The sequence below is a fragment of the Corvus moneduloides genome, chromosome 7 (genome assembly GCF_009650955.1).
Source record: "Corvus moneduloides isolate bCorMon1 chromosome 7, bCorMon1.pri, whole genome shotgun sequence".
Classification (NCBI taxonomy): Eukaryota; Metazoa; Chordata; class Aves; order Passeriformes; family Corvidae; genus Corvus; species Corvus moneduloides.
In genome coordinates this window covers 26,715,465-26,787,553 of record NC_045482.1, presented here as the reverse complement: position 1 = coordinate 26,787,553, position 72,089 = coordinate 26,715,465, and the positions used below count along the sequence as shown (strand labels likewise).

The 72,089-nt window shown below is 38.8% G+C and overlaps 1 long non-coding RNA gene across 1 annotated transcript; it reads left to right on the top strand.

Annotated features, from left to right (window-relative positions):
- The first annotated feature begins 36,609 nt into the window (after nt 1-36,609).
- On the top strand, nt 36,610-70,090 carry LOC116446907. Its single transcript, XR_004241434.1, has 4 exons — nt 36,610-36,715; nt 59,033-59,099; nt 59,893-60,060; nt 68,501-70,090. It is a non-coding gene; the product is annotated as an uncharacterized LOC116446907 (long non-coding RNA).
- The last annotated feature ends 1,999 nt before the right edge of the window (nt 70,091-72,089 follow it).

Below are 72,089 nucleotides of genomic sequence, written 5' to 3'. Positions count from 1 at the left end.
TTGGGTTTGGATCTGACTCTGGTCTTGAGAATTAAGTGTTTGGAGAATTAAACAGACCACAAAGGACTTGGTATCTCAGATGGTCTCTAATGCATCCTGTGGGTAAGCCAGGCATATCTAACCAGGGATATCAGGGTTCAGTCTCTTTGCTGCTAACAGCATTGGGGAAGTCAACAGAGGGGCTCCTATTTGTTTGAAAGGCTCATGACTGAGCCCTACAGGTTTTCACTTTTAACAACCATCTTACTTAAAGCTTTTAGCGGAGGAGTTGTTTTAAGGAAAAAGTAAACTAATCTAGATATCGCACCCCATTTTCCAAAATTAACACAGGGAACAGAGACAGGTTTTGCTTTTAGAGAATGAATGTCAAAATAACTGGAGCACTTGGGCAGCGTGTGTGGGACAGTTCCCCATGTCTGGGTCTCTGCTGAGACGAGAGTCAACCCCTCGTGTGTGATCAGTGGTGTCAGCTCTCAAAAGGCAGCAAACTGGATGCAGCACCATTCTCCACCACCTTCAGGGCCCGGCCACCCAGTCAGTTTTTAAGCCAGTGAAGGGTGTACCTTTCCCAAAGGGTGCACCTGTCAATTTGTCAACCTTGAGCTGTGGTTCAGCCGCACAGGGAAAAGGTGGAAGTTAGCCAAGTATTGCAAGCCTGGATGGTGTGGGAAACAGTCATCAAGAATAACCAAGGCACAAATATCAGGGAAAAGAAAGTGATAGGCCACACCGTTCCTTACAGTTCTTCATAAATTCCTGCCTCTCACAAGCCTGAAACAGTTCTGAATAGGAACAAGGAAGGAAACCTCTTACACTTCCAGTTTGGCTTTGTTTACTTGTTTTGTTCTGTTTTGGTAATAAACCCTAATGACCTTGGCATAGGATTAAGCTCTAATTTAGATGAAGACTTGCTCTTGTCTTGTTCTACTGAGGTAGAAATGATGAGGATAAAAATCACTGTGTTCACTTCAGAGAGGAATTTAATGTGTGTCTTTCCCAAGAGCTGAGCAACAGATACACACATAGACATGAGGCTGGAGCTGAACTAATTTAGTTAAATTTAGCAATTTAACTAAAACTTTGCTGAAATTCCTGTCTTCCTTTGAATATCACCACATGATGTAAAAGTACACTTAGCCTGTCCACATTTTAAATTGACTTTTTTATTTCTACCTTAATAATTTAGTGCACTGGCAGAAGGAAGGGAGGATAATAAAGTGAAACACTTTTTAAATTAAAATTAATTTTAATTTTTTTTTACAGTGACAATACACAGACATTGATAATTGTTACTTTTAAGCCACACTTTGCAAAGTTTCAGCTTTGTCAAGAAAACATCAGTTTTTTAAAAGAAGCCAATCTTTTGGTTTGGAGACTTCTGAATACCTTTTGGAAATACTTTAAATTGTTTTTAATAAGGGTTATGGATAAGGTAATAATTCTCAAGTATAATAATGTAGTATTTTTATTATTGCTATTGTTATTATTTATTTTTCTATTAAGCAGGTTTTAAACATTGGCTGTTTTATGAGTGCATTTCCTCCCCATGTAAGACTTTCAATATATTTTGTGCTAACAAGGTTCTAAAGTTTATAAGTGTTTGTGTTTCCATCCCTGTTTTAATGGCTTTTGGAAATTTAGTGATGGCTTTAGCAGATACAGACACACAGAATGTGGGAGCTTACAGTGCTTGTTAAATGTTATAAATACTCTTAAAACTAAAAGTGCAGCAAGAACTTGATAAACAGTTTTAATTTATAAGCAATTTAAATTGTTTATAATGAGTAAAGTATTTGAGTTAAGAATACATTTGACTGTGACTGTGGGAAGAGCTCTGTAAACTATTGACTGTTTGGAGCTCTTCATTTAGGCATTGTTTTTGGATTTCAAATTCCATTTTCCCTGATCTTAGATACAATTGTTTTCCTGCTTATTCATGAAACCATCTCCTCCCTAAAAAGGATTGCCATAAGCTTCTCATTCCTCTTCTCAACCTTTCAAGAACCTGAAAGTATTTGATGCTTCAGCCATAAATGGTTTTGGTCAATCTGTATGTCCTGCCATTATTTGTTCACATTTTCTTTTAAATTGGACTCAGAATAGTGTAAGTAGTAAACACATACATGAGGAAGCAATTGCACTCATGTTGTTATGACAAAATAAACACTGACATTTCTTTTGACTGCCTGTGATGAGATAACACAGAGGAAGAGATTTAGTTTACATAATTTATGCACTTAATTATTTAAAAGCGACTGAAAGCAAGGTATGAGGGCCAAACACCTAAGAATCTCTGGAAATGCCCTCCAGCAGAAGAATTAGTAGTCACAGTAAAAACCCCAACATAATAAACTGAATTACAAACATCAATAGAAGTCCCATTTAAATAATTTCCAGTAAGATATTGAGCATAAAATTTCCCTTTTCCTAGTGCTTCTAATGGTAAAATAATGAAAAAAAATTTATCTGAAAGCACTGCACTTCAAGTTTTACTAGTTAGAGAAGAAATAGTCAGCATTAGAGAAAGCACACCTTAACCTCCTGTCTTCAATACAGTTTTTGCATCTGGTACCAGGTGGAGCTCTCAAGGATGGTACTTTCAGCATCTGTGCTTCACAGTGAAGAATCTTCAATCTCTCCAGCTTGCAGAATCAAGTATGGTGAAGTGGTGAAGAAAACCCCTTGTTTGTTCATGTTCCATGTTCTCACAATCTATAGAGGATCAGTCCTGGTGATGTCTGTGGGGTGTAATGTGAGCAGCATGTTCCTTCGTGGCTAATGGGCTTGCACTGAAGTTAAATCCCTCATCCCATGGAGTATTCATTTCTACTGCACTGTGGTGATAATTATCTAAGTAAGTAATAAATGAGGTGCTTCTGCTGGTGTGACTGGGCTCGGACTGCTCACTTTAGTGCAGTGCTGTAAGATTTGTGTTTCCATGACACCCAAGGTGAGCAGTAATAAATGTTATTTGTGTGGGATTCCTGAATGACACTTTCTTCAGCCCTCACCTCACCACTGAGCAGCGATAGGAGACACTGGAGGGGCATGATCACTGTGAGCTGCAAATAAAAGTGCTTAGGAAGGATGAAGATGTTTTCTCTCAGCCAAAGGTGAAATGTATAAGTTTTGGTACCTCAGTCTGTAGTCACCAGTTAAAAAAGCATCTCAGTCTCCTTTGAAAAGGCACACAGCAGGAAATGAAAGAAAGACTTCAAGAGAACAGAGAAAAAAAGGTTTCTTTCATGTAGAAAGGGAATTTTTGCTATATTCAGATGTGGCAATGGAAAACCAGGCTGGAGGAGTAGGGATTGCAGTACTAGTTTCAAGAAACTAGTTGGATACGACTTTTATCCCTCTCTAAACAGATTTAAACACCTTATCTTGTGCATCTGCACTATGGAGCCACCATTTGGGTTTTGTTCTGGGGCTGTAAGACGCACATTGATCAGACTGACAAGTCTAAAGGAGTTTCAGTAAGTTGACAGCAAGTTACTGTCAGGAACATGATTAGAGCAGCTGAGATCTGAAAGGTGGAAGAACATGATATTTGTGCTAACATCAGTTCAAGCTTTTCATTCTACTTAAAATATATTTTTTATAGCTTTAGTATGAAGGGAGACTGGATGAAGGACAAGTGAGTGACTCAAGCAGAAACTATTCCAAGAGATCACTCTGGTCTATTCCGGTCTTAAAATTGCTCTTAAAATTTTTGAAACTGAACTTCATTAGACACTTCCAAAATGCATTGAAGCCCATGGAATGGATGCCTTTCACTTTGCCATCATGGTTGGATGATTATTCTGCTAAACAAAAGTACCAAGGTATTTGAGCTTTTGGAGAAGTTACTGCCTGAGATTTTGTAAAGGCCACATGGCATATGGAAACAGCATATGGAAACTTGTTAACACTGAAAGGTAAGGAGAAAAGTGACAGTGAGTGATGAACTACTTGGAAATGTTTAAAAAGCTGAATCACTGTCATCTGCAGAATTCCTGATGGAGCACATTGAGATTGAGATGAAGTCAAGAGTTTTCCAAAGCTCTCCATCACCTGAATGATAGCAAAGGGCTAGACACTAACCATATGTCAACTGCTCGTTGCAGAAAGATCTTCTGCCTCCTGAGAAAAAGAGAGTGTGAAGTCATTAGCACAGGCCAGAAATGTGGAAAGAGAGGGATTGTCAAGTTACCACGCAAAGCAGACTACCTATAAAGATTATATCACCTAATGAGTTTTTCACACTGCTGCCTAGAACAGGAGAAAGTTCCTGCATTTTTAATCTCAAATAGAACCAGAAGGGTAGTTGAAAAAACATCTGTAACATCAGCAGGGCTGAATTTAGCACCTCTGTGTTGAGAAGATACTTTTACTTGAGCAATTTATCATGCAATGGCAGATCTGAATCCAATAGTAATTAGAGCTTAATTGACTTTACTGGCACATTCAATGCATTGTACTTTCTCTAATTATGGAATATCCTTTGTGTATATGCACTTTCATCGAAGTTGATTTTTGTAAGAATATTGTCTGTATTAGAATGGCTTGCGGTCCTATGTTAAAAGTGATGGACTAGTTTAGGAGTCAGCCCTGGCATTGTCACTCACAAGATAATAAACAAACAATAACCTCTTTCATCTTAGTAAATCCCAAAGCTCTGTACAAAGTAAATAATAATTAACCAGATGAATATTTACTGAAAATATATACATCAAAGAAGATGCATATCACATTAAAAATATATTTAGCTTCAAAACATCCTCACCATCTAGCCATTGCTTATCAAGTTTAACTGCATCCAGGGATGAAAGTGTTGTCTGATTTCACAGACCTTGTAATTAGTGTTTCTCTTCCAATTACCCTCAAGTTTGGCAGCCTGTGTTACTACTATCCTGACTGTATCTCTTTCTGGGATGTTGTGCTGCTGTTGCACTTCACTTCTCTGCCATTAGGGAGGTAGTTTGTCTTTTGAGGCCGATTAAATCCAATTGGAACCTTTCCAGTTATTTCACCAGTTGCTGGATAAGGATTACTGTAAATTCCAGCTTGTTTCTTTACATTTGCTTCATTTGCCTGAGTAGCTGGGGCCAGGCCAGTACACTCTCTCCTTCAGACTAGTGTTTGGTGTCTAGTCACTTCTAGTTGTGGTTTGGATGGAGACAAAAAGGCAGATTCTTGGATGAGCCAGTAAAAATGTCAGGCTTCAGCAAAGTCTGGAATAATGAGAAAAAACCGATTTTACATGAGATAATTCACAATCTGTCAAGACAGGGCAATATGTGGAAAAGGGACTGACTCAGCCAGCTGTGGTGAAAAAAGAGATTCTCCCCTGTGCATTTTTTCCATACCTACCTCATCAATTGTTCATGTAGTTTCTGAACTTTTAAAGATGCAGAGATTTTCTCATCACACTGGAGCATGAAATCTGTGGGTGTCAGTGCTGTAGGGACTGGCAAAATTTGTTATTATTCTGTTGTCCCACGCTGCCTTGTAGGTTAGTTCAGGAAATCTCACTTCCTGTTTATTTTTTTGTTTTGTTCCACCCCTTCCCCCCACCATTTTCGCTATGAAATTATTTATTCCTGCATGCAGGGATGGCCTCTGCTGTTGGGTGTAGCAAAGGTCATGGTAGTGAGGGGAAATTTCCATTGTCAGAGAGTCTCAAAACCTGTCTACATCTCTGTCTGCGCATGTAACCACTTATTCTTTTTTCTAGAAAATACTGTGTAAAACAAGTACTGATCAGATATTTGGAATTATATATGAACAACTCCACTAGCTCCTCCTGGCAGTCAGAAAGAATCAATTCCTTTAGTTACAGACAGATCTGCCAGAGACAGTAAGGGCAGTGAAAACACCTATTCTGTCTGAAGGAATGGATTCAATTTCTAAGCAATTGCCAAGAAATCAATTCAGGCAAATCAGAATGTGACTGCTAATTATGCCTTTTAATTTTGGAAGTAGTGTGAACTTGCGCCAGAAAACCAGGGGGCAATTGTTCCAGGTAGAGCCAGGGGAAAATAATTGAAAGTCTCTAAAAGCTCCTTCTTTCTGCTCAAACTTGGAACAAAAAATTAGAAGAGTTTTTAGAAACTCTAGATTTCTGTGTGTATTCTTTTGTCCTGAATAAATTTTTGCACTCCTTCAAAGAGAGAGTTTTGCAACCTCAGCAAATTTTAGCCCCCTTACTTACACATTGCTGTCTCTAATAGTGGTAAATGGACTGCAGTTTGCATCATTTTAAGGTGAAATCCCAGCTATAACTCAGGCATAATTAAAGGCCCACTTTGTCTGCAGGCTTTCTCCCCACCTACCTGCTCAGCAGGTGATGGCAGTCTTCAACAGGTGGTATTGTAGGAAAAGGGCAAACTATTCTCAGAAGCAGAGAAAGCATCATCACTTATTTCCCTCTCTTTGCCCAGGCTTGTATTTCTAAGCTGCCTGCACCAAGCTCAATTTATTAATGTTCAGCAGATAGTTTTACCAACACTCACTGTCTGGCTCCACAAAGCCTCTGCTCACCATGCTGACCTATCCTAAAGCTGTGCTGTCGTGTTGGCCTCACAGAAACCCCTAGGAGTGAAGTAGCTGTAATTAAAGGTTTTCAGCTACAGGGCTGTCAAATCCTTTTGTGTATCTGTTTTGGCAAGTGCTTCAAACCCTACAGCAATATTAAATAGACCATCTGTTAGCCTTCATTAGGCTCTCACTCATCAACAGGACTATTAAATATAACTGAGAATGCTAAAGGAAACCTTGACATCTTGGCTTTCAGTTGGAATAGTGATCAATATTAATAACAAAAGTATTTCACACAAATTTATTATTAATAGAAAGCTAAATGCAGCATAAATATGGATGTTTTGCCCTACAACACAGCTTTAATATAACTAATCTAAATGATATAGTGAAACCCAGCTTTAGCAGTATCACTATCTGCAATGAAGCGCTCCATGGCAATGGCACTGTCCTGAAAACATGTGAAGGACTGGTCATCACTTTCGTGTTTGCTAAACAATCATGCTAAAGGATCATGCTAAACACAGGAGATGTTATAGAAAAAGACCTGAAATTACAGAATATGCAGTAGACTTGGCTTATTCTCCTCTTCTTTGTAACAACTTACATATTTAAGGATAAACTGTAGTAGCTTCCTCTGTTGTCTCTTGTCTGCAGTAAAAAAAGCTCCAAAAGCACTCCCTGAAGGAAATGTTGTCTATACCATTTTAAGCTTCTCACTGTTCTCTTTTGGACTCTATCCACTTACTCCATGCCTGTAATTAATAGATAGAAATATTCACTACTTCCTTGATATTCCAGCTAAGGAATACTGGACAAATTCCTTCACAAATTTCACACACATCAATCCCATTTATGAACCATATATATATATGAGCATCTTGACCTGTTGATACAGATGTTTGTGACTTTAATTTTCTACCCAAGGACACATAATTAAGGCAAAGTCAGGGTAACACACCTGAAGTGCAATCTACCTGAGATTGAAGCACCCCTTATAAAAAGTAAAATGATACTCAGGCAGTCTGAGGAGGTGGCACCAGTACATTTCTATTTCAAGGTTGTTTTCAGTCATCTTTTACAGTGCCAGTCAAGTGCTGGAATTTTATATTCACATTAATGTACCAAGATCTAGCAAAAAATTATTTCCTGGAACATCACTATAACTGAGACAAGATTTTCCTCTGTGTTGAACTGACCATATTGAAGAAAGCCCTAAATATTTGTCCCATTTTGGCATAATAAACTGTGGCGGATGTGATTCAGATTTGTTAGTTTACATTGAGCATAGACATTTGTCAGAGTTTTAGTATGAATGGCCAGATGCTCAGCTGAATCCCGTACACCACATGTCAGCCTGGCCTGCTTTTTTGTCTGATTTCCTTTATATTGAAAGCAAACCAAATGAACAGGGTTCTGTTCAACTGCTGCTTTCCCCAATTCTTTCTGAAAGCTCTCCAGACATGATTTGTGTCTTTGTATTTCAGAGATTATTTGGTTTTTATTTTACGGCAATTTAACCTTCCATGACTAAAATTTCTGATTTTGTCCCATATGAATCAAGAGTCATTAACTAAATACCATAGTGAGAGCCTTATAGTCAGGGATATATTCATTTATTTATTTCAGCAGTTCATGCAGCACATCACAATATTCCTACTATAAAAGTAAACAAGTTGCGGTAGCACCAAAGGAAAGCTAAGAGAGAATCTGGAAGATCAGCCATGGAAGGAGCCCACTAGAAGTCCAAGACTGAATGTCAAGAAATACATCATTTTTCAAGCAGTGGGTGGTCATGAATGTAATTTCTGTCCTATAATTAGCTGTGATGTTCAGCTGATAAGATATTGCCATGGTATCTGAGGAGTGAGCTGCTCCAGCACATCTCTGCTGTAACTTTCAATGATAGTGGGTTCACAGAGTTAATAACCCTGAACCCTTTGAGTAGAAAGCCCTAGATGGACATTGAAATAATGTATTCTCATTGAAAAAATTTCTTCCAAGGAAATGGAACAGCTGGCTTTGTTGTAAACATCAACAGTACATGTTGGGAGTACAACAAACTGGTCAGAAGGGAGATAAATTCAGTTCAGAGAAGACAAATTGTGGTGTGTCAGTAACAAAACTGGACATGAAAGTCTTAGCTACGGTTGAGGAATGGGTAGCATGTAGAGGTAGTGAAAACTGGTTAGGTCCTGCACTATGACCCTTGAAAATTACAAAAATGTCAGTTTGTAGTGAAAGAGAGGACCCTTCTTCCTCTCCAGTCAAAGGCATGTTTTTCTGCTGGTCTGTGTGTGCTGACATAATGATTTAGTGGCACATGATGGATCAGATCAAAGACTGAAGTGTCTGAAAGTTTGAAGAATAACACTATGCACCAGTAAAGGCTGGGGGCTGAGCTGCTGAAAAGCAGCTCGGTGAAGAAGGACCTGGGGGTCCTGATGGATAAGAAGTTGTCCATGAGCCAGCAGTGTGTCCTGCCACTTGTATCCTGAGGTGCATTAGGGAGAACATTGCCAGTTTGAGGCAAGTGATCCTGGCCCTCTACTCAGCCCTGGTGAGGCCACATCTGGAGTGCTGTGTCCCATTCTTGGCTCCTTAGTACAAAAGAGACATGAAGCTTCTGGAGCAGGTCCAGCAGAGGCCACAAAAAAGATTAAGGGACCGGGGCATCTCTTTAGAAGGACAAGCTGAGAGTTGGGCCTGTTCAGCCTTGAGAAGAGATGAATGAGAGGGGACCTCATCAATACCCATGAATATCTGAAGGGAGGGTGTCAGAGAATGGATCCAGGCTCTGCTCAGTGGTGCCCAGCAATAGAAGAGGCAATGGGCAGAAACTGATGCACAGGAAATTCCCCCTGAATATGAGAAAGAACTTCTTTACTGTGCATGTGATCAAGCACTGGAACAATTTTTCCAAGAGAGGCTGTGAAGTCTCCCTCACTGGAGACAGTCCAGAACTTTCTGGACACAATCCTGTGCTATGTGCTCTGGGATGACCCTAACTGGTCAAGGAGATTTGACCAGATGACCCACTATGTTGCCTCCCAGCCTTACCTATTCCATTACTCTGTGATTCTGTGAAAATTAACTTTATTTTCGGCAAGTTAGTGTCAGGATCTATTTTCCAGATCACTGAATGACTTTACAGATGCTGATGTCTTCACAAGACAAAGAATAAACAGCAAGACTTGGCAACAATCTAGTTTTTTGTCAGAGTAAAATGATCTTTATCTGCAGTCCAATTCAATGAATCTGCTTTTGGGACACAAGCTAGTTTGGCTGTGTGCCATGCTGGCAGGCATTCTTGCCATGCAGTAGGTAGGATACCTGTTGGTGCAGCTGTAATTTTATTCCTTTTTATTCTGTGCCCAATGGCACTCTTGTAAATAAATGTCACCCTGTACTTTCAGCTGTGGTTTTAAGATTATTCTTGTCACTTTTTACATATGTTAGGACTGATATGTGTAGGCAAAAATACCTTAATTTCACTCTTTTAATTGTTGGGAGAAAAAGAGCAACTGTTTCATTTAGAAGGAAATCTCTCAAGTTCTAGTAAAAGAGGGGTATCATATATAGGAAGTCACTCAGAAATTTCATTTCTGCTGAGGCTTTCCGAGTTCTGTATATTTGCTTTAACAGACTTCAGCATTTCTAAGTAACTGAAACCAATCAAACAAAAGAGTGTCTGAATGTAATTAAATAAGTCCTAATTGTTTATATAACATTTACAGTTTTCATGGCCCCAATATATAAACAAGTTCTGGAGCATCTATTTATGTAGCATTGACCTTCACACAATATTGTCTGGCTCGGCATACTGAGTGAAGGTTGTGACTTTCCCATACCTATCTGCTTCCTGCATTGCATTAAGGAAATAAAAACTACAGTGGGAAAGACACTGAGAGAAATGGCAAACAGGTCATGGGAAGATGTTTAAAGGAGATGCTATCTGGGAGAAATGGTAGGGGCTACAGTGGCTTCTGAGGCTACCACCTGTCAATGAAGGCACGATGACTGATAGTTGTGCATTCTTGGTCCACCAGAATTGGAAACCAAGAGCAAATTATTCCTGTGCCTTTTACTTTTCAGTGGGACAGATCTAAAACACGAACATCACAATTTCATGTTGATCAAATGACCTGTGGTAACCCCTCTATCTGTTGCATGTTTGCGTGCCCAGTTTGGCTGTGCAGCTACAAAGCATGTACAAAACAATCTATCCATGTAAAGAGTTTATAAGCAATGAGCTTATAAGGAGGAGGAGAGTTTCAAAGTCTTGTGTAAGAGCAATCTCAGCCAATGACAATAGCAAGAGTAAGGAGGAGAAGGTTCTGCTGGACAGAGACAGAAAGAGTGTTTTTTTAGTGGTATCTTGTAGTCTAAGTAAATGATAGATATGGGTAAATAGCAGAAATAAAATGAAGGGAACGGTGGCTGACAAATGGAACAGAAGGGGGAAATTTTTCTAGCATGGAATGTGGCTGAGGCAGGATTAGTATCAGAAAAAATGAGGAAGTGACTGAGAAAATGAGAGGGTGAAAGGTGTATGCAAGGGAACGGGGAAGTACAGCGAAGGAGATGGAGAGTAGACAACAGCCAGTTCATCATCAAGTCCAAAGTTAATCCTCTGGAAAACAATATGCTTATACAATAGGAGGTGGTCCTTCTCTCAGCAGCACATAATGAAGCAGTTTTGAAACACAGTCCATGGTTTTAACATGTGTCCAGAAGCAGATGATGCTTCCCATGACTGCTGCTATTGCTCAAATGAGACAATGTGCCACCTCTGTTTGTATTCCCTGATGTGGATGAGGCTGGGTCATCTCTGATTAATTGTCTGGCCTAGAGGAATGCTTGAGGTATAGTGGAGTGTCTATTAATCCTTCTGTAATGCTGTCTACATTCTATGCATTTCTATTCTCCATAGTAACTTTCAGAGTTTTTTATGGAAATATTTCGGTTTAGGAGTAGGGCATCAATTTAAAATCCCTAAAATGGAAGGATATCCCCTGGCAATAATTACTGTGAAAGTCTGTAGTGTGCAGATTCATGTTTTTCACCTGTAATGGAAAAGTTAAAAGTAATGATGGAGTTCCGATTTGGTTCATCTAATCACTGAATTCCAAACTAACAGATTCTCTTGGGCTTGAAAAACTGGGCCAGAATTATCACGAGAATAGATTGCCTCTTGGTATTCCTGAATGGAACAAGGGCATGTTAATAATAGCAAAAATGAAAAATAATTAAAAATAGGTCTGATTCTCCCTGCATCAGGATTTTGTTTGCTGTTTTGCTGAAAAGGGGAAGGCTTTTCTTTATAATAGATCAGATCCAACTTATCTGTGGTAACTAGTGCTATTTAAAAATATTATTTTAAGTAATTTCTAACTCTTAACAAAGACTTAACTAACTCTATTTTTTCCCGAGTCTCCCTTTTCTTCTTTGCTAGAAAATTCTAACTGAAAAAATTCTGTAGTGGCTAGATAAATAGTTGTCTGAGGCTGTACTTGTAGCTAGGGGTGTGTGAATTAAATGACCCTGTCGTTCTCTTGTGTCTTCATTCTGTGATTGTTCTGAGCTTGTGCAATGTTTCTATGACCTTCACTACAGGATTAATGGGAGTTATTTCCTCTATTGGTGCAAAGCAATTATGCACGCCATCCTGCTCTGAGATGGTTTAAATGAAAGTTGCTGATAGAAATGTTAACCTTCACCTGTCATAATGCTATTATGTTATCTTGGGCTAATGGTGAAAAGAAGTCATGATTTCATTTTATTTAAATTTCAGCTGGGTATTTGACCATAAAATTATTTATAAAAGGAAACATAATAAAGACGGTAGATCAAGAGTTCAGCAGTGAAAAAGAAAAGTGTTGTGCTATTGTCTGGAATGCAATTATAGAAGAAGTTTCAGTGTAAACCAGAACAGATGAGGCTTAGGTACTCAAAAGATTCTACACATGACTCCTTTGAAAATCCCAATATTTGACTATTTTATTATGGTGACGTTAGTAAATGCTCATGGAAATGGCTGACACAAGATCACAGTTAAAGTTTTCAATCTGAATATCCTTCCTCAAATCAAAAGTAGGGGCTAGTCTAAAACTGAAGAATGCCTAGAGGCCAATTTTTGTTTTATTTTCTTATGTTCTCTCTAAGAACAGTTTGGTGAAAATGAAGGCTAGACAGTATGGATTCTACAAGACCAGCACTAAATGTAGTATAGTAATGCTACATCTGGTCGTCTCCATCATGTGTGATTGTGTGAGAGAAGTGTGAAAAACCATGTAAGGGAATCAGTCAGAGAAAGAGAGCACTGAACTGAAAATAGGTTGTCATATATATATATATACATGTCAAATAGGTCATCTGGGATAAATAAAAAACCTGTAATTTTTTGAAGATATGGGACTAATGAGATATTATTTCTGGCAGAGTGTAACAGAAACAGGCTTCAAAGTCCAGTATTATGTGACTGGTGATCAGATCCCTGCTTTAAATCATTAAAGCACTGTGTGTTCTAGAATAGGCTTCTACGCTTCTCAGAATGTGAGAAATTATTCCTAACAAGTATAAAATCAAATCATTGCAGGAAGCTAATAGGCAGAAATTAATTTTTGGTGAATCAACACTTTTCAACAAAAAACCATCTCCCAGATATTTCTGTCCAAAAGATGAAGCACAGGCTCAACATCGTGTTTTGCAAACCCTAACCTCATGCAAACTGCCCTTGTTCCTTTGAACTACTTAAACAAAACTTGCTGTTTTTCATGAGGTAGGATCAAACTCTTAATGTTAGAATTTGGTATATAGGAATATATCGACAAAAGTGCCACCATTAAAATTTCATCTGAATTCTGGACTATCTCCACTGACTTTAATTTACATCTTCTGAGTGTCTTTCTTTGGCTTAATTATTTTCTTTGATTTTTTAAAAAGTTATCATTGTTAGAATGAGGTGCAGTGATGTTTGTACTATTTCTTTATTATAGAACCTATTAACTTTGGAAGTACGTGGTGATCAGTGTATAGAAACACAAAACTCAATCCAACTGCTCTGGCCAGAGGAGGATTGCACCCTGATGAACTTGTTCCATTGTTGCTGATCCCAGGCAATATGCCAGTTTACTGCATCCTGTTAGGAAACCTGCATGAACACGCACCTGCAGCCAAGAAAAGCATAAGTGTTTTAGTGATAGAAATGGACCTTGGTTAAAGTCCTTGTGCTGATAATGCAAACTCAGTTTTAATTTTTTTTTGTTTTGTTTGTTTTTCTTTTCTTTTTTTTTTTTTGTTTAGGTTGCACCAACAATGAAGGTACGTTCATTCGCCTCTCCTTTACCGTCAGGAGAGGGACAATGTGATCCTAGCAAATGCATCAGTGAGACTTCCCATTGCATATCTATTAATAACCATACAATACTTGGGTCAAAAGCAAGGTACAATCTGACTGGGAAACATGGAGACAGTTAAATTGCATCTTAGCATCTATGTGGAATACCTTGTACCACTATAATTACATTATCAAGGTGAAAAATAGGCAAATATGAAACAGTCATTGAAATTAATAGCAAGAAGTGTAGCATTTACAAAGGAATATATTATTTTCTTGGTATCCTTTAATATCTTCCAGTTGTAAAGGATCTTTTGTTTAATGTCATCACAGCAGGAGTTTAGGAAACATGTAACCACCTTTTTTATTGAGGTCATTTAATGAAGATAGTTCTTTTGTTCTGATTTCCATCCCATGTTTCCTTCCCTGATACTTCTTGCAGTATTTTCATAAGCTTTTCACATCTAATCTTTACATGGTTTGAAGTTGCAGCATTAGAATATAAGTACTTAAAAATCAAATTCATGGCATCATTAACGTGGAGAGTACACTCTTCCACTGAGCTGTTCTGCAGTTATATTGCAGATGTGATGATGCCATAACATGGTTATTTGCCAAGTCTGTAATAAGAGCAATGGAGACATTTATCAGTTCTGTAAGTTGCATACAAAACTTCAGTATGAAGTGGGAAAGAGTTTGGGTTTTGTTCATCTTCCTAAAGTGAACAAGGACCTGTGCAAATGAAATACAATTTGTTTGCCTCAAAGACCTTATCACTTAAAATGTCAACGCAGGCAAAGGGAATATACTCATGTTTTAATGCAGAAGATACAATTGCAGATCAATCAAATGTATTGCCTTTGGTCAAGCAAAGAGATTGCTGGGGGCCCAGGACTTGACCTGCAAACCAGTGTCTTTGGCCACCACGGTATTGCAAATCTACCTGGCTTGTTCACCTGGCATCCAGACCCATAAACTCACTTTCTGATGTGTGTTCTCTGTGTGAAGAGACTGAAACAAAATAAAATGGGTCAGCCTTGTGCCTTCTGAAACAGTGTGAAAACTCTATGGTCTCATTCATCTTTTGCATTAAAAAGAGCCATGAACTCTGTACAGCTCATAAAGTTCAATCCCACATGGATGAAACTAAGATGAAAGGACGTATGAAAGATTCTTTACATGTGACTGAGTTTGATATTACTCAGGGAAGTTAGCATTTGACACCATTAAAGACAATAGCTGAACTGGGATAGAGGGACTGAAGAATAGGCCCTTTAACTGAATCTATCTGCTCTGATTTAGAATCACAGTGTATGTTTCTACTCAAATAAAGATCTTGAATCTAATGAGCAACTCCAGTTTACAGGAGCAGAATATATGAACAGATAAGGAAGGACTTAGAAACTGATATATGCATTGAAGGGGGTAGTGCTGACTACTTCTGTGGTATTAGATAAGAATTAAAGAGACTTAAAGAAGCCATTTGATGGAAAAAGAAAATTAAAAGATTAATTACTTCATGGGAAGCAATTTCTTGGAGCATTCTTCCTGGTTCATCATGTTCAGAATTATGAGGCAGGTAATTACCAGTTCTTTTCCATTTCTCACACTGTGTGGAGACCAGATCAATACAACTCTTTTTACATTCACCCTGGTACTTATCTATTCTACACTGGAGAAAAATATCTATCTCCTTTGATTCAAGAAGAAAGGATGGGTGCAAGATGAGAAGACACTTGACTTGTGCTCTCTCAGTGTCTCTCCTTTGGACTGCCTGCCTGACAAGATGAAAGACAATTTTAAGTTCAGGGCTTTTCTAGAGGGAAGGAAAAAACTCCTCCAGCCTGTGATGCATGATTAGCTACTATTTATAAAGACTTTATCCTGAAAAATATTCTGGAGGGGTCTTTTGGAGCTACCACATTACAAATAACAAAGGACAATTCTTATTGTTTAGTTAAGCTACCACCAGCTGATCCATTGACTTCCCACTCCTTGTATTACCCTGACACTAATGACTATCTTAGAGCACAAAGGCTGCACATTTCTGGGAGAGTGCTTGAAAGAGTCAGACAGTGTATGCAAGAGCAGATAATTTTTTTTTATCTGACTGGTGCCTGCCTTATCTCAATACATTTTCCACTGTAGGCACATGCTACATACAGAGATGGCCTCCTGCTAAATGCACTACCCAACACCTGCTGCTGTCTTACTCCTCAAGCACTGAAACAAGCAACTGGAATTAGTATTAGAAAGGAGGACCACTATGAGGTGAAACAAGTTTATTTATGTCCTAGTTTCAGTTGTGATAGAGTTAATTTTCTTCCTAGAAGCTGGTACAGTGGTGTGTGTTGGATTTTGTATGGGAATAATGTTGATAACACATTGATGTTTTAGCTGTTGCTAAGCAGTGCTTACACTAAGTCAAGGATTTTTCAGTTTCCCATGCTCTGCCAGGATGCAGGTGCACAAGAAGCTGGGAGGGATTATTCCATGCCACAGAACGTCATTCTCTGTGTATAAGATAGGAGGATTGGCTGTGAGGGATCAATCCCTGCTCAGGGACATGCTGGGCATCAGTCAGCAGCGGGTGAGCAATTGCATTGTGTATCACTTGTCTTAGGTTTTATTCCTCTTTTTTTTTTCTCCTTTTAAAATTTCTTTCTCTCTTTCTATTTCTCCCTTTTCATTATTATATTGCTATTATTGAACAGTTTTTATCTCAACCTGGGAGCTTGACAGTTTTCCCCCCTCTATTCTCCTCCCCATCCAACCACAGGGGCACATAGAGAATGGCTGCATGGTTGTTGTCTGGGTTTGAAGAACCTGCACTCAACCCAAATACAGCCTCAGTTGGATCAGGAGGCATTCAGGTCAGCTTGCAGGAGGACCCTTTTTATGAGAAGGAAACAGAAGTTCAGATTGCCAGAGGAATATGCCAAGACCTCAGCTCTGGGCCCCTTTGAAGAGGCAGATGAACTTCTGTTAGGAATAATTTAGATGTAGTTTTTCTTGCTTCAAGAAGAGATATGGAGAATGGGCCTTCTGGAAATATCTTTCAAATCAATTTGTCTAGCCTGCTACTTATTGTTCTGTCCAGGCTTAAAGATGAAGCCTTCCCAGGCTGAAGATTCCTAGGGAAGGCTGGAATTCAGATCAGATAGGCAGTATCTGATTCAGCCTGGCTTAAAGGATTCATGCTTTAATGACTGAGCTTTAAGGAGTCCTAGAAGGCATTTTATCAATATTGCTTGCCTCCAGAGACAGGATAGGGGTCATGGGATGCAAAAGACCTGTGTTCCTGACAGAGCAGTGTGATTAAGAACAAATTTTTATGAAACTAAGAACTGGGGGAAAAATACCTAAATTAAAGCATAAAATTTTTATTTTAAACTTTAAACATGTGGACTGGAATTGAAGAAAATTTTGGAGAGTCATTTCAGATGTGTTTAATACTGGACCACGCATACTGGATCATCACGAGCACTAGTTAATTACCAAGACGATATACTGACACAGAATGACTCACTTTCCACTTCTGGGTGAATCCTGCAAATTCTCAGTCTTGTCTATTTATCTCAAATTCAATGTGTCACCCCGCAGAAAAATAAACAACCAACATACAAACAAAGACTATGAGATCCCTCAAAAACCAAGAGAAACACACAGAGATTGTTAAAGAAACAATAAGCAGGTGATAATGACCTTTAACTAAGTAGTTAGACTACAGTAAAGAGGCTGATTTCATCCTTTATCTTCCTTTCTTAAGTGGATGCTTCATATCATTAGACTGTATTTACTGACCACTCACACTGATTTTGTTGTAATACACCTTCAAACACTTTTAAAAAAATGCCAAACTTACAACAGAAAGTGATCAGAAACTTTTGTTTCAGTGCCAAATTTACAAAAAAATTAGTTCAAAAGCTTAGTAAACATAGAAGACAAAAAAATTATCTAGTATCATGATTCCTAGAAGCTCTTGCCTCTTTTCTATTGCTGGATCATGTTTGTCATAGCACAAAATTAAATTTGAAGGGGCCCACAGAGTTAATTTTCCTGAAATAATCCCTCCAAGTGATGGCTACGTTGATTCAGACACATTGTATCTGCACACTTGCATATTAAATAAAGGTCTTTCTTCCCCCAAGATGTTAGCATAGCCTTTTTAATAAATTCCCAATTAATTTTATCAAACATATTTGAATAAATAGAAGATGAACAGAGAGATGAGGTGGAACTCTGCCCTCTAATGTAGAAAGCAAGCAGAAACAAAGGTAGTTTTTTTCATTTTTTGGTTAATTAACTTCGTCTTCTGGGAATAAGAATGAGCCTTCAATTGAAAATATGCAACAAAGAACAAAAATGTGTATAAATAAAGAATCTCAAAGGAACAAAAGGGAAGGCTAAAAAAAGAGTACACTTTTTTTAAAGATAGCTATTAATTTTATTAAAATTATAGTTAAGGCTGACATCTGTTCTAGAAGGCCTACAAACTACCACTGCTAAGAACAAGTATAAAGGCTAAGGCAAAATATTTTTATAGAAGACCCATTCCATGCCAGCTTACTGCAAGGTAACATTCATCTCTTTTTGAAGATTTCATTATTGATCATTATCTTCATACTGGATTACAGGTTCGAGTCATCAGAGACATTCCTGACTTCCCATTTGTTAAATGCATTGTCCAAAGGAAAAAAGGGGAGAAGTATACTTTAGACTGATGAAGACTGTTCTGGTGATTTATTTCAGTTAACAAGGAGTAAAAAAAAAAAAAAAAAAAAAATCAATTGTGTCTACTCCTGCGGTACACTTGAAAACCTTTAACTTGACTTTATGCAGAATGTTAGTACAGAGATGATATGAGTTTGAAGTCTGAAGAATACATACATGTAAATGTTTTTTCCAACTTGATTTGATTTTCTCATCTGTACTCTATACAAAAAAGCACGTTCAGGGTGAGGCCATAAAAAGTTCATCTGACAGTACTGGCTGAGGCTGATTACAAATGTGGCTCGTTGCACACAGAAAACACTGCTCAGAGCATAAATCGGATCAACACATCTCCCTGCAACTGTTTATTTAGATGTTCCCTCAAGGCTAGCTCAGCTTTCAATTACTCCCACTAATGAAATAAGGGAAGAAGGCCAAATGGTAAGTGACTAGAAGTTATCTCTTTATAAAATAACAGAATGGAAGGGAAATAATACCAGAATGCCATCATCCTCAAAGGAGTGCACTGGGCAAACCAAGGTTTGCTGGACAGGCACATGTGCAAAACTACCCTCAAGTCAATCTTATACAGTCAGAGTTTATCTACCACCCCTCTAATATATTCCCAAAGCTCCTGCTCTGTGTACCTCCTCTTTTCTATCGTTTCCCAAAAGTTGTGCTCTCTGAGCCTCTGAGAACTAGAGCTCCCATCCAGGGTGGGTCATTATGCTACTTACAGAAAATACCTCTCTAGCTCTCTCTCTCTTTATCACTCCTTCTGGAGCCTTCTCACACCCAGAAAATTCTCTTACATTTTTATTGCATAGTATGTTATTATTCCTTGGTTCTGCAGGCTTGAAAATATAATAAAAGGTGACAATAGCTGGACATCAAAATAGACCCTATTGCAAACCTACCCATGGATCTCATAGCCACATGACTTTTTCAACACCTCACTTAAAAGCTTTAAATTAAATTTGCATTTTGGTTTTCACAGAAGATGGGGATGATGAGGTGCTGCAGAGAGCATCTTAATAAAGTTGGCATAATATTAATTGTCATTCTTTTCCAGCTAAATATTCACTAATGATAATGACTCATTTTGCCGCATTATTTTTCTATTTAAGGGCGTTATATTGTCAAGAGTGTTACTCTTCCTTCTTTGCCTATCTTTCTAATCCACCGAGGTCTTTCTCTTCACCCTTCCTCCCTTATTCAAAGCCAGCAAAGTTTTCACTACCCTCGTTCTCTCAGGAACAGGCTTTTTGTGGTTTAGCCCAGCATTTTTGTGTTCAATCATCTTTCTTTTCTTTGTTGTCAACCCTTTAAAGATGTTCGTCTTGCTTTCCTGTAATTTATAGCTTCTCAAAAAGTCTAATCAATTTTTACCTTCCTCACAGATTCAGATCTGGCTTACAGTGCTGGCTGTTTGAAATTCACTGTAATAGGTGTTGCATTTTTGATAACACATTTACCAGCGTGTTAGCCAGGATGATTTATAAAGGGTGCACAGGAAGGTTTGATTTTTTGCCATCCTTAACACAGATGAATTAGGTGAAATATTTCTCAATCAAAAGCTGCCACACAAAGCTTGACTTTCAACCACAGCATAAGCTCATTCAGATGGGATCTCTGAGCTTGAGGCATGACACAACATACAGCACTACAGCAGACGGATCCTTCCGAGGCAGCCGGTAGCCATGCAGCGGGAGAATACTTTCCAGACTACTGGAAACTGCTAAAACATTAAGCTTTCCACAATGAGAGCACAAAATCTATGCAAGTCTCAGCACACATTGATTTGCTTAGGTTAGCTCCTACACGGAGGATTTGTGGGCAAACCATTTTCTTTCTAAAGTTCTAGCTGGAGTAAAAAATCCTCCAAGCAATATCAGTCAGCCTGTGATTTTTGAGCACAAAGGCACATTAAGGGCCTTGAAACCAGCAGCCTCTCTAAGACACGAATCAGAAAGGGTTATTCATGTAGAAACAATTTGATAGGCATATTCAATTTCCCCTTCTATGGAAGGATTCCCCTGACATGAGATGTTAAAGGTCAGCACTTTAGGACTCACAAACTTACTGAAGCTTCAAGTTGGCCCAGAGCTGCTCTTTCACTGCTCCTGTGCTTCCACCTGCTCCCTCACACTGAATTCCAACATTTCATATCCCTGTGCTTACAAGAGTATTTGGCCTTTGAGCCAGTGGTAATTATCAACACTCTAAGGTAACAGTGAGAGAACACAGTCTTCTTTCCCTTCATATCTAGTATCTGTTCAAGGACTCCAGGAGATGCAGACAGGAAGAAGTGAGAACAGAGAAGCAGGAGCAGCAGTGAAGGTGAATTTCCAGCAGAGGTCACGAGAACTCCCACGTCTTCTGTGATCTTTCATTAGAGAGAATGTGTGACTATAAGGTCTTTTCCTTCTTCAGAATCAGTGCTAGCTAACACTGCTTCTGAAATCAGAAAGCAGAGAGGCCTGAAATAAAAATCTTTATCCCTACCAATAAGCACTTATACAGAAGCACCAGTGACTTTCTAACCTGCATATTTTCATAGTCAGACCCATATTATATTGCCAGGGCTCTGCCTCCAGAAAAAAATCCCCTCACTTATGATTTACACTGGCACCAGAGCCCTAAATCAGATAAAAAAAAAAAAAATCCTTTAGCCTGCAGTCAGCAATATCCACTCATAGCACAAGTTTCACCACCCAGTGACCTTTGCTAAACTTGGCCAGCCAATTTGTAAATGATTACTACTGAATTGTTTCCTTCTACTCCTGCCCTGAAGGCAGAAAACCCAAACACAGGTGTTTCTATTGCAACTAGTGTCTGAACCAAAGTGTGTCCAGGTATTTTCCAGCTTCTACAGCTGGAAACTCTGATATTCTCTTCCAGGAAAAATCTGTCTGCAGTCAACTCGCATAAGATATCTGATTGCTTTTATACTTCAGTGTTTGGAAAACTATCCATGAGCTTGTCTTTCCACAATATTGCTAACCCTAACAAACTCTTACTGAATAGAATAAATTTCTTTTTATTATGTGACACTGTAATAATTGATTAGCTGTTAATGTGAAGGTGCATAAGGTGATTGTTTTTATTTGCAAAAATGTATGCCATTCTCTCCTCTTAATTGGGAATGGCTTCATTTTCTCACCTCATCTCACAGAGCAACCTCAGTGAAATAATTGCCATATTCCACTTTTAACAAGGCTGAAGTTATCCATCTATGAATGGAACTGGCTACAATCTGAAATTCCTTGGCCTTGAGGATCTATTTTTTGTTCCCATTTATTAGAATGAGAATAACCACTTTTGCTGTACCACCTGGAGATACTCAAGTGCAGGAAGTCTAATATAACCCCAGAGGAAAAGACACTGCATGTGCACACAATCAGAAAATCTTAGCACTGGGATTTTCTGATAGAAATATCAGAATCCTGCTGAGAGCCCTAAGGGAAATTAAGGCAGTACAGTCTCAGGCAGATAAGACACTTCTCCTTTGTAGAGGTAATTGACATTTCAATTTTTTAAAAAATTTAAAAAAAAAATCTGTTAAGAGAAAAACCCCTCATAATTATCAGTTCTGTGAAAGACAAGAAATTTCTGGACATAAAAGAATTCTCCCTACAGTCTTCTTTTTGGGGGGCTGCCATAAACTCACGCTTGGAACAGGACTCTAAGACAATGTATCTGGAAGCTTACTTTGAAATTAAAGGTACTGAAAGGCCTGGGATCCCCAGGTTTACAAAGTAACTTGTTCAATAATTCTGGAAGCTGAGATTCTGAGGTTGCTTATAAAATCTGTTGCCCAGGAATTAGGACATGGGAAATTTTACATTTCCTACCTCTGTAGTATTTACATGATGGAATACTCTCCATCACTGAGATCAGGCTTCTCAGCTGGCTAAGGAAATGGAGTGGCAGTACCTAAGTGTAGGAACCATGCCCAAACTTTGTGACAGCTTTGGGAAAACGAATCATTCTGTGTCACATATGCTTGCAAATTAGCAAGTATGGTACTAAAATGTAAACATTTCTTAGTAAACCCAGCGCTCCTAATAAATAGCTAATAAATAGCCCCTAATAAATAGCTTTCCAAAGGCCAGACAAAATGCTTTCCAAAAATTCAATCAATCATCAAAGAACTGCCCTCACAAAAATCACCTTTCCTTTCGTCTGCATGTTCCTAAAGCCTTCCTTGGACATAAGAAGAAAATATGAATGCAGTCAGGAAGGAAATGCAGTATCTGTCAATGCAACAAAGTTCCACAGTTATTCCTCAACAATTTTGAGAGCTTTCATCTGCTTTCAAGAAGCTTCCCACCTGGTTGATTACATTTATTTTCACTTCCCTCCCAAATAAAAACATCAGCACTACTGATAACCAGTAATCACTGGTCACTGTTCCTACCAGGGTTTACTTAGGTATGTTAGAATTAATGTCTCTCTGGTAATTAGTTTTAAATCATATTAATTCATATTCATATAAAATTCATTAAAAATCATCTACATAATGGGAATAATTCTTCTCTTTCTTTTCCCCCCAGAGTTCTTCATTATGCATCATATTTTCTGGTGAATGGCCACTAGAGAGGAGATAAAGCATCCATTACAGTTTTTGGAACCAAGAATAATTATTCAATGAAACCAAGCGAGTAAGGGATAGGGAAATGGTTTAATGGTCTGCTTGTTAAGGAGGGGCAAAAGTTGATGGCCTCAGAGAAATGGCCCAAAATTGATCCTCAGAGTTATGGGAAAGCACTGTTGCAGGTGAAATCTCTGATAAGTTACAGATGTGAGAGGATATCAGTTTCCTGGGGTATGTGTGCTTGTGTAAGTGCTCAGTGAGTACTTGAAAGTATACATTTTCAAATAAAAAAGAAAGCTGTTTTCAAATAAAAAGGAAAGATGTTTTTCAGTATGCTTATATATATATATATATTTCTTGATATTGGCTCTAGGGCAAGAACACTTCCCTTAACTTGCTCTCCTCTTTCCTTACGGGATATTTTTGGGATGAATTTTGAGGCTTCTCCTGTAAGCTTCAAGTGACATAGAGTGTTGAGTAAATTCTTATGAAATAGATGTCCTCTAAGTGAAGCTTAACTCACAACTCTTAAACACTGTCATTGTTTCATAATCCTAATCCCCTAGAAACAAGGGCTACCCTTAATGCTGGGAAAGCCCCAAGCAAGGTACAGATGTTCTCCTAAAGAAACAAGAGGCCACGATATGCAATGAAGGCATAATATAGCTTTGTTGGTTTTTTTTTTCTGATTCAATATTTTTCTATGTTAGGAAATGAGAGAGAACGGAGAATTTTTCAGTAAACCAAAAAGAGTCAAACCACAAAATGTCTTGTAGCACCACCCTATGAATCTTGTCAGCAACATGACTTTACTTTAAATGATGGCTAAAATATATTGTTTGCCGTGCCCCTTGATTTGTTAAACCATAATCATGAAATTGAATTACAGGACAGGAACGATAATAATAGATGAAACTATTATGTGTCATAGAGAGGCAATTATGCTGTAGCTAATGATCTTTACTAATGGGATAAGATATACTTCCACATGTGCCTTGAAGACCATCATCAGATAAAACAGAGTAATCCATCAAGCAAACCTTTAAGGCAGTGTTTAATTTGAGAGGTGAAAGAAATAAAATTGGACTTTGGAGGGCATTGCGAATTCCATCCATGTAATGAGATAGAATATTGAACTGATGAACTACATGAAGTCTAGACTGTATCATTTACCTGGAGCCTGGAGCAACTGGATGCACACACATGCATAACAAAAATGTTGGTGGAATATAAATTAACTTTTCTCACTCAAAGGCAGTACGGTGTTCTGCATAAGCTGGAATGTGATTACATCCTGGCTACAGATTATGCATCACACATTAACAGCAGGATTTCTACTGAATGCTGTATGGCTTAATCAAAGAACCTGGGCATTGGTGCCTTGCATTTGTCCCTGCCAGTGACTTAACAGTATAGAAAATAGGGTGTTTAGACAACGGTCAGAGTTTTTTTGTCACTGCTGTGTTTCTCATCACTAGGCAATTTCCCTATTATTAACTGCATCCATTCTTCATTCTCCACCACGGTTCTTATGAAGTAATTCTTTGGGCAGCTCTATCCAACAGCAGCAGAGGCTACTCTTGGGCCACTCACACCAATCGAGCTGTCTGGCTACAGCTGATAGCAAGCATTTGACTGGATTATTTTCATGATGAATACCCCTGTGCACCAAGACAAGAAGGTATTTAATTTGGCATCCAAAAGATAAATGCCTATGCCTCACTGTGTGAGGGATACATGTAGATATTTATTCCTAAAGTCTCTGAATGGCAGCTAAAACAATTACAATTCATTTGCAGCAGCTTGAGAAAAGCAGATGCCAATAGACAGAAGTGACATTTATAAATACTGACTAAAGGAACAGTGTAAAAACAGAATAACCCCCAAATCCCCATGCCTTCCCTCTCTTTCTCAAAAGGACTCCTGCACTTCCTTCAAATTTTAAAAGGAAGACAGCAAAACCAAGTGGGAATAATCTACTCTTGAAATTTTAACTGACTGTATTATTGAGTTTTCTGCATGACAGGTGTTGACCTATATTTAGGACTTGTGTATAAATCTGAGTAAAAAGGGCTGATAATAAACCTGTGTTGTGCTGTGTGTGCTTTGTTCTCCATCCCTCATCATACCATGTGTTCCATGTTTTTGAGTATTGATGAACACTGTATTGATTGGGGAGGTTTAGGAAGCAGGCTTTCATTCTTAGAATAATGTTAAGTCTCATATAGGCTCTCTGTAAATTTCAGACGATTTGCATGAGACTGAGCCAATTACCTAAGATGCAGCCAGCAGAATGTCAGCAAAAGCCAATCTGAGTTAATACAGACAGTTCAGTTTTGAGTCAGAGACTGCAGAGCCTCAGAGAGGTAGGAACATAATTCTGCCTCTGATTAAACACAATGCGATGTGCCAGGTGATTCAAGACAAATTACTGAATCAGTCAAGAAACTACAGATATTGTAGCAGTCCTGTTTCCTTTGTGCATTTTGGCTTTGTTTTCTGTGCATTGTAGCAAGCATGGTATTAATCTAAAGAAAATCCTTAACTTGTTATGGATTTCCACTTTAAATCTGCTATCTAGCATAAGTGTTATCTTAAACCGTTTATGTTTTACACTTGGATTTAATATAGTAAAAAACACAGGAGATAATTCTACCAATTACTTCTTGTAACATTTAGCTATATGTGTGAGAAAAAGACCAACATGGGCAGGTGGCTATTTTAAATGTCTGTAAAATTCAGTTCATTCTCGTAGGGGAATCTGTGAAATTTCATTTTAAGCAGACTTTGAATGCTCTTGTCTTCTCTGTCAGTCTGGTGATGTAATATGAATAAATGTTTAGCCATATTAAATGAAAATAGAAAACTCTTGACTGGAAAGCAGTGCATGGTTGGTAATATGGACAAAAATATGAGGTTTAAAGTAAAGGCAGGTGCTTCAGACAGTAAGCAATCTGGATATAAAATTAGCTCTGCTGGAGCCAATATTCATAGGTATTTTAGAGAAACTGAGCCTTCTACATAAAATAGAAAAAAATGCAGCAGGGAATCTGCCCCACAGAGGAAGTTAGAAAAGTGAAATGTCAGATCTGTGATTCCCATCAGGCATCTTGGCAACTTATCAAAAACTCACTTCTCATAATAAAAAAAAATAGTAAAAAAAAAAACCCAACAAAAACTGGAGGAAACACTTTCTGTTAAAAAAAAAAAAGGGGCAGAAAGATTTAATAAAAATTTTTCAACCAGACTAATTTTCATTGCCAACTACATAAGCAGTACTCAGCTGCTTGTTTTTTTAGGATCAAAACAGGATTAATTAAGTCATTGGGAAATACCCATAACAGACATACTGATAACATGTTTTAATAGGAAGGCACTGGGGAACTTGGATGCCTTGTTTCATTCATGTCCAACCAATGGAGGTAGCACAGACATTTTAAGGATTTATTTAAGCTATTAGACACTCTACTACGTGTGCATCTTCCATGTAAAAACAGTGCCAATGGCAACATGCTGACTCAGTTTAATGAAGTTTTCATTAATTCCTCTTTTTTTGGATACTGAAAGAATCATTGGCTTCATAAAGACGGTCTTAAAGAGGATAACTTCAGAGTGAGGTGGCCAGATCTGAGTTGTTGTCAGATCCCTTAACAAGGGACTGTTTCATCTTGCTGATATTCCTAGGCTTGGAAATCTTCATCAGGAGTATATTTTTCACTGTCTGCCATGGATCAAAATTCTTCTGTTCGTGGAGAGGATGGTGACCAACTGACTGCTTCAAAAATGTGGATCAAAATAGAAAACTGTATTGTAAATAAATTCAGGAGTTTAATGAAAAACTTAGTTATGGTTGAGCGTAGTCATAGCAGTTGAAACTTTGAAGAAGGCAAAGAGTTTCACTCTGTTCCAGCTGGTGCTTGGGCAATCCTCTCCAAAATCAGCCATACCCAATCAGTGTAAGCTGGCCTGGAGTGACCATGGGATGGGACAGAGATACAGAGAAATTCTTACTTTTCTCCAAGTATTCAATAATACTGCACTGCTTTGGGGCATCCAACACTTTCAGCCTTGCCCTAAGGAATTTCTTTTTCAAGTCACATGACTTTAGAATAAAAATTGGCATGATTTAAAAATATTTCACTATGAAAAATTCCTTTAAATCAAAAAAACCCACATTTTCCATAGTTTTATCATCTTCCTGCATTTTCCCATTCAAACATACTGAACATATAACTTCAAGAATCTCAAAATTTATAAAATGATACTATTTTTTCCCTTTTTTAAATTCTACCTTTCCCCTTAGGTCAGGATTGTTGTGTTAATATTCTATGGGCAGCCTGATGTACCATTTAGAAACCTTCTCGGTAGCTCTGCTATGGCAAGGTGGATAATACATGACAAGATCAATCCATGTAAAACAATTCTGCAAGTTGTTAGACTGTAAATCAATGCATGAGGGACAGGAGTCCTTCTAAAGAAATTTTGCCCCGTGGGGAAGATCTGTGAAAGCCTCCTGATATGAATGAAGCATTCTGCTCGTTCCTCTCTGAAGGGGACACCTAATTAGTGTGCTGCCATGAAGAGTATCAGAAGTTACACTTTCTCCTCGGGGAGCTCCTCTTTGATTAAATACAAGCTCTCATTTAGGTTGCTTCAGTCAAGGGGTCAGGAAGGCAAAAGGAAAAATTCATTCACCCACAGCATTTGCATGTTAATTGTCAAGCTTCTTAGCCGTTCAGATGTGAGGTAAGCACCCGACCTACAGATATGTGGACAAGAAATGTGAAGTCTTTGAGCTGAATTCTTTCTTTTTTTTAAGGCAGTATAAGACCACTGTGGTATTATGGACCATAGGAGAGCTGCTGCAGAATTGCAGTGAAGTACGGCCTCTCAGGCAAGCCATGAGCCAACAAGGCATCAAAAGGGCAAAATTAGCTTCTGCTTATTTTTCCACTTGCTGACAATGTCTTTGGGCAAGTAGGAGATAAAATATCATTTAAAAACCTGCAAGAAATAGATTTCCTCAACATGTAATCAAATCCCCTCTCTACTGCAAATATTTCTTAAGCCTGACTTGGAGCTTTTCAGCTCTGTAGCTGATTTACACAGTGTGTACACCCACACTAAGCTTAGTCACTAGACTCTATATGAGAAGCAAAAACTCATTCACAGACTGAAAATTTGCTGCAAAGCAGAAAACGACAGGAAATTCATCAAGCATCTCTCTTAAGGACACAAATTGCTTAAAGGTGACTTTCCAGTCATTTTGGAAGCATTAAGAATGTTGCTCTTTCTTTTCCTTGCATAAAAAAGTGCTTAAAAGCATTGATCTGAGTGGAAGAGGCAAACCCATTCTTCTTCCCACTTGCTTTTACTTTAAAATATTAGGCATGTGAAAAAATATGCTCTTTAAGACACTTGGGATATTATTTGGCCTTTGCCATTTCAAGTAAGTGTTTGACAGAATTAAATTTTTCAACACAACCCTGCTTTGGAAAAGGTTTTATACCATTGGAGATACAGTTTATACAAACCAACAAAACCTCCAGCCTTCAGCTGAGTGCCTCATGGCGTTTAGACAATTTTACAAAAAGTGCAGATTTTTCCAGAGTAAGGCATGAATATCACCTCTGCTTAGCCTGCTGCATTGTCAGGTGGTTCCAGTGTGCCCCTTTCCATACTAAAGTACAACGACTGTCAGATTTGATAGATTAGGATGAGGATTGTCAGTGGTTTTCCAACTGCAGTTGTTTTGGGAACATGGATGGTTTTTATTGGGATTTCTGAATCAAGGGAACAGAGGAAAGGAAGGGGCAAACTGGGATACATAGTCCTGGATACCGTGACCATTCAACAGAAATCTGACTTCAGGAAGCCCATGGAAGATATATAGCACACACCACCACATGTACCAGGCCACAAAACATTTCCTAGTGTTTGAGTTTGAGACTCAAAGAAAAGCATAGCAAGAATTCTGAGTAAATGGTGGTGAAGAATAAGTGAGATCACAAGTTTTGGTAGTTCCTACAGGCTCTTGTGCAGTAATGGATTAGCAGAGTGAAACTGCTAGAGATTCAACAAAACAAGTTTAATTTCACACTGCAGAACAAAGGACAGAAAAGGCCTGGGGTTTCTTACTAATATTAGTTTTCTGTAAATTCTCCCCTTAGAGTTTTGAAAGAATTTTGAAGAACTGATGGCTCTGACTCAACATCGATGTGTAGAAAAGTTCCAAGACTTTCACATTCTCAGTGGCATAGCTTTTTTTTTTTCCTTTTAATTTTTTTCTCCTTTTTAAACAAAACTCACAGCATTTGGTTGGCTATTTAGTTTTATAGGATATCTATTCATAAAGTAAAGGATATAAAGAGAAAAGAACAGATTAAGAACATCTGGATTTTTTCACTAGCACTACAGAAGACTTTGATTAAGATACTTCTCTAAGGGAAAAAGTCGGATTAGTTCTTGATTCTTCTTTTCTTCAGAGCCTCATCTGTGTGTCAATGGGATGTTTCTTTTACATAGGGACTTCAGGGCACACCAGCACATAGTAACTAATTAATGTGTAAAGAGCTGATATTAAAAGGGGGAATGGAATCTTGCACTCACACAGCTTGGTGGGAGATTCTGTCCAAGTAGGAATCTCACAACCTCAACAACCAAAATAAAATTAAATAAGTGTAGCACAAAATAAGGCAAAAAGGAAGCAAGGACAGGTAGTTTGGATGTAATACAGAGAAACTGTCCAAGCAGCCAGGGATCAGATCCTGGAGGAATACCAGAGGTTCTACCACCATCACTCATGGACTCAGCCTCGGGCAGCACCAGCTCTGTCAGACAAGGTGGAAGCTTCCGGCAGCTTCTCACAGAATCCACCCCTGCAGCCAAAACCTGTTCACAAAAAGCCAGTACAGCTTTACTGGCTTTGTTTTGTAAAGCAGACCATTGCTGCTAGAGAAACACACTGAATAATAACAGCAAAGCCAAACACTGGTTTCCCACATTTCTCCTTTCCTGTGAGTTGTCCTAGTTGGGCTGCTAACTGAGATAGTTCAGCTTTTTTGGTAACAGCTTTTTTGGTCCAACACAGGTCATGGGAATATATTTCTACAGTCTCCCACTGTAAAGAAAGGTCTGGTATGGTGAAGTTGCCCATGTGCTTTTGAACAACCTCACTGTGGGATCATCACTGTTGCTAAAATTGTCAAGTGCTAAGTGAAGTGAAAAATATCTTGGCATTTAGGACCAAAAATAAACAAATACAAGAAAACCCCAAACAAAGCTGAATAACTAAAGGTCTACTAGAAAAAAAATCAACAATTTTTAGACATGCACAGATGTGTGAAATGAAAATTAAATTAGCCAAGTGCAAAGCTTAGGTTGAAAAAACAGAGAGCTTAAGACTTAAACAGCATATATATAGACACAGTTGAAACTGAGTTGAGTGCCCCTCTAGGCTTTAGTGCAAATTGAATAGACATTGATGGATTTGTTTTCCTTTCAGATTAAATTGAACTTTTGATTTGGAAGTAGTTTACCTGCTCCTGTACTTGAAAGCTACATTTTTCCTTAACTAATTTTCTCTTGTTAAAGCACTTTAGTTTTATAGTGGTTTATAGTGGTTTACAAATCGACACTGTAATTGTCTGGAAGGAGCAGGGAAAGAAAATCATATAAACAATACTTTCCTGTATTGCTTTGCCCCCACAGTGGCCTGTTCTGTTTTTAAGAAGCCCATTTTGTGCTGTTATGCTTTTAAATACACTTGAACTGATTTCTAAAGTCAGATATCACAGCTTGCACAAAGTACAAACCTTTCTGACAATTTTTAAGGTGCTGCTGCAGTACATAATAATATAAATAACATAAGTAATTGTTCTAGTCAATTGGTATTCACTATCAGCCTCGACCCTCTGCATGTGCAAACTATAGAGTACAGCCTTTGTACTTTTGGTTCTTTGAGCCCTTGCAGAGTTCTCAGACCTGTTCTCACATCTGCCTACTCTGGGGCATGGGCATGACTTCATCCTATCTCTGGATCATCTTGGCATGACTCAGGGAAACATGTTGCTCTGCCCTGAATCTTACATCAGACTCAAGATCATGTCATGTGTTGTGGGAATGTGCTGTCATGCCCTGTGGCTGGGCTTAATGCCTAACGTGTCCCACCTATTCTGTGACAACATCATGTGGTTAAATTGGCAGGCAGGAGTGAAATTTTCTCACAGTGGCTTCAATGTTTCTTACCTAAAGGGCAGAGGGGTCTCCAAACGCTTCCAGAGCAACCTCTGTGTGTGGAGAGCAGTCTCTGGAGGTGGGTGGCCTTCCATCTGGCCTGAAACTGCCTAGTTGAGGCTGGCCAGCAGAAAACAATACTGCATCCCAGGGAATGCATGCTTTGAAAAGAGAGAACTTTATGCTTGTCTTGTCATTATTATCTTGAGAAGAGTGACATCAAGTAATTCCAGCCAGAGATGCTGAGACACATAGTGAGCTATATTCCTTTGTAGAAGAACCAAACCAAACCAAACCCACCCAAACCAGTCAAAAAACTGTCTTCCAATCTAAATTAATAAGTAGAGAAATAATTATTATATCCTACCGGCATGCAGGGAAACTAAGGCACAGAGAGCTTGTTTGGCTTGGCTGTAATCATACAGTGGGTCTGTGGGAGAGCTAAAAGTCAGATTTTCCAAGCCCATTTTAGTTGTCAAACCACAGATACTGGGCATCAGTATTATCAAACTAAACACTATGACCCTACTTATTCAGGCCACTTTGCCACTAAATTCAGTGGCAATATTCACACACAGGAAACTGAGGTTTAAACTCCAGTCCAACGCAGTAACAACTAAAGCTCTGCTGAGTAGTCTTGTGACTGACTGTGTTGAGCATATGGTCCTAACATACAGGTGATTGGACCATATATGGACTGGTTGGACCAACATTCAGGAACACTAAGAATTGTAATTGTATCTTAACCTTTCAGGGAGGGCACCAGATTGCCTTTGTTTTGCACAGAGATTTCTTTGCTGCTTGGCATTTAGAACATCTGTTCCAGGGAAATATCAGTCAGTGGGTTTTCTGCTTCGTGCGCAGATTAATCTCATAACATCAAAAATTAATGACTTATGCTCAATGTAAAGGGAAAAAAAAAATCTTTGTTTACCACAGCATCCTGCCCCAATCCCTGTCATGTCCTTCTGTCCAGGTGTTTTCCTCACAATACAGAGAAGTGAAGGTGGAGAGAGAAAGCTGAAGTAACCCACTATGGACTTCTGAACTATTAAAAATAAGCTTAAGAAAGGAAGAAAGTAAGATAGGAGCTATGGGTGTGTGAGAATTGGTTGCTTTTTCTTGTCTGCCTGCTAAGGAGTATCACACACAGAGGCAGAAACTTTTCCTTCCCCTTGTTGTGTTACTGAGCACCTTAAAAGGTTACACATTGTGCCCACAAAATTAAGGGTTCTGCTAGAAATCTCCCTTTGCTTATTTCATTTTCATACACACAGAAATAAAGAAGACAGGAGCATAAACTGTTTTTTTCAGATATGGATTACAAAGTAACTTATTTCCTGCTCCATCAGATGCCCAGGAACCAGACGTTCAGTCAAGGTGAAATAGGTACCTGTATTGACTGCACTTGAGCTCTGATGGTTAAAACAAACCAAGCATCTTTCACTGTGCATGACATTCTCTCACAGAATGGAATGTCTTCTTGTACAGATGAAGAGGCAACTAGAGCTTGAGAGATACATGAAATAGAATCCTTAAGGATGATTGGATTATCATGGTCTTTTCAGACTGAGAGTTGCTGCAGAAGCATCTATCTCCAGCGGCAGGATTTAGGCAGATATTTGTTCCTGAATCCAGCCTTGCTACTCAAGCCACCAAATCATTTTCAGCTGGTAGCAATTTTTTGGATTTAACTAAAGGTCAGAAGGTGACTATAAGAGTCTAAGTCAGACTTTACAAATAATTCAACATCTACACTGGAGTGTAGAAATTGTTACAGCCAAAGCCCTGGCAAACAGGTGAGAAGCCTTAGTGGTATTTTGCTGCATTTGCAAGACAAAATTTATAGCTAAAGCTGGTATCCTTATCAGAAGGAGTTTAGTTTTACATCTAAAGCATTAGACTGAAATGTATGTCTCAACTTTTGGTCCTCCATGACATAGAGAAGTCTTGCTTTTCTCTGTTCAAAAGAAACATGAGGTGTGGAACAGTGATGGGCTTTTAAGTCTCTTACTGATGTTTTAACTTTAAATTATATTTTACCCCTTGAATCGTCCAGGCAAAGAAATATATTTGGAGAAAAAACTCTTGTAGAATATCAGAGGTGTGTATTTTATCCCATTCTCAGAACTATCAACCCCACCCTGGGCTCCTAATCTTTGAGGTACAAACAAATATTCAGAAGGATAGCTGTTCCCTGCCTAAAAAAGAGCAGGGAGGAAAACTCAGGTGGACATTTTCTGGAAGAAAATTCGGTACATCTTCATCAGAGCTGGATGGGAACTAAATGCGAAAATTTACCCTCAGTTTTCACCATCTGTTTTAGTTCAGTTTTAATTTTGTTTGAGATATGATTTAAGGTTTCAATAGCAGAAGAGTCTTCTCTCTTCCCAGACAGCCAGCTCACCTTTAGTTGTTTCCCTGTCCTAATATGAAAGAAATTCGTTTACTGGAAGAATCAGTGAGCGCCAGGCTGTTTTTCCCATGACAACCCCCGAGTTTATGCAGTACTCTTAACTTCTGCCATAAGTTTCGACACAACGGCCCTCTTTCCTTGTGGCTGAGATCTCCCTCCAACAGCTCTGGGGAAGGATGCACAGTGAGTGTAAACAGCATCAACAGTGACTCAGATTCTTCCCTGAGGGGGTTAAAATGCTGTACAAATAATCAGAGTTGTACCAGGAATTAATGTGGCCATTCATGTGAGCAAGGGAATTGGGAAGTGTTGACTGCATGTGCAGGCCCTTCAAAATGTGCTCTTATGATCCAAATTCAGGAGTGTGTAGAGTGAAGCAAACTTTTAAAATTTCTGTTTGAGAGGCTGTCATGTAGGATCATGATGTTGCATAATATGATGCATCATATTCCATAATATAAAAGAGGAAGATAAACCTTTTTATTTAAAACCTGTGACAATGCCCAGTGCTGTTGTTGACTGAATTCCAATTACCTGGGAAGCATTCAGAACATCACATTTCAACATGTCATCATTCCTAAATGGAACCAATTGCATTAAAACAGTCATGAAACTTCAGGCCCCCACACTTCAGTAAAAACATAATAATAAAAATTTAAAATGCATATATTAATTTTATCCCTTCTGCAACAATGTCAGGCAAATACGCCTCATTGGGATTCACCACAGGCACAATTATCAATGCTCTGTCTGCAGAATTGTTAATAGAAAAATTACATACACAGACTCTTGATAAACTGTGCATCTGATTTCACTGTTTGTGCAGCACAGAGATATTAATTATTACCACTGTCACTCTCTGCAAAGAAATGGCAAAAGTTTTCTTTAGGCATTTCTCAGTCTTTCTTAAGCACAGAGTAGCTTGATCGAAGAGGTAAACACCAAAACAGCAGTGGCATGGCTGCACCAAATGGGGGCTAACTGGAAAACCCACAGAAAATTCCAGTGCCATATTGCTTGGTTTTAGCTAGGACAGGAACTGCTCCAGAAAGCCTCAGTTTACACCTCTCTGGACTCCATTGTTCTCCAATATTTTGGTAGTTTACATTAGTTGTATATAAATAGGAACCTGAGATAGGACAGCAAAAATCAATTCCTTGATAAAAAAATGAAATCCAAAACCAAACTAAAACAAGTTTAACATTTTGTTTTGCCTGTTCAGAGTAGCCTGTAAAATGTGAGGTCAGGGTTCAGATAACAAGGATCTGTGAAGCAGTTAGCAGCAAACCCCAGTACTTTAATTATATGAGGTATTGCTGATTTATCCAACCATATTCAAGTCCAACTATTTTAGGCTCTGAGAGGTTTGGATGAAGTTTTTTTCCATTGTTCTTGGAGTAAGATATATTTTACTTTCAGAGATTTTCAGCTTAGGTTTGTCAGGCTTTTTAGTTTTCTTTTTTAGATTCAGCATTTCTCTAGGCCTGCATGAATTAAAACTGTTAGGGCCAGTGTGGTCCTCCTCTTTCAGTCTGGCTGACTCCAATTTCAGGCTGGGCAGTGTAGGAGGTCACCTGCTAATAAATGGTAGAAACTACTCCACTTTTATAATTGGCTCTTCCAGCTGCAGATAGGTATTCAAGGCCTCTCTGGTGAACACCCAGCCTCTACTCTTCTCTGAACATGGCATTCAAACAGACTGGTCATGGATCAGGTGTCACTCCAGGCCAGTGTATGTCAAGCCATTGCTGAAGCCATCCTCTGAAAATCTGTTCTAACAACTTTGCTCATCCTCCACCTTTGCACATCCTCCAAATTTATCTATTTCTAGCAATAGAAGCAATTCCTGATATACTGATGACATATGCTTTTATATGGCAGTTATTAGTTTAAACTTATAAGTCAGCATCTTAATTCCCACCCCACTTTAACTTTTATGCAGGCAGCTTTAGGGTTGTATGCAAATATTCTGAATGCATCTGTATGACATCCTCTCCAAAATAACACGGGGGTACATTACTTCATCACTGAGGGTTTTTTCCTCTTTTTTTCTTCAAATAAGGGAAGTTCTAAATAAATAATTCTGTTAATTGCTCCTTTTTCAATAATTTAATCTATTTCTTTCTCACTTGAAAAGCAAACAGTAAAGATATTATTAGCCTGATATACCCATAAATATACTCTCACTGGGAATCACTGGGAAAGATTTACAAAAATAATTTCAGAAGGAAACTGAAAGTGAGCACTGGAAATAATAAACAAAATAAGAAAATCTTCTGAACCGCTTTGGTCATGCTTGCAGGAAGAATGCGGAAAGTTGTTTGACAGATGATTGTAATTTGTCACGGTGGTTTTGTGGATTATGGTTCACCTCAGGTGACAGTGGTAAGTGAGACCTGAGTGAGAACTTTTAAGAGTGACATTCAGTATAGGGCAGTTGCATTGCAAGTGTTGGAGGGGTAAATTGCTACTTGTAATTTAGTAAGTGGCTTCCTCATTTTTATTTTGTCTGTGTGTGAAATGCTTTTCTCTCTTCTAAATCTTCCTGAAAACACTCCAAAAGCTGATGCAGAAGAATCAGTAATAAAGAAAAAATGAAGATGGTCTGTTCACCTGAGATTTTTCTTTCTTTAACTTCCATTTTTTTCTGAGGAACAGAATGGAAAGATTTTCTTTCATCAAACATTTTCTTTGATGGCAGTGCTTTGGAGTAAATGTGTGATAAGAATATCTGCAACATAAATTGGGACTTATGAATCAGTCCCTTGGCTGACAGTGGGCAGCCCTGAATGTTATAAAGGAGGGTATGAGAAATCTTATGCTTGGCACAGTTGGAATAGTTTGCAACCATCTTAATCAGGGTTGCCTTGGAGTTGATTTAACCCTGAAGCATGAGGTAAGCTTTTTGATTTATTTTGTTTGTTTGTTTTGTGGGATTCCCCTCCTCCTCCCCTCTCCAGCAGCTCTGTACATTTCTTAGAGCTATACTTGGTACCAATGTAACTTGTAGTGATGAGTGTCACTGTTTATTGATTTGGTGAGTAAGGGTGCAGAACTTTCCTTCTAACGCAACAAATTGTCTTCCTTCATCAAAATATTTTTCTCTTCTGCAACTGCTCCCCTTGAAAGCAAATGACTGATGCTTTTGTTTTACGCTTAAGGACAGAAGCTTCCAGTGCTTCTTTTATGAGTGCATATGCTTTTTTTTGGTAGCCTGTCTTATTAATCTCTTTAAGATAAGCAAGCCTAGTGTTTTCCATTCTTTGTAGATGAGTTTTCATGATAATTCTAGCTATCATTCTGGGGGCCTCTTTTAACTCCATAGTGCTTCTTTTAATCTGGAATGTTATAGATAGCAGTACTCTTGATTTATAGCATTGCATTCTATTTTTCATATTATATTCAATCCACTGAGGCACAGGTAGATCTTTACTAGGATGCCACTGGCTGGATCATTCAGAATACCACAGACTGTTGCTTGTAGCAACAGCAATGATTAACAAAAATAGTTTTAAAACCCCAACAACTAAAACACTGAAAAAATATCTTATCTATTAAGTTAAAGGTATTATAAAACACAGTATTATGAGGATATGATGTTAAACACACAAATTATAAGGGATTGTTTTTTGATTACAATAGCACACTGTGTAGATCAAGGTACCATTAGTTTGCTGACACAGGTTTTTCTGTATATGTACTTATTTCCTGACTCAATCCTGGCTACTGTTTAAACAGCTGAGAAAAACCTAGTAGTTGTGATGCTCAGCAACTCTATTATTTTCATTATTTTTACAGGCAGAGAAAAGGATTTATCTGCAAGGACCCATATCTTGCAATCACTTATGCAGTTAATTAAAAACAGATGAATAATCAGATTGATTACAATATGATTGTTTACAAGCTTGAGAATAATTAAGCTTGAATGGATGTGGTTAGGGGGTTGAGACATTTCTGCATAATCAAAAAGGTATTAGTTGTGGGAGAAAAATATGTGAATTGCATTATTAATTGCTTAAGTTACTGTCTTGGCAGAGTATGGATGCACAATTATGTCTTCAGTGGCCACTCTGTGAGAAAAGACATAAGATGGATGAGAAAAATAACAGTAGAAGTGAAAGCAGCAGTGATGTGAAGCTACTGCATCTTACTGCACTGCATATTTGTAGAGGTGGTCATTAGGGAAAGTCAAACATGGCAGGGTTGCAAAAGTCTTTGGGAAATCTGGAGAGATCTTCAACCAGATCTCAACTTGAAAACTGAGCTAAAGATATTAGTTAATAAAACCTTCATATGTGCCCTAAGCAACAGACTGATGCAAGGTTTTGCTGCAGAATTAGATGATGTTCTTAAAACACTTCTTATGCTACCTTGGAAATGTGTTTTTTGTGGATAGGAAATCTGCTTGCAGTTTATTTGCTGCTTGGAAGAAGTGATGAAGCAGAACAGATGTTTTTACTTTTTGCTGCTTGTGTGGAATAATTCCAGAGAAATTTGGAAAGCACTAATAGAATTTAAAGAGACTTCAAACATTGCAAAAGTTTATCTTTCCAGATGCACAATGCCTAGAAAGAAAGGTTTCTAGGTGAATTAAACAAAAAAGAACTATTCACAGGTTCTAGAGCTGAAAGACGTGAATTATTTGAGTCTCAAATAGGTATTTGTAACTAGAAGAGATGAGGCAAAGCCTGTGTTGAAGACATCACCACCTCTAGAGAGGAGGTGGATATGTTGCTGACATGCCTGTTTACAGGCCTCAGGGGCATCTTGTGTTCACAGAGTTGCACCCAGGAGCCATGGAGGCCATATAAGCACCCAGCTCTGCAGGCATTTTTCAACCAGTTCAAACCAGTTCAGACCAGACCCAGACAGTTTGAACCAGATCTGACCAGTTCAAACCAAATCCAAGTAATTCAAACTGGCTGAAACCAGTTTTAACAGTTCAAAACGGTTTTGACTAGTTCAAAACAGTTCCACCCAATTCAAACTGGATGAAAAAACTTCAAATGGGTTCAGACCACTTCCAACCAGTTCAAACTGCATCCAGCTGGTTCTGTGCCAAGGTCAGAGCGGTGTCAGCCTTTGGGATGAGAAGAGGAGGCTTCCTGTAGCACAAAGAGCAGTGCACATGAGGCATCTTTCTGGAATCACTGTGCTCCTGCTTGGAGCAGACAGCATGCACCGCTTTTCTGTGAGGCACACAGCTTCTCTCCGCCAGGAGTTATCAGAAGAAATCTGACTCCTAGTCAGCAAGAATAGGATTGGTGAGAAGAGCCCGTGTGAAGATCTGAAGCTATGAGTGCAGTTGATCCTAAATGCCAGGGATCGCAGCCAGTGCTCCACGATCAGCCATTTGTGAGCATCTGAGAGGCACAGGTACAGAGCTGCCAGTGCTGAGCAACATGGAGCTCATAAAACAAACCCCAGAAGTTAATTATTAATCAAAGCCAGCAAAAATGTGTTATCTTTAATATGTCAATGCCAGTACATAAACTCTTGAGCTAGCAGACACTCTAAAAAATGAACACTGATTGCTGTTCTAGCAGCTGTTTCATCGGCCACTTTAGAGCCAGCAATATGTTTGTCAGCCATACATTAACGGATGACATAAGGACAGTTCAGAGTTGAGGCTTTCCATACTGCAAGCTTCACTCAGAACATTTATAACATTTATAGAAATGCCTGTTGAAAATCCCAAGAGAGAAGCTGGGGACAGGGAACTGTAAGAGGATATCACTATCACAGGAGGTAAGGAGCTGGAGACTGTTATCTGAATTCCATTGGGGATTGAAGGTAAGAATAACTAAAAATGACTTCAGAGAGAAACCAAACAAGTTTGAAAAAACCTTCATGTCTCTGCCCCAAAACAACCAACCAGTGCATAGTGGACAGAGCAAACTCATAGACACACAGCTGTGTTAATTCCATAGGCTTTGTGCTATACAGTGTTATGTGCCACCAAAGACTTTTTTGAGGGACACTGCCCCAGGAATGCTCAGATTAATGAAAATTGACTTAAAAACTCAGCCTGCAGTGAAGCCTGTTGGAGAGTACCATTAGAACTTCCCACATTCCTTTTTTTTTTTTTTTTGTCAGTATCTTAGTAAGGAAAACCACAAAACCCTAACACAAATACCCAAACCCACAAGCCATCCGCTTAAACCTCTAAAGAATTTTAAAACACTTCTAGAACATCAGAGAGCAGGACTGACCAGAAAATTTGCATTGATTTCTAATAAATGTTGCTGACTTGAGTGGCTTAGATGGGGATCGCAGTTTGCTTTTGTTGAGTTTTGTCCAGTACCACTTAACGAGAAGAGAGATTAAAATATCTAGACATCGAGGTTTTTTCTGTGAAATGTGTCCTGTGATTATTCTGTGTGTGTGCTGAATGTTTATAGTATTTGATTTTGCCAGTTATTTTATATATTTCAAGGCAGAGAGAATCCACAGGAAATGAGGAAACAAAACATCCAACCCCATAACATTTTTGTGCTTCATTCACTTTTTTCTTTCTACTGTGTGTCCGAAAGAAAGGGGTAAATATGTTGCCTTTGTAATTGATCTGTTCTGCAACAAAACCACTGAGCAACCTCTGACTCCAGAATCCTACAGGTTTCCTTGAAGGCCCAGGTGAGTTCAGCACTCTGCTGTGCTGAGTGTCTTCCCAAGCGCCGTCAGCAAAACCTGGGAGGAGCAGACAGAAGAGGGCTTTGATGCTGCAGTAGTGCCAAGGGAAAGGGCACTGGGCAGGGAGAAGCCTGCTGGGCTGCAGCCAGAAATAGGGCCTGGGGTGGCCATCTCGAACGTCGTTCAAAAGCCTGTTCTTCCTCCCTGCTCCACCTGTTGCTGCACACAACTGCTGAGAGGCATCAAATGCTTCTTCTGCCAACTTCAGTTGTTGATTAGGGAGTCCTGCCAGTGCCTCTGCTTTGGATCAGTCCCATACTGTACTCTGGCTTTTAAAATTCACTGCATACGCTCTGTTGTTGTGGTTTTTTTTTTTATTGCAACTAAAATTCCTGCTGGTTTATGATGCCAGGCTCTAATAAAGACAGACTTTGCGTTGTGCACTTATAATGCTGAATTAGTCATAGTGGCAGCTTTGAGGGCACATTTATTTCTAGAACCTCTTGTTTAATTTATGATTCTATCTTGTTTTTCAGAAGTCACATTTTTCTCAGTAATGCTTCCAATTCCACAGGTTTACCCATCCAAGGAATTTCCCTGACAACAAAAATATGAACCCTTGTTCTCTCATAAGGATGCATGCTGATATTGATTCACCCTTACTTTTAGAGCACTGGGTTCTGTGTAAGATATGCAGCAGGTGATTCTCAAATTCTTCTCTTCCCTTCTCTGGTATAGATGAACACTGCCAGTATTGATTCTGTGCAGAATTTATCTTAGTGCACTTCTTGTCCTCTCAATCATTATTGCACAGGTACTCCTTCCTCCAGCTTATGTTTTGCTAGCTGCAGTGATTGTTCATAGACTGACTAACAAGGCAAAAAATGGAACTTGTTTCCACTGCTGAGCAAGAACCCAGACCTGCCTTCTAAACTTTGCCTTTGAGCTGCTACAGGATGACTGCTTCAGCTGTCCTCCCTATTATGGTGCATTGTATTCGTCACATGAAAAATGGTACTGGAAACTGCCTGGAATAGCTAAAAGCAGGTTATACAGCACTTTGTAAGTTCCTCTGGGGTAGAGAAAGATGCTGCTTGCCAGAGGGGATTTTAACAGGTTCTGTTACTGGCATTTGGGTTGTGGAGGGTGACTACTCCTGTGGATGTGCTTCTAGACATCAGGGCTAGCATTTAGTTCCCTGGAAATAGAAACATCAGGGTTGCTTTGTTTCAGAAGTATCATAAGAAATTTCTTGAGAGCATTCCACATTATTTTTTTCCCATGCCTCTTTTCTCAGTGATAAGCTCTAAGTTTTCCCGCAGTTTCTGTGGAAGGCTCTGGTGCTCTGCCCTTCCAGTCAGTACTCCTCATATTGTCAGCTCTTCCATGGTGTACTGTAAGGCTTCAAGTACTGAAGTTAAATGTACATATCTTTTTGGTTATCCTACTCTATACAGACTCCAAACATGAGTTTAGATTGCTTTGCCTAGTGGAAAGATCCCACATAATTGTAGTAACAAGATAGAAACAGCATTTGACTTTAGAGAAAAAGGAAGCTTTTTTCCATGAATTGCTCCCACTTTGACAAAATTCCAGCATAACAAGAAGGGGATCAATCTCAGTATTTTCCAATGCTTTGCTTTTGATATACCTGTGTACTGTAAAATGAAACATTGCTATTACTAAAAATGGATTATAGCAGTAGTATTCCCCATGTGTCCATTTTAGCCACCATCCACATCTAATCTATGTATCTGGGTTTTAGCATATGAATAGTCCCTCCTGGAAGTTTCTTATAGCTGAATGCTTTGGTTGGGGTAGTGAAGGACAGATACATATTCCTTTGTCAGTGGACAATCAGAGGGAGCATTTTGCTTATGCAAATAATTAAGAAATGCTACAGCAAGGAGGACAAAATGGCTTCCCAGGACTCAGCAGCCCGCTGCTCGTGCTGTCATTTCAGGTTTGCTGCCTTGCAGAGAGGAGGGCTGGTTCTGTCACTCAGAGGGGGAACACACATTAACAAGCTGCATGGTTAGGGTTTGAGCAGTGCCTCGTGCTGCCAGCACTTCATGTGAAGTGCTCTTGTTCACCTAGGCAGAAGAAATCTCTGGGAACTTTTGGGCCCAGTTTTGCTCTATTCAGAATCTGTTAGAGATTTGTCATTGACTTTAATAGGCATCGGATCAGTCCATTAGTGCTGCATAAGCGGCAGACAGAGGAGAAATTGAGACTAAACGGGCTAAAGCTGTATTGTCTTCGTTTATTTATCTTTGCCAATGAATAGGTGCTGATGAGTTTAACTCAGTCTCATTACAGAAATGGGAACTCTTAAAATAATGCTACATTACAGCATTTTTTACATATGCTAAAACTGCAGTCTCATTATTCGGAAAAGTGGCAAATCTGTTTGCAAAGCTCATTGTAGTTTCAAACTGCAACTTAATATCATGGTTTATTCTACCAGCCCTTAGGATCATGACTTTCCAAGTGGAACTGAGGTAGAATTTAGACATTCAAAGACAAAATTGATATACTGAAAAGCCTTGCTTAGATAATAACTTTTCTTCCATGGAAAACTGCATAAGACTGTACACATCCCAAGGCCTATCTCACAGAAACACTTGGCTGGCCAAGGGTGTACCCAAGTGTGCCCAAGTGTGTTTCTGGTGCTACCCATGCTACTCATGCACTTCCCTTTGGTGTGGAAGGTATTCTCAGACCATGCTCTTGCATGTTGGGCTGGGCTCCATCAAGAAAAAGAAGGATGCCAGGTTGTTTCCTTTAGATTTAGCTGTTTTGGGTGAAAAAATTGTCTGATCTTCTTGCTTAAAGAGTTTCTCTGGGGATAAATGAACATGCTAAGCCAGAAAGGTTCTTCCCAAAGCATTTAATTGGTACTGATCACCTCCTTAACACTTAAATTGATAATTTTTCAAATCAGTTGGTATTAAGCCAAATTAAGTAAAATCTCCCTGGTTGTGAAAGTTTTGCCTGTGACCACAGGATGACTGTTTACAAAAGAGTGTGAACTGGTAATTGCCCTTCTTACCAGGCAGTCCTAATTCTTCACGGTGTGACGACATTGTCACAATATTGGCTAACAAGTATCGAAGCATAAAAGTCCTGTCAGTTACTTGAGGGCCAGATACCCTGAAGGAAGGCACTGAGAACACATGGGTAAATGGCCATATGTCTTGATCTTAACATGCCTGAACTGTTGCTCCTCATTGTCCTTATTGCACATGTGGTAATTTGCTTTTGGGTCAGCCTAGATCATTTTAAAACGCAATCACCAAGTACACCATGGGGACTAAAAAAGCTCAGCCTTCCTCTTTTCTCTGACTTTGATTTGACATGAACCTCACATTAACTGGAGAGTCCACTCTGTCTTAACGGCAGAGGAGAAGCTCTATTTTTCCTTATTTTCTGCTTATGTCTTATAAAAGCATGGAGGAAAGCTTCTTTTGCATTTCTTTGGAAGAAATGCCAATTACTGTTCTTCTAAGCTTTGTGCTCTAAGATAGTACACGCTACACTGGCATCCCCACAAGGGGAAAAAAACCGTTTCATTTCAGCGAAAGTAAAATGCAGAGGGTAAGCATGTGTATCCAGCTGCCCTAAAGCCTAACAGGATTATTTGTAACAATGATAGCTGTGGAGCAACCTCTCATTAAAAAAAAGAAAAAAAGGATGAAAAATAAATTTTTCACTTTATTGGAATTATTTCTTGCACAGGAACTGAAGTAGCAGAGTGATGAAATTTGGCTCTTTGCCATTTCAGGGTGATAGCAATTTCTAGTCCAGCAAATGTGACTTTTGCAACAAAAGGAGTCTGTAATCTGGAAGATAAGGGAGCCCCGCTGCCTAGGAAATAAACAAAAAAATATTATCCAGCTGCAAAAGATCACTGGACATAAGCTCTGTAAAGCATCTTAGCCCGATGTTGTGGTAGCCTGTGAACCCCCGACTCTGTGATGCCATGTTGCCCCTGTTCCCTGGCCTTGGCCGCTCCCTCAGACTCTCCCTATTGGCTCCTGTACCCCAACCCCGCCCAGGGACCGCCCCTGGGCCCCTGACAAAACCACCCCGCACCCAGACCACGAGGTCTCCCTCTCTGCCTCCAAGGGCGCCGGGACGAGATGTGAATAAAGCCATCTTCCCACCCTCATGGGAGACCCTTCTCTGCCTCCTTCATCACCACTGCCCTGTAACGCTGCTGGCTGCCGGAGCCAGATCGCGGGGCTGTCCGAAATGGACTCCGGGGTGCGACTGATGGCACAGCCCTGGGTAACCCCTGCTGAGCTCTCAGGGAGCTGCAGCCTGCTAGGCTGAGTGCAGCGGGTACAACACAATGTCCCTGGACATATGCACTGAGTTTTATCCACTGAGTTTGAGGAATGTGAAGAGGACTATGATGGAGCAGGAAAAGTAGCCATTATAGTGGTGTACACTGGAAGAGGACGGCTGGGATGTGCTGGCCATGAAGGGACAAGGCAGAGGTTACACCTGTTCAGGTACCATTGGATTCCTCTCAGTGGATCCACACTCTGAGGGGTGAAGGACAAGTGTCACTAAACATTGCCAACAAGAAATATTGCGGTCCCTTTAGGTAGGATGGCTTTATGTGGCAGACTGAAAGGCAGACCAACCCAGACAGTCCTTTACAGATGAAGAGCAGGAAAAGTTCTCAAGACTTGATGCCTTCAGCGGGAGGCAGAAGCCTGGGCTCTGACTGTTATCCCTGTTGTGCTGGCCTTGCTCTCAGAAGCCACCCTTCACTCTGTGCTGCAGTGCTGGCCCGTTTGCTCCCTGCAGAATTTCCCAGCTGCTGGTGCTCCTGTTTACCTGAGCATGTGCCTCCAGCCGTGGCTCTGCATCACCCGCTCTGGAAGGCTTCATTCTACTCTGCCTGCAAGGTGGGTTTTAGGCTGGACTCTTTGTATTCCTTGGCTGGTGCCTTAAGGCTGACAGAGCGTGTGGAAATGGATTGCTCGTTCTGCACAAACACTGCTGCTTTATCTCCAGTTAATGGAGCACAAAAAGACGAAAAGCACTACCCAGTCAGAAAAGAGCTGAAGACTCTACTTCTGGACATAGACCTATCTACCTTGCAGGCATCATATTTTTATCTGAACTAAAAGGTACTGGTCACTATCAAAAGCAGTGCAGTAGACTAGTGAGATTACATTTCTCACTATAGTGGCCTTTCCTAGGAGTGACATAACCTTTGTTTAACAGAAGGAACTTGGATGCTGGAGCAGCCACATGTTAATAGGGCAGAATAATTAAGCTTATAAAAATCCAATTTTTTGCTAATAAGAAAATTAATTTGATTTTTTTTGTGTTAAGCATCTGGAACACTTGTAATACCAGTGTAGAGATTTGGTCTGGAAAATTAGAGTATGGATAACAAGATGACAGAGGTAGTTGCTGATGTGAGAGGAAAGATAAATAGCAGGAAAAGCGTGGGTAGATAAGGAAAGGCTTAGAATATTTAAAGACTAATAGATGAAAAAGACAGTTCAGTGTAGATAAATGATGAATAATGAGTCACAGCAAAGCATTGCCAGCATTCCTAGGTGCTTCATACACTCAGAGAAATAAAAAGTGAGGGAGCAGATCATGCTGTAAATTAGCATAACTGCACTGAAGCCTGTGGAGCTTTGCTGATTTACACCTCTGAAGGACTGGACCCTTCAAGGGTGAGTGTTGATGATGAATGGTGAGAAACCAAAGAATAAATCATAGTTTCCTTAGAAGCTCTGGATGGGGCAGTTACCTTACTTGCTTCTTCTTTAATATCCAGTTTCCTCCATTTGTTAAGGCAACACAAACCATATTAGACATTCTGTACATTACTTTGAAAATTCACAAAATAAAAAGTCAGAGGCCGTCTAAAGCGCTTCAGTCTAATAAAGGAAAAGTCTTCTCAAGTTTGTAAAGAGCTCTTAAAGTCTAAACTATGAAAGAGATTTACTTGACAGCGTTACTAGTTACTGAGAGCTGCAGTTTGAAGGCACTTGACACCTCTGCATAGTCCTGCCACATTTATTTTGGCATTTAATATTTTAATCAATACTTGGATTCTTTAATTGAAGCTATAACTACTTTGGGGATTTACAGATAAAAAGATATGAATGCCTTTTGTCTACTTTTAAATGCGCTAGAAAGTGAATTCTTGCACCTGGAAATACTAAAATGTTTACAAAGCTGGAATGGATAACATTAAAACCCTCCTGGTAAAGACCAGGAATTTTGAAAATTTCAGTAAATAATGCAGTTTCAACTTGTCTCTTATGGATGTGATGTATCCAAACACTGCAGCACAGTATTTCTCTCTGCTTGTTGATAACTTCATTAACCTCACTGTCACTGCTTGTTTTAGATTTATCTTATTAGGAGCTAAGCAGACTTCTACAAATAAATTTTTGAAGCTCACAGTATCAACTTAAATGAAGAAGCTAAAAATTTATAATGGCCTTACACTTCACAGATCTCGCAGAAACTTATTCCAGCCCTGACATTCCTAATCCCCCTCCTGCTTTTGAGTCCATCACTTATACCCTGGATGTGACAGTTCTTCACTGCTGATTTTCATTCTCCTTTTACCCTGGTTGCATCTTCAAAGCTTCATCCATCTGTTCTCCTGTTTTCCTCTTCTGGTCTTGAGGGCAGTTGCAAAAAGCAATCTCAGGTCTCCTGTCAGGCTTTTGCAGTAAGGTCATCTGCTAACATGGTTTCAACTGTGATTTTTCTATCAATGTCTGCTATTACTAATCTGTTGGTGGGGAAGTTGTTCCTATTATGTTTTATTCCAAAACTGAAAGCATTGCTGTATCCAACACCTTGACTGTGTCCTAGTGGACTTCAAAGAGTGTGTTCTCCTCTTGCTAATACAGAATAGCTTCCGACCATTCAAGTCCATATGCTCTGAATGCAGGAGAACACGTGTGAGAAGCTGCAGAAATTGTCTCAGCTTCTCATGTGAAGGGCATTTCCACAAAGGGTGTCTGGGTGCCCATAATGCAAGTTTGCACCTTCACCTATTGTGTATCAGCCCAACCCTCAATATGATACAAAAAACTTACATCTCAAAGTGACTGTTGTTTACCTAAGGATGATAACATTGAAAAAGGCAAAGCCAGAAAAAATAGTTTTTCTTGTTCCCCAAATTTAAAGTATTCCTGACAAAGCTGTTTTCTTCGAGTTGAACATTCATCCTTGATGTGTTCATTACTAAGCTACATAAATATTTACGTCAAATATTGGAAAGAAGTGAGATTGTGATGAAGAAAATAAATACTCAAGAAGAAAACTCTGCAATCTGAAACAGGTTTTGCACTGCCCTTATAAATTGGAATTGACTTTACTGCAGGGAGTGTATTTGACTGAGATAGGACCTTCTAACTCAGTTGGTGTCATATAAATGCATTGCTATGGATTCTGGATTGGAGTAATCTAATTAACTGCAACAATTTCAGCACAACTCATACAGGTGAGATAACATCCAGTCTTTTGTCTGCTTTATTCTTCATTTAAGGTAGATTTGACCTCCTTCTTTCCCCAGACCTGCTGGCACTTTTTTTTCTTTCTAAAATCGTTTTGCATAGTCCTTGACTGTGACAGGGAGAGATTAATGGCTGTTGCTCATCCTTCTGTCATTACAGGAGGGATTGTCATGTGTGCGGATTGATTTCACACGTTGGTCTGTCCTGTAAAAAAAATATTTGTCAATAAAACGGAGGCAAGGCAAATCCTTTGGCAATGATATTATGAGCTGATTTATCTTCACCACCATGAAGCTGGCTGGAAAGGATATAAGGCAAAGCAATCTGTTCTCATGATAAACCTGAATTGCACTTAGGATAAATACTACCCTACTTATCTGCTGAAGGCACTTGCACATTATAGTGAGACATGGAAGCTGAATAAGATAAATTTATTATTATGATCCCATTTATTTTCAGATTAATTTTCAAGTTCCTCTCTTATTTGAAAAAATCAACATTGAAAGTTGAATAGGAAGACTTTTCTCATTCCTTCTGTTCTGTTGGCTTGTTATATCTTCATCTTACCATTGTAGCACTGAAAGTATGAAGTAACTTTCTTATTGCTAAGTTGTTGTTTATCTACTGTAAGCAATATTGTGTCTTGGGAGGGTGTGTCAGACAATAAAATGAGATTGGTTTATCAGCAGTAAGGCTGTGTAAAATTATAAATCTTGAACATTTGTTATCTTACAGTCCAAATTTCACAGTTCTTTAGGAATGCTCATTTCCAACTTTTAAAACACCTATGCAGCTGAGAATACAAGCCACTTTCTATTAAAAACAAAGCAAGAGAGAAAGAAAATGTCAGAAGCCCCCCAAATTTTCAGTGGAAGAAGTACACATCCTTGACTGTCATTAAAGCTCTTTTTTGTGGTGGAAAATAAAAGCTTTTTTCTGTCCTTAAAAGGATCGTAACCACGGTCTTTAGGTCTTCATCCTGCAGTACATGGAATTTGGGTAGAAAAAGAAGAAATCAGAACATGTTCACTAGAACAAGACACGAATAATTCTTCAAGTATCAGAACCACTGATCTCAGCAGATGGAGTGAGTAGAGGTGAATTATTAGCCTTAGCTTTCAGAAAACTCTCCAAACTGAGCAAGAACTAAACTGCCTTTATACTCAGTGTAGTAATAGAAGAATTTCACATCATCCTGAGAGAAGTGTCTAAGACAACTTGAAGGAATTGTTCTTTGGAGAACTAAATTATTGAAAGTCCACAAAACTGCTGGCTTTTAACAGCTGAAAAATGTAGTAGTACTAATAATGAACAGAAAAGGCAAAAGTTGTCTGTACTTGAGCAAAGACAAAGAGTTTTGTTTGTATTTCATGAGGGTGATAAGGTATTTTGAAGTCTATTTGAAACTGAGGGGGATGTTAGACAACATCTAATTGAGCAAGTCTAGACAAATTACACATAAGAGCCCTCAAAGAACTGGTGGGAGGAAGCTGTACTCCTACCATGTACTTCTCTGAGTACTATTTAATGAATTGTTGACTTTACCAGCAATTACCAGCAAGGCAAGTTATCGGTAGTAGTGACAGCACTCTTCAAGAGCTATGCACTCTTAAAACTTCACAAGAAATATTAAAAATTGAAAAGAAGCTTTTCCTTTACATCTGTTTGCATAAATATGATCTTTTTCTCACACTGCTATTGAATAAAATTATAGACTTGTGGATAAACAGGCTCAGAAGATTAATGTTCAGTCTAAATCTGTTTGTGCCTCAGTTCCTCATTTGTAAGAAGTAGATACTTAGTTTCACTTTTCTTTTTGTGATCTTAAGATGTCAAAGCAAAGATTCCTGTGTTATGAAAGGGCCCAGAACAATGGCCATTTCACTTCTAACACAGACTGTCAGACCACTGCAAAATAAGAAGAATGAAATATGTTTTAGAATTCAGAAAAATTCTAAAAGATTCTTCTTTTTCAAGGACAGATTAAGTTCCTCATATCTACTTACAATTTCATCTTTCACATAACCATCTCCTTCAGTTTCTCTAAATTCCTTTAAGCTAGGAAGGCTTCTTTGTTAGTGTTACTATAGCAATGAAACACATGAAACTGTCACTTCACCAAATCCAGAACATTAGCAGTGAAATGGGATCAGAATAGAATGGAAGTTTTCTAAAAGACATTGTTCAGAGCCCAGCTTTCCAATTCTTACTGCAAAGAAGAGTACAGTGCAGACCCTGAAAGATGGTTTGTTCTCGTGTCAGTTGAGAAAGACTTCTGACATGCAGTGCATGTCACTGAAGTGTAGGCATCAGTCAGGGGAGTGGATTGGCCCAGGCAGTATTGAAACTAAGCATATAAAAAAAGTGGATTAAAAAAATGAAAAAGGGAATGTACTCAGCTGTAAGGACATTTAATTATAGCTCTTGCAGAAGGACTTTGAATATTATAATCAGTAGCATACAACTATTCTGCAGAACCTTTTGCTGGTCTGCCAGGTCCTACGGTGCTTCATATTTCTAATTTAAAAGTCAAACAAACAACATTTATTCAGTTAAGAGCACTTAAGTGATTAACCCCACAGCTGTACAACAGCCTATGGATCACAGGATGGAATTTCTTTGAAATAACCAGGCATTCTAGGCTAGATACTTGAATGCTGTTTCTAGATCCACATGGCAAACATCTACAAAGCACAGATAGGACAAAAGCATCCTCATGCTAGTGTTAATCTTGAGAGAAGAATCAAAAGTTCCCTTAGGTGAATGTCACACAGTAGGTCATATTTGACTGTTGTGTGTACAGGCACTAAAAGGGCCAAAGGTGGCAGCAAACCAGGACTTTTGTGATCCATCTGCTCCCATGCAAGCTGAAGCAGCTTAAGGACTGCTTGAAACCTATGGCTTCTGTGCTGAATTTGCTCAGGTGCTGCCACTGCAGAGGGTGCTTTTCCCTGCATCAAGAAGTTTGTGCTGACTGCAGCTTGAGCTTCCAGATCTGTGTCCCACTGCTTGTGGAATATGGCATCTAGCTCTGGGGCTCCCAGTATGGAACAGACATAGAGTGACTGGAGCAAGTCCAGAGGAGGACCACAAAAACGATCCGAGGAATGGAACACTTGTGAAAGAAAAGGCTGAGAGAGTTGGGGCTATTCAGCCTGGAGAAGAGAAGACTCCAGGGAGACCTTATTGTGGCCTTTCAGTGCCTAAAGGAGGTTTATAAAAAAATGGGGACAGACTTATAAGTAGGACCTGTTGCAAAAGACAAAGGGTAATGATTTTAAAGATGAGTCAGACTAGATATAAGGAAGAAATTTGTTATGACAAACATGGTGAAACACTGGACCAAGTTGCTCAGAGAGGTGGTGAATGCCACATCCCTGGGAACATTCAAGGTAAGGTTGGATGGATCTCTGAGGAACCTGACCTAATTGAAGATGTCCCTGCTCATTGCAGGGGGTTGGACCCAATGGCCTTTAAAGGTCCCTTCCCACCCAAGCAATTCTATGATTCTATGAATAGCAAAGCTGGTTTTGACCAATATTCACTGTGTATTAATTTTAATAAATCCCATTTTTGCTTCACCTTAGCCTTTCCAGAAATCTGCTTTCCTCTACCCACAAACATTCATCTTCCTTTCTTTTGTCAAACACACTTTTCAGTTTGCACTTAATTCAGTACCTGCCAAACAATAGATAATACATTCAGGGGGATTTATATTAAAATAGTGCTTTCCATCTAGATGATTACCAAGACCTACATACTTTGAATTATAAATTATGAATCAGTTTCTCAGCCAGTGCTGAGCTTGCTTGAGATCAGCCTGCTTATTGATTTACCTCACTTGAGGTTCATTCTCTGTTTTATAGAATAATTCTCCCCTCCATTACAGTGCAGGTAGCTATTGCCTGAATACAATATGGCAACAACTTAATAGCTTCTAATTTCAAATAAGGTTTCTCACTTATGTCTCTCATGGTAAAAAATGGTTTGTTGCATTCTAGGTATCTTGAGGCAGGGGTGTGAACTGAACAACTTCTAAGAGCCTTTTTAGGCCTATTCTGTACCTTTATATAACAGTGAAACGGTACTGACTGTTTTGTAGTTCTGTGTTAATAACATTAGGCATGTGCAAATTTGGCAAAAGTTAAAAATCTGGGGGAAAGAAAACAGAAAAAAAAAGGTGGAAGAATCTTCATGAGTACAAGTGGTCAGAAGTCGGTTTTCATTTAAGCTGAGTGATGAGGGGAACAGCAGTGCTGCGTCCTCAGAGTGGGGACATTGAATGCTGAATTACAGTGAGGCTACCTACTGTTAAAACTGTCACATGGTGTTCTAAAGCCCCAACAACATCTTGTTCAATCTCATTTTGTGGTAGCCGTGCATAAATGACATAGCTGCCTACTCTGAGCCTGCAGACTGGGGGGTTTCCCACGGGTTGTTCCAGTGAACCGTTGATCAGTTCTCTTTCATGAAAACTGGACAGATGATGGGAATCAGCGCCAATAGTATTCAAGAGGCCTGAAGGCCACAACCCATATTTTGTGAAAAAAAACATCACCAAACCACTGAAACGATGTATTGTCCATCAAGAAAAGCTAAAAACATGGATATAAAAAGCAATGAAGTGATTTGTCAGGATCCCACAGCATGATTCTTATGTGAAGTCTTACAGAGACAAATGTTATTGACATATGTTTAGAGTTTTGAATATAACCCTCAGAAGAATAGCTTTGGTAATGACAGCTTGCAAAATGCTGATCACTGATCAATTCTAAACAAACTTCAAAATCTGCAGCTTATGATAGTTCCACCGAATTTACACTGTAATTATAAAGACACTCCTTTTTAGCTGATAATAGAACTTCATCATAACTATAATTACAGATAACTTCATAATTTTCCAGTAATACATGGAAAATATGCAAGCAAATCAATTAAAAACGCTGATGGTGACTTGGAAGGTGAATTTTCTCTCAGATTTTTTTGATGGATAAACAGAAAATTTATCTCTTACTTAGGAAGTCTTCAGGATTTTCTCTTCTGCATATAGATAGAATGACAAGTACAGAGCAAATCTCCTAAGGTATGAAGATGAGATGTAATCACTTTTTGATTATTATACCCATAGACAGCAGAATGGTGTAGTTCATATCTTCATAAGATCAGCCTCAGTCACCCAACAGGAGAATAATAAAATTTTCTGAGGTATATGGCTTATGTGTTTGGTTTTTTTTTTTTAATTACCTTCTTACTGAAAAACTGTGTCTTTCTCTCTCTTCAAGGCTGTGTTTAGTGCTGATGTTTTGGCTGAGCCAGACACTGGAGCTGATAAGCAATGGAGAAACACCTCTCAGTTTCACATGCAGTTAAGCACTGCTACCGGCAGAGAGAATTTGGGCTTTGAAAGCTGCTTAAAATAGAGAAAAATATCTGAATGGTCTTTTAAACTCCAGGAGGAGATGCAGTGTCATGATTATTCTGAAGTGATCACCACATCCATTGTGTTGTTATGGCTTAAGAAACACTTGAGCTCTGTTAAAGTACCAAAAATTCATTTCTAGTAATTCCTGCATAAATGATGGATTGGGATGCAAAGCACTTCAGCTTGTCATTCTTTTCCTACTCATACTAAGGTGCTTTATTGCAGAGAAGGAGAAAAAATACTTAATATACTGGACTAGGCATTTTTATGGACTCTTTAATAAATACATGAAAGGGTATTCATAAAGGCTGCTAATTGTGCACGCGTTGCACTAACTAGTGGTTGTAAAAAATGTTGTTTATATTTTATATTCACTCATTGTAAAACTGGGATCATTAGTGTGAAAGCAATGTGCCTAATTTATAAAACTATTCTCTGTCAGTTCTATGGGGGAGACTTCATAATGAGTTAGGTTGTGCTGTGGCCTTTGAAATAAAAGAGGTAAATTCATGTCCTAGTTTAATTTGTGGTAACTTTGGGCAATTTGTACAGAGATATGGATCATGGATCACAGGGTATGTATCATGGAGGAATGATCACCCATCATCCCTCTACAATATTGGATTATTTTGTTGCTTTCTTGTGAGTCAGTGGCCAGAGAGGATCTGCAGAATTCTGAATTGCACAAAAAAGGATTTATTTATGATATATGATTCCTTCTGGCCTGTTCCTGTAGTTCTCACTTGAACAGAAAATGTGGAAACAGCTTTTTCAGAATAAGAGCTACAGAGCTGAGTGTTATGTTCATCTTACATTTAAACAAAAGTATGTGTTAATCTCATTTGGATATAAGAAACATGAAATGAGCCTATACAACCTATTGTACTTGAAAGGATGGATTTTCTGGTGCATACTGGTTGTTCAACAGCATTTCAATAATGCCATTAAAACCATATTTAAAGCTATTCAATGTCACTGGAATGGCAGAAAGTGGGTAGAGCACATTAGTCAGTTTGTCATTAATCCAGCAAAAAGACATTACTGATGCTTTTCTTTTTTTCCCATAGAGCTCTTTAAGTGATGTGATTTTCATGAGAAATGCTAGCAGCAAGACCATATCTTGTATGACTTTTTACAGCTTAATTCCTGAGTGTTTTTCCCCTACAAAACATTTATGTGAACAATGGTATCATGTAACAATTAAAGAAAAAAAAGTGAAATAAATCTGTTCATTGTTACTGGAAGTGAAAACACACAAATTTTATGAGTTCTGACCTCTAATCTTAACAGAGGTTATATTGTTCAAAATAGACTTTTCATAAGCTTGTCTTCTCCAAAACTGCATTGGTTCTAATGAAAATTTTTTTTCAAGTAAATGCTGTTTCATACAAAACTGGTTTTGGTGCACAATCAAGTGTTCACAAAATTCTCTCACAAAAGAAAGGTATCCAATTTCTGAATTTTTTATTTTTTCATAACAAGACTGGCATATTTTATTATTTTCCTGTCTTCCCAAACTGATAAATAAGATTACAAATAGGCATGCATTGAAAACTCCAGTAATTTTGAAGTCTCCAAGGAAGTACTGAAAATTATTATCTTCTTCTTAGGTGTGAAGACTCAATGGCTGAATTCGAGCTGTTCATCTGCTATAGCTTCTAGGTTGATGAAAACATTATGGAAGGACATACTGTTTTCCACCACAATAATAACAAACTTGAGACTCAAAGCTGAATGTTGCTGCCTGTTCCGAGCTTCCCTTCCCCCTCCCCAAGACAAGCCAGGACTTGCCTCTGCCATGTGCTCCTTTGTTCCAAATGCGGGCAAAACCAAATGTAACTCAAACTCTTTAGCAGTGTCTGATTGGCCGCTCACCCCGGGTCCGCCCCCAGCCCTCCCCTTTCCCTTCCTCTGAATAAAAGAAGGATCCGAGAGGGACCCGCTGTCTTTTGCTTTGCATCCCTTCTGCAAACATCTGCCTCTGTCTCTGTTTGAAAGCTTCTAATTGCAGGAATTGGGCAACCAAAGGCTATATTTCTCCCTCTTAGCTTCTACTGGTGGTATCAGCTTTGCAGCTACCATTTGCTGCTTTCAGAGCTACTGAAATGCTGGATTGCCCGTGCTACGTCTCTAGGCTGCCTGAGGCTTTCTAAGGCATTGAACTATGAGCCTAGCCAGTAAAAAGCTGTGAGTATTTTCCACAGCTGAATAGTACAACCTACCTCCAGGCTGGAGTGGAAAGCAAGAACATGGTGAGACTTAAAAAGAATGGTTTTATACATTTTATTATTTTGAGCCTGTTTGTCACCAGAACAACAGTAATAAAAGTGGCACTACACTCCCTTCTGGCAAGACAGGAAATTCTTGGAAAAAATAATTTAAAAAATACCTCTCACAATTTTCTATTACTGGGTATCACTTTTGAGAAGGTGGTCTTCTTTAAAAACTGTACAGGTTAGAGAGGCTGGTCTTCTTTACAAACTGTACAAGTCAGACAGAATAAAGGATAACTTTTTTATTGGAGTCTTATCAGAAAAATGACCCTTTCCTATCCTAACAGACAAAACATCCTATAATACCAGTTCAGAAGAAATTCTGATATGGTAACTGCAACTCAAATGGATAATGAGGGAGAGACCAGAACTCTGCCTATAGAAGAATTTTACTTCTGCATCTTTGTTGTGGGAACACTGAAGGCTGATCAAGAGGAATTGACAAGCAGAAGAACAATATTCCATTTCAGAAAGAAAAGCAAATATTTTGCCACTTCCAAATATAGTGATCATAAATCAAGAACGGAGAAAAGATAAAAGAGATTAGAGAAAAGTCTGTGAAATTCTGATTCTAAATGGAACACAAATTAACCTGCTCATGGAAAGTGAAAAAAACCCTCTTGGTAGTAAAAAAAAATTGGCCACATTTTTTTTCCACTGATATAGAACACTGAAAATCTGCGGATTCCTCCCTAATCATTAATTTAAAAATAAATAAAGCATATAACCCCATGGGTGAAACTGGGTCAAGGAAAATGTGCTCAACTAGTCATCTTTCTCTGCATGAAGTCCTCATTAAAAAAAGTCAGCCCAAGTGGGAACCAAGTTCATCTATGACTTCTTTGCTTAATGCAAAAATATGCCATGCTTAGTGTGTGCTGCATTTGCTGTTTTGGCAGTGAGGTAGCACATGCACAGGAATTGGGCAGGGAGGCTGGTAGGCGTTTGTGTATCAGGTTTGCTGAAGTTTCTTGTTAAAAACAAACAAACAAAACCCAAACAGAACAATGACAACAAGGAATCTTTTGTCCCTATTTCCACAGTCAGCATTGCTGGGGTTCATCCAAGACAAACAGAAAACCTCTACCCACCTTTCTTGAGACAGAAAAAATGTGAAAGACTGATGTATCCCCACTCAAACTATGCTAATTCCTTTTCTTCTAGGCAGCTTCCTCTTCACTGTTATCTGTGATTGTTCACTGTATTACCATGGTTATATTGTGACCACCTGGAAGAACAGACAAGTTTATGACAAATAAATTCCAACATTTAAACTACTCAGCCCCCTTAACCTAGGAAGATCTTTGCAGAAAATTAACCAAGTTTAGTTCTACATAGTTCTACATCATAGGGATGGTGAAGGGCCTTGAGGGGAAACCCTGTGATGAGTGGCTGAGGTCACTTGGTCTGTCTAGCCTAAAGAAAAGACTGAGGGGAGACCTCAGTCTTCAACATCCTCATGAAGGGAAGCAGAGGGGCAGGTACCAATCTTTTTACTCTTGTGACCAGTAACAGGACTCGAGGAAATGACAGGAAGCAGAGTCAGGAGAGGTTTAGGTAGGATACCACGTAAAGGTTTTTCCTCCAGAGGGTGGTTGGGCCCTGGGACAGGGTCCTCAGGGAAGTGGTCACAGCACCAAGCCTGTCTGACTTCAAAAAGCATTTGGACAATGCTCTTGGGCACAGGGTGTGACTCTTGGGGTGTCCTGCATAGGTCTGGGAGTTGGACTCGATGATCCTGCTGGGTCCCTTTGAACTCAGCATATTCTATGCATAACCACGCTGAAGACCTGGAAAGGGCATGTATGAATAGACATGCTAGAACTGGATGCTGAGGGTGACTAACTAAATCAGACTAAATAATACCCTTCCCTAGAAATCAGGTTGGCTTTTTTCCCCTTTCAAGAAAGGGGCCTCCCAATCTAAACCAAACAAAGAAGTAGACAATGCCATTAATATGCTAACATTATCAGAAGAATTATTGCTAATAACATCACAAAAACTTTTACTAATATGATTCCCTGTTATTACATAGCTGGATATTGTATAAAAGAAAAAAAAAACAAACACAGAACCAAGGCTTCCATCATCAATATATTCCACCTGCAAGTAGTATATTTGTATAGTCCCAATGAGATTTGATGCTGCAGAAACCATACTCCTTACCCACTAGCCATGGAAACTTTCCTCCTTCAGCTGGCAGAATGGGATATGATTCACTGTGTGCATGAGAAGTCTCACAGCTCTGACCCAGCACGGATATCTTTAAAAAGCAGCATCTGAAATACTCCATAGATCTCATTACCATTAATTAGTTCTATTATGATACTGTCTAAAAGTTCCAGCTGAGCATGAAGCCATTATTGTTCTGTGCATTGTGTGAGCACGAAAAACACAGTCCGTGCTTTAAGAAGCTTAGTGTCTAGATAGAACAGGCAGACAAAAGGAGAGAGAGAGAAAGAAATGGCACTAACAGTTTAAGTAACTTAACGAAAGTGTCATTTATATTTCGAGGGCTGGGTCTGGTATTAGAGCCTGGACCTCCTGCCTTAATGTGATGCTCTATTTGCATACATTCCTTCTTGTAAATAATCCTTGGTGCATTACTTCATAATCTTTCATGCTGGTGTTCTCTCTATGAATACATGCTTCATTCATTGCTCAGCCATTTCTCTAATGAAGAAAGAGCTAGTTTCCTCAGACATTAAAATACATAAGGTCAGATTCCTCCATCTCAGCTGGCATCATTAGGACTTTTCTTTTTCTTCTCTGGGTATATCATGCACAACAGCACGTCTCTCTGCCAACTAATGTTTGAAGATTATTTTAAAAGCCTCACCCACAAAGCGGCTGTTTCTCCTGCTAAAAAGCAATTTAGAAGCCTGAGTGCCACAGATAATATGTGGGAATTTGCCACCTGAAAGTCTGACCCAGAGGTGCTCCCATAGCTTTAAATTCATGTCTATGCAAATAGCCCACAGAAAGCTGTGCATCTATAAAACAGGCTAATAAATAGTTTTCTGCATAACATGGGTATTTTAAGACTTAGTGCATCAATGTTCATAAAGTATTAGGATTTTGAGAAGCAGATGGTAATGACAAATTTATATTTTATTGCAACTTTTGTTTTGCTGGAAAGTTCCCAGTCAGCTGTGACTGTAAGCATGAAGTAATTATTTCTCCTTTTTATCAATATTTTTTTCTCTTTCCGCCAACAGTTTAAAAACAATTAGCTTGCCCTCATAGCTGATTTAGAATGAGATGCATTTGTATCCATTATGCTAACACAGAAAAAAAGTTTCACTGTCAGTAAAATGGAAAATCCCCTGAGTTTTATGTCTTTGCCTTCGTAATAAGCAAGTTTTTCTTCTGCAAAGTTTTGTTCTAGACAGACTTCTGAACGGACTTCTGAATGTACTTTGAAGTGGATGTGGAGAGGAACAGGTGGGTATCATTCTTCCAATAATGAACTCATGCTTGTTGGACTAGCCCTAGGCAACTAGGAATCATTTTTGTTAGTGGCTTGGAAATGGCAGAACCAAGATAAAATGAAGTTTAACTGAAACATTTTTGGGATATTGTAGAATAAACTGGCAGAGTTTTGTGTGGGTCAGGACAACAAAGTTGTACTTGCAATGTATTTGACTCCAGACGGCTTGCTTGTAATTTTACTTCCTGAGGAGAAGTACTAAATTCTCACAGATTTAAATAAATGTTGTAAGTAACTGCATGCCTAATTACTTGCACAATTCACTCAAAATACACCTCTTAGGAGTTGAATTGATACATACCTGTCAAATACTGCTTTGGTGTTGTTTTTTCATGCAAATAGAGTCTAGGCAATAAATCAGATCCTTGGTGTGCAATTTTCTTAAGTACATGTCTGGTGTCATTAAGTAAACAAAGAAGTAATATACCAGTTAGAGAAAAGAAGAAAATAACAGTACATTGTTTTAAGAACAGCACATAATCTGAAACAGCAGTTAACAATCTTCTTTCTTTTAATGATTGCTCTTAACAATGTAGTTGACCTAAGTGGTATTCTTTCCCCATTGCCTCCCTGTGGCTTGTCCTTTTACTCTTTCATTGCAACACTCTAAGTCATTTGTCTTATATTTCTTGGATTCTTTACACAATGGCTGAAGTGTATTTCAGTGAATAAGAACGTGGTCAGCTTTATGATCCATTCTGACAATGATGAGATCCTCTCACACTCCCTATATTTTCCCTCCTACAGTTTACTTGTCTGGTGCAATTACAATATCTCTGGAGCAGAGACGGCCTCCTACAATTGCTGAAGTAAGGCTGGACCTGGCTTTACCTGGAGCCAATAGGTGCTGATGCAACACCAAAGCATCAGGTCACAGGCAAGAATCCTAACATAACAAGATCTGAAGTTGAAGCTGTAAGTCAAAATGCATGAAGTTTAATGATTTTTTCACATGTGGAATTACTATTAAGTTGGTGGCAAAAACACAAGAGAAGGGAGTTAAAAGGAACCTAGGTAAGTTCTTTGATGAAAACAGCATAAATTTAGCTGTTCAGAAAAGCCTGAGAGCATTTTTTGCTCATTTCAGCATATTTCAGTGGGAGAGATCTCAAGTGAATTTGGGATGTCAAAACCTCTCATTGCTGCCTATGCTAGGGCTGTACCTACCTATTAACCTTTTTTCAATGTTGTTTATATAACAATGCTTAATGAAATGATTAAATTTTTAGATCAAAGGCTTTGTCAAATATTCTGCATCAAAAGCAGTACTTCTACAGCCTTAGGAATCTTGGGTCAGGTATTTGGTGGGTGCATCAGAGGTCAGGCTGCCAAATCTCCTACCTATTGACACACAAAATATGCTGAATATCTGAGAGGTAGACCAATGAACCACATAATACAAGACCGTGTGCAAGCTAAATTTTCAGTTGTAAATTGCAGAATCTTCTGGGTCAGAACAAAACCAGAACACTGTGTGATGCAAATCAGGAGAATGCAGTACAGTGAATTAAAAAGACCTGTCATTTAAAAGTATGCAGACTATTGTAACGATCAACCTCACTCCTCATCAAAGAAGAGAAAACATTTGGATCTTCACACACAGAACAATATGAAAACTGCCTTTTGAAGTGTTGATTTTGTGGCCTTTGTCTGAGCTTGTACCAAATTTGCCCAAATGTGCCTTTTATTGTTTAACCAAAATGTAGAACAGAGACTTCAGATTTGCATACAATTTGATGCAGAGATGTAGCAAGCAAACAGAACTTTCAGACACAAGCGCTAAAATTAATAATAATTAACAATTAATTACTTTCCAGGGGATATTTTTTCTCTAATGTCCACTCTGAAGCTTGCTAGCCACAGTTTGGCCATGGCGCCTTGATACACTGCTCGGTGTTACTCAACACTGCCTGGTTTCATCATCCCTGTAACTGCCCTTCAAATAGTAATGGATTTAAAGCAAACCTCTCAACCTTCCCTTTGCCAGACTAATCAAGCTCAACACCACCAGTCTCTCTGTGCAGATCATATTGCCCATGCCCCACTGCTGGGGTTGCTCTCTGCTGGATCCCCTGAGGTTTCTCCACTTGTGTCATGGGCTCTGTGTGTGTGTGTGTGCAAAAAGAGGATGCACTGGTCCATCTGAGGCCTCACCAGTGCTGAATATATATATAAAAATTATGTATTTGCACCTATATATTGCTATACTTTTAAGTGACAGAAGACAAGACCAAAAAAGGTGGTGAATTTTGGATTTTCCTTGTAGCTGTAGCCTCAGACAAAGTGTAAGACTGGCCCTAATAGCATTCATCTTCTCAAGGAGGTTTAGCTGAACCCTGGAAAACTCCATTGTTCCAGAGTAGCCAAGATGCTGACCATGATGTGCCTCCCCAGTAGATTTGTCAGACTTATAGTAACAGTAAGCTACTTGAAGGTAAGGACTCTAAATTTTATTAAGAATGGAAGAGACCCTTACTGGCTGCAAACAAACCAAACTCCACTGAGTTCAGTGGGTACCCAATGATTTACCATGTAAATAAAATTATTACAAGGTTTGCTTTTGGAATATGAGAACTACCAGGACAATAAGAAAACAAAGTATTTTTAATCAATAATTCCTATTACATATGCCTTGCTAACATGCACAAAGTAATGGTAGTAACAACAAAAATCAAAATAAAGCACCTCCAGGAAAGCACCTGGTAATAGGTAAAGGATGTAATACTGGAAAGGTACTAATCTGCAAATATCCCAGTATAAAAAATGTGGGTTTATATTTTTAATTTCTTGTCTCCTCTTATGGTTCAGAGTTTGTGTAATGAAAAAGTATAATGATGGTTGAGATAAAGGTATTTGACATTACTGGGTTCATTACCTTCCCCTCTGGACTTCTCATTCAGTCTTTAGTGTACAGCTCATTTATTACCTGGGCTTGAATTCTATTTATTAGAGAAACACCAAGGTTACGTTAGTTCTGCCATCTGTAATATGGTAGGTTCTACATTAATACATCTACACACAATAAGATGACCAGGGATTTGGGAAAAAAAAAAAAAAATTCCCCTCCCCTCTCTGCTCCCATCACACACGATGCCATTAAATACAGAACTTTTCAGAAGAGATCATTGCTTGTTTGATGCAGTGGATGGAAATTCTCATTTCAATCAGGTAGTGAACCTTCAAAGGAAAGGATCATCAGGAGGAATGGGAGAGACCTTGATATATCAAAACAAGCCTTTAAATAATAAACACACTTCAAACTCAGGGCTTATCCTGCATGTAAAGCATAAGGACTGTGAGCAAGTCAACGTGAAAGATATTTACAAGGCTATTTTCTATGCAACACAAAACTGGCTACTTTTACACTCATAGATAAGGTATATTTTCATCATGAATCACAAATAAATAGTTTCTCTTCTCATGAATCCAAAAGAGGATTTCTGGTTTTAGACCCATATTTTGGCACAGAAAATTGACACTTTTTTGAAACTGCCAGCATAATAATGGGTAGAAAGAATTTAGACACCATGAATCTTCCTCAATATACTTAATGGCTTTTGTCTGTCCTCTCTGCACCTCCAGCCCAGCTAGTTCAGAATGACAAAATGTGAAGCATTCTAATATTGGCTTTCTCTTCCTCTGGGTTTAAGTTTGTTTTTAAACAAGTCAAAGAGAAACTTTCTGCTGACTTCAGAGTACTTTTGGATTATGTCCAGTCCAACTGGGTTTTCTCCTTGGACAATCTTTGGAGAATACAGACACAGGTTGCCCTATGCTCCACTTTAGGCAGCAAGCTCTTGACTGGCCAAGCAAAATTAGAGCTTGTTTCTTATATTTTATTTTAAATTCCCATAGCTTCCTTCAAAGAAGAATGAACATTTGACATGTTTTCTTGTACAAAAGAAAAACATATCAAATGTGCCTAACTTGTGGTCCAGGACCTTTTAAAAGACATTTTACATGTAAGAAAACGTTGCTGTGTGTCCCATTCAGAGTGAATGTCTAGAGAAAAGTGATGGTGAAACTATTATAAGTCTCAGTAAAATAGATCCTTGGTTAATGTTAAGTGGGCTTCAAATGCAAAATATGTACAGCTTTGGAGGAGATTTAAAGGTTGATAAATAGGTGCATACAGCTCAAGCAAAGAAACTGAATAGACCTGTGGAACTTCTCCCATGAAAGGAAGAAAATGTATGTTGGATGTCAAGGTCAGCATTAATAGAAGTGTGTAAGCACAGGGCATCAATAGCTTCATAGATTATTCATGCATAAAAAGAATAAAGAAGCCTATCAAGGATATGCTTTGAAAGTAAATATGGGAAGATTTTTACTATATGAAATGGAAAGAGGGATCATAGACATGAGGTACCATGACAGAGGTGATTGATCAAAGCAGTGGATATTTTTGTAGCCCCATTCACACTGGCCTGAAAGGGAGAAGAAAATGGGATCCTCAAAGCCCAAATAAAAAAGGTTCCTCTCTATCACTCCATTTTCTGTTGGCTGTGGGTCAGTTTTTATTATCCATCAGAAGCTATTGGATGCACTCCAGGTTGGGGCTTCTGTAATTTCAGCAGAGCAGTAAAAATAGAATGAAGGAAAGAAAAATTGATTACAGCTTGAAGGCTGGATATATAAAACTTATAGAATATTCAGGGATATTCACACTGCCTAACTTTTAGAGTAGTAAGTGTAAGTTCAAGCTAGGAAATGAGACTCTTGGACGGTCAGCAGACCTCTCTAGGTTTTTTCAAATGATGATTTACGGGACCTGAGTCACATTCCTGTTTGTTTTGCTTTTGTTTTGCCCTCACAAGAGACCTTTGAGTAGCTAAGAAGTCCACTGGTCTAATAGTAGCAATCTAAGGTAGGTGAACTCTTCCTTGTCTCTCTCCAAGCTTCTATTTCATGCAGCAACTGTAAGTAAATAGTTTTCATTCAGATCAGATGTTACTTATCACATTTTCTTCTCCCTGAGTGTAGAAAGAAAAGAGAGGAATTTGTAGCATGCATTTCATCTTATTAAATTAGTAGATTATCTGCAGAAACAGGTTTTATTGGGAGATTCAGACATATTGATTGGCTAGACTGAACAGAAAAACACACAGATTAATGTATGAACAACATACACTGAAGAGTGAAAATGAGAATAGAAGATGTTTTCCTCCTGGCTATTATTGGAGAATTATCTGTGTTTCTCCAGACAGTATTGTATGGGATGCATCCCTCTCACCATGACATAAAGTGTTATACTGGCATAAGCTATTTCACCTTATTAGTCTAGTTCTGCAACAAAATTAATGAGAGAAGAAGTTTGACTTATATTATTTTGAATTTTATTAATTAAAATTTAATAAATAACAACCTCCTTGTCTTCCTGCTACCCTAACCCCAAACCATAATTACACGGAAAATCATGGGACTGCCATCTTCCTCCCTCTTTGTCTCCCACTAACATTAAATTAGTTACACAGAGATAATTTCCCTGTTAGAAAGTCTGAAGAAGGCAGTAGGATCCTTTTTTTGTGGTTTGTAAACCCAACATTTGAATTCCTAGCATGCACAAAGCAAAACAAGACTTCAGCAGATGCTTCCCCCCCTTTAAAATGCCCAGATTTATCCCAAGTATGAAACAGGTTGATATGAAAACAGCTGTTTGAGTGAAAGGGAATTTTTGATGGAGCCAAACTCCGCTACTCAGACCTTTTTTCCTGAAAAGACTTGTAAGTTACATAAAAGTTGTGATGGGTTGTTTTTGACATGGTACTAGGAAAAGGAGTTGCTTGTTGTAATGGGCATGAGCTTCTAAATGAGAGCAGGTCTGAGCTGAACTAGCTTTCACCCCTAGAAGTCAGCTAAGAGCTACAGAACAAAGGCGATTTTCCTATAACATCATATTGTGGGACACATTACCAGATTTTTTTGAGAGGAAAAGACACAGGGAGACTCAGTTGAGCATTTTACTGCATATGAGCCTTAAAAAAAATAAGTAGATTTTCAGTACTAAAAGGACAGCTGAGTGCACTGGGCTTGCAAGTCTCAGAAAAGCCCTTTTTATTAAGAAAAATAATCCCTTTTTATTGTATTGCAGAATCCCATCATCCCACAGTTTCTTATCTTGTCCTCTTTATAAGCATTCCCATGGAATTACAGCACTGAAAATAATGAAGTGCTTTATTGAGGTTAGGATGATAATTTCACCAGGCCAGATAGCAGTGGGAGGGTACTGAGTCTCAGGGTGAGGCAAACAGATCCACTTCCAGAGCAGAAGGGACACTGGCTTCTGAGGCAGCCTTCAGTGTTGGCTCTCTGCAGCCAGGTAGCATGCTGGAAGGACTGGGAATACAGGAAAAAGACAGGATTGCTAAGAAAAAGACAGGATTGCTGTCCCATGACATGCAGATGGCAGCACATTCAATAGCCTAACACAGGGGAAGAGGGTGTAGCTCCTGCAGGTGCTGTTGGCTGTACCGATGGTACACAGGGATTTCAGAAGACCCGGGAAAATGGTCCATCCTCACTGTCCCCTCACATCCCCAAATGAGCCCTGGCAGGTGACCTGGTTGCAGGTGATCCATCACATTTGTTCAGGGACAGATCGCAACTGGCCGCCAGAAGGATTCAGCTGACTTGACACCCCCTCCCCTCTCGGGTGTGACAGATTGGCAAGGATTTAATGTCCCTTCAGAGATACTCTGAACACTCCCACTGCCCATTAATAGCACAGATGGGAAAGCATCTTCTGCCTGCCTATATTGCATTAGGACAGAAGCCAGAAGCCCCGACGTGAATCAAAGCAATCCAATGGGTTTGCTGAATAATTCCAAGGTGCTCCTTTCCAGCTCTATGCACAAGGTCTTCTGCAGGTAGACCTGAAACTGCTCTGTGGGTCACAAATGGGATGGCTTGTCTCTTAAATGAAGCATTTATGTGCTAAACACAGTGCTATGCTTGGAGGTGGCTCAAGTTCCGTTGCTTAAGCTCAGGAACACTGAAGGACCTGTCTGTGAAAAACAGAGCTGACACATCTGTTTTGATGCCAACATAAAAGAAACCCACCAAAAACCTTCAGTGTTTGCAATTGCTATGTTATACCTTTTACTTTTGTCCCTATACCCATCTGAGAGTACCACCCCATCATTCCTGCCAGTGCTGTGGACACAACACATCCCACAACTGATGAGAGGAGAGGAGGGCAGGGGAAAGGAAGGCAAGGGAAGGGAGGGGAGGAGAAGGGAAGGGAGGAGGGGAGAAGGGAGGAGAGTTTTCTTCCATTTTTTATGGATCTGTATTAAAAAAAGAAAGCATTTTCTTTCATTATTATTACTTGAAACTCAGAAGCCAGAACACTCCACATTAATGCAGCAGCAGCAGTAGCAAAAAAAAAAAAAAAAAAAAAAAAAAAAAAAAAAAAAAAAAAAAAAAGCGCCCCAAATACCCAATCAAACCCAAACCAAAATAAAACCAAACAAAAATAAAAATGGGAAGAATATTGGTTAGTTCAGGGAATAGGAAATATGACACCATTATTCTGAAGGTGTTAAAAAAATGAATGCAAACCCACAGTTTATCAGAACTAAAATATTGCCACTGTTCGAGCAATGAGACAGTGTTCTGTAAAATGCTTTGCAAAAGCTCATATTCAGAATATGTGCAACATTCATGCTATAGTTTTAAATATGAGATTAATATCAGCATCCTTCAGTGGAAGGCTTCCACTTGAAAATCAGACTGTTAAAGAAAAAAATGCAAATGGTAAATGATTGTTATAGTGATTATTAACATGTGACTGATCATACAAGTCTACAGCTAAATAAGAAAAAATATAATTATAATTAAAAATATTTAAAATATTATTTAAGTTATTAGTTTCTTTTTGCATTTCTCTCAGGAAAAATCAGTCTTTTAATCTACTTTCTTGGGTTATCAGTAAACAAAACTCCTTTTTCACTGTACCCACAAGAGCACAGAATCACAAAAGCTGTCCTATCAAATAAATTCTAAGTCTACGAAACCGAAAATGAAACTGAGCATTTCCATTAGATCATTTCATTTATTAAACTTCAATCAACCCTGCTTTAGAGATGCAGGATCAGGTCGTGGTACACAGCAGACAGAGCTCTGTCAACTGAGCTGGGAGTAGTTGCTACAGGTAATCCCTGCATTTATAAACCGACAAATACTTCTCATTCAGATATATAGGGCCAGTGCATATATAGGGCCAGGAATAACCTTGGTTTAAATTCCAGTACCACGAGGAACATTTTCCTGAGTGATTTTAGTCTGTTTAGTGGACTAACAATGGTGTTGAAACAAAATCTGCTTCTGCTTCATTGATAAGAACAGTTTTGGTATTTTTATCCTAACCTCCTCTGTAAAAAATTTTAATGAAGCACACAATGTAGCTGGTAATTTCCTACCAGTGCACATCAATCACAAAGCTTTGCTCTGAGGCTGTGCTTTCCTGTTCTCTGCTCTGCTGCTCATTGTACTGCTGGAGTTCAGCAAATGTCTACTTGAGCAGATCAAAGCATAATCTTGGCTTTTGTTGCTTCTCTGTGGTTTCTGGTGCTTATGTTAATCCTGCTTAAACTAAGTGGTCAGAGATTTGGGAGATTTGAAATACAAAATAGATTCTAACCTTGAGATGGATTAGGGTTGTCAGATGACACAGAACTGCCATGTAGGACTAACATTATGAATACAAGAACTGAAAATACTGTTTTAGTGTAGCTGACAACAGGGATTTATCCTAAAAGAGACATGGATGTGTTTGACTAAAGCAGCTCCTTAGTGAATATGTAGCCTGAATGCCTTGCAAGGTTATTGATTATGTATCTTAAGTCAAAGATACGGCTTCTTCCCCAGGAGATTCGTTTTTTCATCCAGTAAACACAACAGTCTTCACAACATGGATACAGTCTTTCACATAAGCACTTTATTTTGTATGATAAGGAGAGGATTAACTTGCATTATAATTACATATATATGATTTTTTCTTGAGAAAGCCTGTTTGTCTTGCGGGTTATTTTCAAACAGTAATGAAAAACTTATTTACTGGGATACACTGGGGCAATCTAAGCCTCTCAAAGGGGAGAGGACACTCAATTTGCTCTCAACATATTCAGAGGGCAGAGACATGTTGACACTGTAGACTATGGGTCTTGGTTGAATGAGTGGTCAGAGGCTGGTTTGTGGACAGATGTTACTGTGCAGCTGGCCAGCAGAGACCATACTAAGGAAAGAAGGTTTCTGAACATTTTGAAAATATTTCTGGGCTGATTTTTCTTTTAATTATGAAAACGTTTTCCAGGTTTTTTTCAACACCTTTTTTTTTTTTTTCTTTTTTTTGTAGTAACATCCCATTTTGACATAGAAATGTTTGCCATGACGAGCCTTCATTCTGCTCTAAAGAACAGGACTTTGTATGGTTTTATCATCAACCAGCAGAAATCAGTATCCACCACTGACAAGCATTTTCTTGAAGCTTGGTCAGCTGTCACTTCCCTTACAGTCTGCATCAGAAATGAAATGACAGTGACATCAGAAATAACAAGGTATGTGGCAATTAAGAAAGTGATCCCCAAGTCCTTCCATCCCCTCCATGGTGCTGCACCCATGAGCCCAGCAACCCTCACAAACATGGGGCAGGACAGCAGTCACCTCCCAAAGACCTGCAACAGGCATGAACCAGGACTGAACCGATCCTCCTACAAGCACACATAACTCATGTCTAGCCTCGGATTCATGGGTTCAGGGAGAGGGAAACCTGGGGAAAGGCGAGGCAAGGAAGGCTTGGCCCTAAATTAGGTGTCTCGGTACATATTTGTTATCAGGCTGGACAGCAGGCATTTACTTTGTTTTCCTTTTGCTTTTAAGCATGAAACCACCAAGCTATGCTGGAGCACCCCTCTCATCGCTCCTCTTTTTTGGTGGACTGTGAATTCAGTTCTTGGAAGAGAGAACCCTCTCTTTACAGCACAGATAGATCCAGGTCCATGTGCCCATGGTCATGCTTGCAGTTTTTCTATGTCAGAAGCACATTTTTGTCCAAGATACTTATTTCCTGAGAAGCCAAATTCAAGCATAGCTGTTTCTTGATATTAAAAAAAACAAACAACCCATCCACAAGTGACCTTTTGTACTGGGAGCATTATTATGGTGGAGGGCAAAAAATCCATTCTCTGCTTTTTTAATCTGGCTTCCCCTTCAAGAAACAGCTCTAATAAAATGCAACAAAACAATACCTGCAGAGAGGGCTCCCATCCTCCTCATTCTGTGCAGTTTTAAAGACTGACAGCTAAGTAGTCTTTTTCAGCCTTGCTGCTGCTGTATAGCTAGTTCGGGAAGCAGAGGGATAATGAGGTATCAAAGTAAAGGAAGGAGCTACTTACATGAAACAAAAGTGCAAACTGCATAGCAGACAGAATATTTATGACAGAGTGTCTCCAGTCTGCAGATAATTATTTATTATCATAATCTCTATTCTTGGCAAAAAAACAACCTGCAGAGAAGACAGGGGTCCTGAACACACCCCATCTCTGTACTTGCAGCAGCCCATCACCTTCCCAAACATGGGCATAAGCTCCTCCAGCTCATGCTTTGGGACAGCAACTGCTCTCTGCCTGCTTGCCATTTCTAAGAGTGAAGGTAGGGACGGAACAGAGCTGAGGACCTCTCTGCCACATCACATCTACAGTGTGGAAGCACGAGGTCTAAAGACTCTTACTTTCAAAATACACTTTGAGAATGAACTAGATAAGCATTTTCTTCTAAGCTTTTTTCATCTTCTTCCAAGCATTCTTCATTGAAGCTCTCTTTTGGATGAATAAACAGTAAGTTGGAAATATTTTACCTGAAGATATTTAAGCATCCTTAGTTCCTGGTACAAAATCTGATGGATGAATCATTACCAAACCATAATGGCTAAGTGGCAATGCTAAAAAACAACTGTCTATATTGATCCTACTGTTCTTCTCCCGACTACAGAAACAAAAAGGATTTAAATCATGTTTGCTAACACATTAATATCCTTAAGCAGCTGTTATCACCTCATGTAGACAAAGAAAATCATATTGGAAAAGAGGTAATGTGGTCATGATCAATTAGGCAACAGATTTACACTCTGAAGGTTCAGGGCCAGACGCTTCCTAATTTAACAGAACTCTCATAATTTCACAGAGAAAGGAACACCATAGTAAGAAGTATCAATATAGTAAACCAAATTTATTTTATAATGACAAACTCCCTTTTATGTCTGTTGAACTGACAATCATGTTAGTCAGAGATGCAGGACCAAAGACAACATTCCTCTGAATATCTGGGCAAGCTGTCAATACTTTCAGCCTTTATGTCTCTGCTTTTGAGTGTAAATAACAGCTTTCAAATGTGACTGCACTGCTCAAATACTAATTTCTGTTCATACACTTGGAAACTAAACCAACAATTAAGGATGTTTTCCAAAGATCACCTAAGTCAGTGGACATTCCTAATGGTCATCTGGAAATAAAAATAATCCCATGTAATGAGTAAGACCTCATTAAGAATGAACACAACTTGAACTGTACATGTGAACCACATTCCCTTTCCCTTCTTTAAGAAATATCAGCAAGAAATTCTTGGAAAAAAGAAGATAATGCACTTTCAGATAAATTATTTAAGACAGATCCTTCAACTAGCTTTGCTTATAAGGATTAACTACTAACTTTGAGAGTGAAAAGTTTGGTAACAGGTATTATTAATTGCTATAGCTAAAAATTTATTGTCTCACTGATGTAATACGGCATGACTATTTTTAGTTCTTAGACTAAGAAAAACGTATCATTTATACTATGATAAATACAAGCAAGCTGTAATTCAGGTTCTGTTATAAAATATGCTTAATATAGGGCATGTCTCCTTCCTTTAATTTGAGGACAAGGTTTGCACTGATTTTAGCAGTGTAGGTTTAAGTCTTAGATCAAAATGGCCTTCCAGTGTGAAATTTCAAATGATGTTAGGTTTCAGGCTTTCTGAGTTATCTGAGCAGCTTTAGTTTGATGTCTTTTTATAAATTTTTGAAAGGGATTCTTTGAAATGTGTACATGGTTGAAATATTTGTATATGTCATCTTGTTTTTGTCACTTGTTATCTTTTAGATCAGAGTCTTTTTTTCCTTTTTTTTTTTAATGGAAGAATCTTCCAATCTTAGCAGAATGAAATAAAAGGGGAGTAAAATTAACCCTACAGTCCACCTTAGGCTGCCACTACCACTAACTTTTCTATTTCATCCCACCTTCTTTGTTTCCTTATTTATGCATATGGAGACAGGTTTTAGTTTTGGTTTTTAAATATTCAACCATTATTAGGGCAATCCTGTGGTATCTTACGGACCACCAGTAATTTGTATTTTATGTCTGATTACCTTTCCTTTAGAATGTTGATTAAAATGGAACATAAACCTCTTACGCAATGGACGGATGATACTGAAATCAAGATAAAAGAAAATTGTCAGTGACAATACTTTGGTTATGAGTTAGATGCTTCCATCAGTAAGAAAACACAATTTTGTTGATACTTGTTAGTATTTATATCTTACAGGCTGCCAAAGAAGAAGTTCTAGCACTGCAATTCTGACTCCCACTTGTAATATTAATCTTTCATTATCCTCTTCGAGAACCTTCCTGTCTCATCACAATTGACTGCCACACCAGATGCAGAGAAATACTTACTCTGGGAAGAACTTTATGATTAAGAGATGTGGGCAGGTTTAAAATCCTAAAGGGAAGCCTTGTGTATTGTAGTGTGTGGATTATTATCTGTGAGAATAATAAGATACAAAATCTTTGGACAAAACAGTTAAACTAGGAATTGTTCAGATTAGTTATTCCACACTGTTTGAGAAAAAAGATGCCCTTCCAGAAGGAGCATAAAAATCAGAGATTTTTCATTCCAAAATGCATTAA